Source organism: Gobio gobio (genome assembly GCF_949357685.1).
Source record: "Gobio gobio genome assembly, chromosome: 13".
Lineage (NCBI taxonomy): Eukaryota > Metazoa > Chordata > Actinopteri > Cypriniformes > Gobionidae > Gobio > Gobio gobio.
The window spans coordinates 11118605-11190693 of NC_137106.1; the positions used below are offsets into that span (position 1 = coordinate 11118605).

General features: G+C 37.4%; 1 protein-coding gene and 1 long non-coding RNA gene across 3 annotated transcripts; one reads left to right on the forward strand and one right to left on the reverse strand.

Moving 5' to 3' along the window:
- Positions 1-20238: 20238 nt before the first annotated feature.
- Positions 20239-25717, reverse strand: otx2b (orthodenticle homeobox 2b). 2 transcript variants are annotated; one of them, XM_079832247.1, is made up of 4 exons: positions 25295-25717; positions 23152-23380; positions 22349-22500; positions 20239-22193 (listed from the first exon to the last, which is right to left on the reverse strand). In XM_079832247.1, the coding sequence occupies exons 2-4, from the start codon at positions 23246-23248 to the stop codon at positions 21573-21575; spliced, it is 870 nt and encodes a 289-aa protein (XP_079688373.1). In that variant the 5' UTR covers positions 23249-23380; positions 25295-25717; the 3' UTR covers positions 20239-21572. The 2 variants fall into 2 exon arrangements, with proteins under 2 accessions (XP_079688373.1, XP_079688372.1); XM_079832246.1 differs by having other exon boundaries at positions 20243-22193; positions 25088-25316.
- LOC307135679 lies at positions 25516-29748 on the forward strand. Its single transcript, XR_013817702.1, has 3 exons — positions 25516-26200; positions 26975-27079; positions 28036-29748. It is a non-coding gene; the product is annotated as an uncharacterized lncRNA (long non-coding RNA).
- Positions 29749-72089: the final 42341 nt, after the last annotated feature.

Sequence of the window (72089 nt, forward strand, 5' to 3'; positions counted from 1 at the left end):
ATAACATGCCATTTTGACTTTATAACATGCAATTATGACTTTATAACATGCCATTCTGACTTTATAACACACCATTTTGACTTTATAACATGCCATTTTGATTTTATAACACGCAATTATGACTTAACACGCTATTCTGACTTTATAACATGCAATTATGACTTTATAACACGCCATTTTGACATTATAACACGCCATTCTGGCTTTATAACACGCCATTATGACTTTATAACACGCCATTATGACTTTATAACACGCTATTCTGACTTTATAACATGCAATTATGACTTTATAACATGCCATTTTGACTTTATAACACGCCATTCTGACTTTATAACACGCCATTCTGACTTTATAACACGCCCTTCTGGCTTTATAACACGCCATTCTGGCTTTATAACACGCCATTCTGACTTTATAACACGCCCTTCTGGCTTTATAACACGCCATTCTGGCTTTATAACTCGCTATTCTGACTTTATAACATGCCATTCTGACTTTATAACATGCAATTCTGACTTTATAACACGCTATTCTGAGTTTAAAACACGTCATTCTGACTTTATAACATGCCATTCTGAGTTTAAAACACACCATTCTGACTTTATAACATGCCATTCTGACTTTATAACACGCTATTCTGACTTTATAACACGCCATTCTGACTTTATAACACGCTATTCTGACTTTATAACATGCAATTATGACTTTATAACACGCCATAATGACTTTATAACATGCAATTATGACTTTATAACATGCCATTCTGACTTTATAACATGCCATTCTGATTTTATAACATGCAATTATGACTTTATAACATGCCATTCTGACTTTATAACATGCCATTCTGATTTTATAACATGCAATTATGACTTTATAACATGCCATTCTGGCTTTATAACACGCCTATTCTGACTTTATAACATGCAATTATGACTTTATAACATGCCATTCTGACTTTGTAACACGCAATTATGACTTAACATGCTATTCTGACTTTATAACATGCAATTCTGACTTTATAACACGCCATTTTGACGTTATAACACGCCATTTTGACGTTATAACACGCCATTCTGACTTTATAACACGCCATTCTGACTTTATAACACGCCATTCTGACTTTATAACATGCAATTATGACTTTATAACATGCCATTCTGACTTTATAACACGCCATTTTGACTTTATAACACGCAATTCTGACTTTATAACATGCCATTCTGAATTTATAACATGCCATTCTGACTTTATAACACGCCATTCTGACTTCATAACACGCCATTTTGACTTTATAACACGCTATTCTGACTTTATAACATGCCATTCTGACTTTATAACATGGAATTCTGACTTTATAACACGCTATTCTGAATTTAAAACATGCCATTCTGAATTTATAACATGCCATTCTGACTTTATAACACGCCATTCTGACTTCATAACACGCCATTTTGACTTTATAACACGCTATTCTGACTTTATAACATGCCATTATGACTTTATAACATGCAATTATGACTTTATAACATGCTATTTTGACTTAATAACATGCCATTCTGACTGTATAACACGCCATTCTGACTTTATAACACCTCATTCTGACTTTATAACATGCCATTCTGACTTTATAACACGCCATTCTGACTTTATAACACGCCATTTTGCCTTTATAACACGCAATTATGACTTTATAACACGCTATTCTGACTTTATAACACGCTATTCCGACTTTAAAACACGCCATTCTGACTTTATAACACGCCATTTTGACTTTATAACTCGCAATTATGACTTTATAACACGCTATTCCGACTTTAAAACACGCCATTCTGACTTTATAACACGCTATTTTGACTTTATAACACGCCATTTTGACTTTATAACACGCAATTATGACTTTATAACACGCTATTCTGACTTTATAACATGGAATTATGACTTTATAACATGCTATTTTGACTTAATAACATGCCATTCTGACTGTATAACACGCCATTCTGACTTTATAACACAACATTCTGACTTTATAACACGTCATTCTGACTTTATAACACGCCATTCTGACTTTATAACACGCCATTCTGACTTTATAACACGCTATTCTGACTTTATAACACGCTATTCCGACTTTATAACACGCAATTTTGAATTTATAACACGCAATTTTGAATTTATAACACGCAATTCTGAATTTATAACACCATTCTGAATTTATAACACGCCATTTTGACTTTATAACACGCAATTATGACTTTATAACACGCTATTCTGACTTTATAACATGCAATTATGACTTTATAACATGCTATTTTGACTAAATAACATGCCATTCTGACTATATAACACGCCATTCTGACTTTATAACACGTCATTCTGACTTTATAACACGCCATTCTGACTTTATAACACGCATTTATGACTTTATAACACGCTATTCTGACTTTATAACACGCTATTCCGACTTTAAAACACGCCATTCTGACTTTATAACACGCTATTTTGAATTTATAACACGCCATTCTGAATTTATAACACGCCATAATGACTTTATAACATGCAATTATGACTTTGTATGTACACATTATCATTCCATTCATCTCAATGGCAGTTGCTCTGCTAACACCTGAAGTCCTAGAAGTGTGCAACCTGCCTTCTCACTTTGCTCATGGGCAGTTCCAGAAACAGTTTTTAATGCCAGTCACCTGAGCCATAAATGTCGTGCAACTAATTAATCAAGAGCCATTGATAAAGGAAGCCATGAAATAGCAGGAGGCATGAGACAAAGGAATGATTATAACAAATGAGGGCTTATTAATTAATCTTAGTTACTTTGTTTGAACTTCATCCCTTCTTCGTCTGGACTTTGTCTGAGCAGAACAAATCCAACAAGTGTTATTATACCAAATCAAAAGGAAAGAGAAAACAACAGTAAATCATTTAAATGATATAAATGGATAAAAAGCACAATGCAGATGTATGGTCGCTCTATTGAAGCAACACACACACAGGTTGCTACTGAGAATCATTAGATCCTTCAAAGCTTATACGTTTTAACGTTACACCAAACCCTGAACTTTGGTGGTGCCAGCACCGGTTGAGCTACACAAACACTTCCATTATTTTACCCACTTTAGGCACTGTTAAAATATCCCACTCCAACGGGCTAAGTTTTGCTGTAGGCCATGTAATAAAGTGAGAGGGTCATGTTGATATTGTGTAAAAGGTCGAAGAGGTCATCAAAACACCATTCCTCACTATCTAGGCGGTCTTGAGGGCACGGAGGGCAATGAACCTCTGTGAGTTCATTAGCAGTGCATGCTGGGAGAATGACAGACTGACAGCCTCGCTCTCTCTGTGCTGGGCGGAGGGTCTCAGACCACCGGCTGTGCTGGAGGTGAAATGTTAGTGTTTTTGATTATGAGGAGGGCTTTATAGTCTCTTTCGTGGTGTGTCGAGACTATGATTTTCAAAATGTTCAATTTAATTATCAGCATTAGTGATCAAATTTCGTGCAAAGCGTTCATAAAAAAAAAAAAGCAGATATAAACCTCAAAACTGAATTCAGGTTATATTACATGAGTCTTCAGTGTATGTCTCAACTGTTAATGCTTAAAACAATAGTAGACTTGTTTAGAGCAGCAGGTGTATGCTATTGTTGTTGTTTTTTTATCATCTGCCTCGAGTTTGTTCCGTTTTCATAACAATGGCATCTCAATCCAATGGCCCATTGTTGACTTAATTTCACCCACTGTATTTCTCTTTGTTTTTTTTATGTTTTGCCATTTCTTGTTGCCATTGTTAATGATGAATGTTGATTGTTTGTCATCCGTCTCTCCCCCCCCCCACCCCGGTTTGGGATGGAGAGTGAGTAGCGGGGACACAGAGGGATTAACCTGGCAGAATTTAATTAGTGGGGCTGTTGTCTCTGCCCTTAACCATCCAATCTCCTCCAGCAACAGCTTGGCCTGTGACGGACAGGCCTCGTGTTTGGGGTGGGGGGAGTGTGTGCGTATGCGTGCGCGTGTGTGTGTGTGTGTGTGTGTGTGTGTGTGTGTGTGTGTGTGTGTGTGTGTGTGTGTGTGTGTGTGTGTAAATGTCCCTGTTATTCAACTAAAAAAGATAGATGAGTTTATAATATGTATTATTTATTTAGCTGTTGGATGGTTTAACAACTAATTGAATGCGGCAAATGCCTGGGACAAATTTCGTGGCGGTCTGCCTGTTGTATTATTTGAATAACAACGTGTAGCCCTTAATATTATGCTTTTTGCTCTTGTCCTCCGACCCCTCCCTCACTCCCCCGGCGGGTCGTATTGAACGTGTGGTCCAGCGCGTGGGCTTGGGGGCAATCATTGGCAGATCTGAAGCTGACACTGTTGCATTGTAATCTTGATGCTAAGCTTCCCATTAACCCATCTGGGGTCCAACGCCCCGCATAACCTCTCCAAACACACATGCACACACACTTTTGATGCTGGTCATGTGCGGGAAGTGTGCCTGTACACGTAAACACCTGCTGAGCATTACAGAACAATTAATACCCACATATTCCATAAAACAAGAGCAAAAGCCCTACAACATAGCCTATACCTGGAGATAGTGAGGAACCCAATGACATTTTCCCAGATGAGAAAGTCTGACATTTTGAAAGAAATTAATACATTTATTCAGCAAGGATGCATTAAATTGATGATATTTATAATCTTATATTATTATATTATATTATTTTTCAAATAAATGCTGATCTTTTGAACTTTCTATTCATCAAAGAAAGCTAACAAAAGAATTTAATGAATTACAGTTTCCACAAAAAAAGTTTCCTAAGCAGCAAATCCGCTTTAGAATGATTTCTGAAGGATCATGTGACGCTGAAGACTGGAGTAATGATGCTGAAAATTCAGCTTTGCATTGCAGGAATAAATTACATTATGAAATACATACAATTCGAAACCAATTATTTTACATTTAAATAATTTTTCATAATATTCTGTTTTTACTGTAACTGACAAACGTTTGAATGGGTGTGTGTGTGTGTGTGTGTGTGTGTGTGTGTGTGTGTGTGTGTATACAGCTCTGAGAAATCAATGTTAAGTGGTCTCTTAATTTTTTCCAGAGCTGTATATCTATATACAGTCAAACCAAAAATTCTTCAGACACCAGATATAATTTTTACTAGTGGGTGTAGGACACTGTAGTTCATTTATGTAAGTGAGGATAGCTAAATAAAGTAAACTGTGACATACCCAAACATTCTTCACACAGTGACTGCCAGTAAACCAAAGGACCAAAATTATTCAGACACTTTGACCTGACCATGTTTTGCTGAAGTGTTTTTCCTTTAATTGTTAATGCAACCTTTTACACCACCGACTGAACAAAATGAAGCATTGCTTGGTCATTGGTTGACCTAAATTAGCATTTTCTAATTTTGTATTTCAATTTAACAGCTGACAGCTGATTGGTTGATTGTAATCCATTACATACCTTTCCATCAAAGTTATCTGACTTTATCAATTTTATTACGATTTTCTAAACTATAGAGAATAAACTGATAATGTGAGAAAATGTTGAAGGTGTCTGAATACATTTTGGTTTGACTGTATGTATATATACGTGTATGTTGAAAATGTATTTTGTCAACATATAAAGAGGATTTGTAGAATTAGAATTATAGGTCATGTCGAATTAAAAGTCATGGTGATTTGGGTAAAACATCACACCCTAAATGCGTAATAAAATGGCTTTTAAAGATCTGTCACTATAGTTGACGCCATGCATCAGAGGATTAACATAAAAGTTGTTTTGTTTCCTTTTTAGTATTTATGTAAGAAGCAAATGGACTTGGAACATGTGAAAAAAGTTAATTCTTTCACCATTTAAATATAATACGGATTCCAAATAAATAGCTTTTCTTTCCTTTTTCACTAAGAGACATTCAGAAACCAAGCTTCTGTAAACCTCTATAACAAACGCCCCCCTCTAAACTACTAATTAGAGGCTCATTAGGAGACTATGGAGGTTTTATGTTTCACTGTCCTAAGGAGGAGCTCAACTGTTCACTCAAGCTGACAGCAAGTTGGCTGTGATATATTATGTCAAAAAAAAAAAACGTAACATTTAATGTTCAACAAACTTGAAAGTTTTAGTCAATATAGATATTTTACCTGAATTTCTCTCTCTTTCAAAGTGGTTCAAGTGAAGTTTCTCCTATTACTATGTGCTATATACAAACATATAATCAGGTGAAATGTAACCTTTGTGACTAGGACTTTTTTAAGCTGGGAATTAATATGTAGTTTGCAGTGAATATTAAACCCCTTGTTATTGAAAAGTGTTGTTTGTCTGTTTTCCACCAAAAGCCAAACTACAGTCTCAACACAGCAACCTTACTGCCACTGTTCCATATATCCTTCTTTATTAACATAAAAATGACGGCTAGAAAGGAGAGTAAATAGATGCGTTGTTTGTTAGAAACTAGGCCAAACGACTGCTGGCAAACAGAAGGGCCGTCGTGGGTCACAGTCTCGACGCGGAAGCGCCAAAGCCACGACAAAGGAAACAATAAACAAAAACAACTCTCACTAACGCGGAAAGTCGTGACGTAGTACAGTCTAGACAATGTGTCATAATGCCATCATTTCTCGGCTTTAAATTATACCATAGAATTTGGATCAAATGAAAAAAAAAAGTGCAAACATTAATTTCACCCAGCAACCGTCTGTATTTTTATGCAGTATCTTAAACAGGTATAGAATAGGGTCCAGTTGGATATATGCACCATAACGTGACCGTGGCCTACGACGTGAGGTGTCATGAGAGGTTAAAAGCACTGCCCTCCGTGGGGACTCCAGTGTGACCCCTGTGATCCACGTCTGCTCGTCCCCTGGGACTGAGAAGTCAATAAAAATGCCATTGTGAGTACAATGGTGGACAATCAACTCAAGTCAAGTGGACAATCAACTCAATCCATGTACATTTACACTGGACCATTGCTGTTTTTGTCCCCATCCATGTTAAATAAGAAAGAAATTAGAGGTTTTTTTTTTTTTTTAAACAGACCCTTATGCAACAATGTCTTAGAGGACATATGGGTTCAGATGATCTGACCTTGATTCATGCTCTAAGAGTATTCACACAAACAACTAATTTCCTAATCTGAACACTTATATGGTCAGTGACCTCTTAATTCCAACATTTGCACCATTGTCCCTTGTTTTGACGCAAGTATGAATTTACAGAGAATCCTTTGAAAACGCACAGACTTATAACCCACAAATAAACAAGTACAAACAGCTGCCCCCAAAGCGCACAGCTCACGCAGGGGCCAGGGAGTCTAAACCCCACCAGATTTGCTCCATAATGCCCTTACCCCCACCCCTCAAGTTCCACATTCTGCCCTTGGTTGTGTGACCCAGCCTAAATAGCCCTTTTGTCTGACTGGGACAAAAACCAGTGGCCGAGTGTCTGGTGTAGCACGTGCTTTGCTTTGTGCTTCTCTGCGCACTGAACAGGTGGGCAGACACTGCATAGTAGAGGAACATTTTGAAATGGACAAAAACAGGGAGAAGTTAAAGTGGTCAATCGCTCTGGTTACTTAGAAACTCTTACATTATATAATTCCAACATCCGCCCAGGAGAGCAAATCTTGTGATCAGATGTACTTTATGTTTCCTTCAGATTAACCCAGAACCCATGGGTATCTTATTGCTATGGGAACTGCTGAGGTGACCCTGATTGGCTCATTTGAACTTTCAAACAACACCTGGTGGTCTCACTGGGATTTGTACCTACATCCCAACTAGTACATTAATACACAACAACTGTGGTGTTATAATGAGAAATATATTAAGAACTGACACCAGTTATTAGAAATGCTGATATTGCATTCTTTTTCAAGTTTCAGCAATGCATTTCTGATGAAAGCCATGAACTATTACAAAAACAAAAATGTGGATGTCTTATGTTATATACTTTGGCAACACTTTGCAATGAGGTCTCATTAGTTAACATTAGTTAATGTATTAACTAGTGTTGTAGTACTCGAGACCGGTCTTAAGACCATTTTTTGAAGGTCTTGGTCTTGTCTCGGTCTCGACTGCATTTCTCCTCGGTCTTGTCTTGGTCTCAAATTTAGAGGACTCAGGATTTTATCTCAAGACCACAACTGCTGGGATATTAATAAATTGCTGGTGCATTGTCTGATTTCACATAATTAATGTGATTTTATGTCAAACTTACTGCTTAAAATGCAATCAATAACTTCTTAGTAATGTGATTTTCTTTTGTGCAGCACTGTCTCAAAAATGCCCCAAAATAATATAAATGCCCACAAAATTCTGAGATTTCGTTTTTTTTTTATATATAACATAGAATATAAATATAAAATATCACAAGAGCAAGAGAGCTGTTTTCATGAATATAACCGTGATTGCAAATGATATTGATTTATACAAACATTCAATAAACAAATATAAAAAAATGACATTTTAGTCTTTCCTAATTCGGCAACGTTTCTGTATTAAATGAATCAGCTGCTTTGAACAAATCGGTTGAATAAAGGATTCAGTGACTGTTAAATCATTTTAATGTTAAATTAATCTGAACTTTATTTATGCAGGTGTAATTGTACCAATTCAGATGCAACTTCTGTCCATGAATTTTATTGTTAGTGATTTGATTGGTAACAGCGCCATAGTGTCTTACTATTGTAATTGTATTTATTCATTAAATATAAGTCATTTCTCAGACAGTAGATATGGATCTTTTAGATGAATTTATGGAGTGCTGGTCTGGCCTTGGTCTTGGTCTCTGCACACGCTGGTCTTGGTCTCGGGTTAGGTGGTCTTGACTACAACACTAGTATTAACTAATATGAACTAACAATGAGTAACACATTTGTTCCGGTATTTATTAATCTTTATTAATGTTAGTTAATAAAAATCCAGCTGTTCATTGTTTGTTCATGTTAGTTCACAGTGCATCAATAATGTTAACAAAAACAACTTTTGATTTTAATAATGTATCAGTAATTATTGAAAGGAACATGAACAAAGATTAATAAATGCTGTAAGTGCAGTTCATTATTAGATCATGTTAACTAATGACACCTTATCATAAAGTGTTACCTATATTATATATTACCAAAAAAGACCATTTTGTTTAGATCAAGATCTTTTACAAATGATTATTTATTTTATTTTTTTAAATGCAGGCTTTTAGAGACTCAATATTACAAATTAAATAGGGGAAACCCTGCTCTATTTGGGTGAATATGTTATACACATGCAGGTAGCAAAATCTTTTATTGTTGCCCATTACATGAACTAATGAATCTGAACGACCGATTCATTCAAGGAAACAATGGGCAGTACCTGAAGTAAAGTTGAGTGGCACTGAGGTCAATGGTGCAGCCGCTCACAGAGCAGTGACTGAGAGCTCACAAGCTCAATCAAGTGCTCCGATTTCTCCAGCCTTTGATTAGGATAATGAAGTATTCCCAAGCGCAAATCACCTCTTTATCCTCAAACAATTAGGAGCCCTTGGAGGACTAATTACCCTGCTTAGGAAAGGGACCTGAACGATGATGGAAGATGAAAAGGAACTATAGCAATAGTCAGTTTATTTAAAGGTAGAGTAGGCAATTTCGGAGGGGCCAGCAATAGCAAGCTAGTTTTGAAAGCATGAGATCCCCCACCCTCCCTTCAGAGCGTCTTCAAAACAAATGAACACACACTCAAAGCACATAACATTACAATAATAATTAATGTAAACAACTTCCAGAACTCTGACTTTTACCACCTGACGGCTGCAGATTCATTTCGGCATTGATTCTGAATAGGAGTCTGAGAACAGCTCACAGGTTTCCATTGTGTAATTACAGTTATGACATGACGTGAACGCAGCATAAGCTGGTTGTTTTGGTTCAAGAGGAACTGTAAAAGGCGGCTTCTGTTTGTTTGCGGCATTCAGTGACTGTCTGTCTTCAACTCTGATGCGTGATGTCTGCGTGAGCCGGTGCATACCCCACCTTTAAATTCTAGTGCACCAAAATAATTTGAACAATACAAATGTTGATTGCTTCTGTCTTTAATATGACCACTTTCACTCAGTCAGTGTTTGGGACTGAAAACAGGACATTTAACTGGTGTGACTGTTAACTTTTCATGCAACAGCTTAAGATGACAAAGTGAAGAGGGCACACACAGAAGGCTAGGAAGAGCCTTCTGTGTGTGCCCTCTTCACTTTGTCATCTTTAGCTGTTGCATGATAAGTTAACAGTCACACCAGTTAAATGTCCCTAATTTTACATCCTCTCAGATGAGCATTACATGGCCGTTTGAAATCAAAAAAGTGACCAAACTGATCAACATGCTTCATATTTAAAATGCTAAGTAAATGTGACTATGTTTACAGTTTGTATATCTGCAGTCCTAGTTCTGGTTTCCCTTTTTGAATGACGAATACAGACTACTGCCACTTGCTGGTATGAAAAGTAATTTCTCTCACACAGGCGCAGAATGCGTGTACTTGTTGGTTAGTTGTTTTTGCAGTGTGTTCAAGCACAATTTTTTGGGCCGGGCACAGCCGATGCAAGGTGAAAACACAACACACTTCCGTTGCTTCTTTGATGTCGGTTTGGTGTGTCATGGAGATAGTCATAAAAACCTCATGTGACCACATTGCATTTGTAGTGCATTTGACCAGTCTTAAATGTGGCCTGAAACGGTGAAACACTGCCTACTCACCACCCACTCACCTGATACGTCATAGGACGTTCAACCCAATTTAAGGAGTAGCTATTTTACATGGTTGGATGTGATTTGTATGTAAATGTACAATTTGTATGAAATAAGGATGAAGCTCCACCCCTAAACATGTGGGAAAAACGTACTAAAGTAAAGTGTCTAAAGAAATGTTGCATGCTTAAAGTATAGTGTGACCGCCCTTAGGCCCCTTTTTGAATAGCTTTCTGTTGGCAGAGAGCGTTATGCGCACTACTTATACGCCCTGGGTGCCTCGCGTTTTAACCGCCTGCTGCGCCTCGCGTTTTTGAAGGAGCGCATGAAGTTGAAAAAAAAAAACCTCTGAGCAGAAAAGCGCCCGACGACATCACGTTTTTTCCCCGTTGTCCAGTCGAATGAATGGAGAGGCGGGCCTTCCATTGTGGTGACGGTTATCTAGATTAGACTGACAGCACAGACGATTCGGGGGTTGCCTAGAAACATTTTTAAAAAATGCAGCGCAAACCTGAAAAACGCGTTCTGTCTGATCGGGTCTTAGTCAGCATGAAACAGAAGTTGCAAGTCTTTTCTTCCCTACTGTGCAAATATCTGCGTGAAACGGCTTCTCGGACAATAAAAGAAATGTAGGACGGGACTTGAGAACTTTGTAATGAATACCTTACTCACCTGTTGAGTAATAAAAACGCCATCCCCGCGTCACTTTTACGACATTTCAAATCCCTCAGTTCTCGACATCTCTGAAAAGCCAAACCAATGTTGATTCTTGTTTTATTACGAGCTCTTCTTTTTGCCAGCAGACTCTCCTCTGTACGGCGTTTGTTTAAAAGGGTGATTCCCTGGAGGTTGGAGCTCCATATCAACCTTTCGCTCTCGTTGTGACAACTAACCACACCATACACGTCAAAGTAGCCAGAGCAAATATTCTCTATTTACGGTTATGATGAGACACGCATGGGCGAGTGACATATGTACGCGATTTCCCACAAAAACCATCCCGCTATGTCTAAAATATAAAGACTTATAATAGGCTTACCATAGTGAATCAGGGTAAGACTAGATTTAGATTTTGAGTGAATCAGTAGACTCTACAAGTAGACTTTCCCCTGTGAAGGCCTCATCGGCACGACATCCTCAACAAACCCGACTCCGGCGTGATGACTCTGATCTTCAATCAGATGGAACTGGAGAAATATTCTGAATATTCTGATCTATTATCACTTCTGACCTGTAATGTTGCCAGAATAATAATCATACGCTGTTTGTTAATTGGCCAGAGGAGAACTGGCACCCCGACTGAGCCTGGTTTCTCCCAAGGTTTATTTTTCTCCATTAGGTCACCTGATGGGGTTTTGGTTTCCTTGCCACTGTCGCCTTTGGCTTGGCTTGCTCAGTTGGGGACACTAAATTTTCAACTAAATATCCAAATGAATCTAAATTAGTAAACTAAATCAACTATATCAACTAAATTACTGATCTGCCCACATTGTCACTGTATGATAATTGAAATGAGCTGATGACATCACTGTTTTCTCCAAATTCTGTTGCATTATTTTCCTGTTAACACTGTAAAGCTGCTTTGCGACAATGTAAAATGCGCTATATAAATAAAGTTGACTTGACAAGTTGAATGCACATGAACGCTGCCACAATGTCGTAAATACAAGGAGGAAGCTCAGGATTTTCTTTAAGCCCAGATGTTTACAAGTTGGGGTGTGTCAGTGAGAAACATGGCGGAATACCACAATACTTAAAGGGTAACTAAACCCCTGCTCAGAGCTTAACTCCACCCACTGGCAATTTTCAAAAAATGCTGGAAAAGTGGGCAGAGCCCGGCGGACACAGAGGGGACGAACCGAGGGCGGGACTGAGCGGAGGGCGTGCACCTGAGACCCGCAGTGACGGATTGATTGACAGCTGTCAGACTCGCGAGTCGCAAAGATGGAGAATGACTGGAGTGACGCCAGCTTTGCAACAGAGCGGTCATTTCTCCTACCTTCACCTGAAGTGGAGGAGGGTGGATTGTCTGTAACAGACACAAACCCGGAGCCTTATCAATGCGAGCTCAAACTGCGTTAACTCCCGATGCAGACGATGCTAGTGAAGCAGCCGCGCAAGAGAACTGACCTAATCTATCTGCGTCCGTGGCAACCGCTTGCGTGTCAGGGTTTGAAAGCGCGTCTCATGTATGAAAATTATCTGTACACATGACGGGCGGCAATAATATCGCAAGAAAAGCCTGACGTGTACTGACAACTGTATTATTTAACCGTATTTTCTTCAATACAATGTTAAAGCAAGTATCAGTGAGTTTCATTCATAATGTTTACTTCATGTAATATGACAGTTCATACTGGAGTGAAGCCGTTCTCATCGTGTGATTGGGGGAAACATTTCTGAGGGCGTGGTGAGCTCGTGCCAGGGGCGCGGATAGTGAGCCGTTGGAGGTACCATCCTACGTCACGATGTACCACAACGTCCAATAGGAAAATTCAACTGCAGTAGCCACCGTTCAACCTTAAGAGGGCAGCACTTTGGCGGTTTTACACCATATTTTATAGAATTAAAACACTTTATACTCAAATGTCAAAACATTTACTCGAATCAATGAACAGCATTAATAAAGCCCCAGTATTACAGATCATTAACTAAAAAAAGTTGGTTTAGGGTTTAGTTACCCTTTAAAGGTATTTAGCAATGATCTTTTCAGGCTTTTCTATTTACAACAAAGTAAGCAAATTTCCTTCCAAAAATATGATAGCATTGTAATATAACAATATAAAAAACTATAAAGTTTTGAGTGGTTTCAAGAATTCATTAAAAGCATAAAGCAAAACACACCTGATGCACGTTCTTTGTTCGTCATTTTAGTATATGAGTAAAAAACCTGAAGTATAGAGTTAAAAAGCTTGCTGTATTTTTGTGTATTTAATCAAGAGAAGGTACACCGTCTTTCTCCGACGCAAGTGACATGAACGCACCTAACATCGTAAACACAACTCCCCAACTTGTAAATACGAACTTTGCAGGAGGACTTGAACACACCACTAGATTTCCACAAGCAATGGTAAATGTGACCGAGCCTTAAGTAATTACGAACTGAGGTTATAGAAGTTAATTCACGTAAATAACCCAACTGTGTGTAAACGTAATTGAATTACACATTCAAATACAGGATTCTGCTGCTGTGTGAACATGGTGTATTATTACTGACAGCTCCTAAGCACTGTTCAGCAGTCATTATTAATAATAATAAGTATGCTTTGCTGAAATATAGCTCATTAGATAATTATTGCTGAATAAATAAAAAGCTGTTTATGCTCTCTGAATTGACCTGCAGGGACTGACAGAATAACAAATCCCGACTACCTTCTCCTGTCTTTTTCCACTAATATACAGGCTCAGCATCAAGCGCAGTCCATTCAGGAGAGTCTCAAAGCAATAATCTGGGTTTCGTCTAATTAATTAGTGGTCTCCATTACTCTTTCTAACAAGTGCACCTTATTTGTGAGAGATTAAGCACAAGTGAGAGCTCATTGGAAAGGTGTAAATGATTGGTAAGGCCTCCTTTGTGCACCTGCTTAATTGGGCTAATGATGGACCCCAGAGGGTTTGCAGTGGAGGGAGCTACAACGTGTCTCACCAGGATGAGTTCTAGCCGAGGTAGAGCACAAAGACTAAAACGAAGAAGACGGGCAAGCCGTAGATAAAATACAGACCTTTATGAATGTGTTACATGGGGCAGTTTGTAGATTCCTGTTGACCAAGTTCTGGGAATGACTGTTCGTGTTTGGGATTATCAGTTTGCTCTTACCCTGCCTGTTCATGTAGGACATTTAAAAACATTACTTTCACAGCGGATTATTCCCACTCTAATGGCATTTCCATTTGTCCCTTTAAGGAGATTTTTCATTAATGGGCTACAGGCCTAACAGGGAAAATAGTCTAGATGTTGGGTAGCTGTGCCATCCAGCATAATCCACAACTTTAGTCTCACGGGGAGCCTAAATGGACTCTGAATGCGGACCTTGGGTGTGCATTAGCTAAATAGGTATTAACTTGACCAGTAGACGCTGCTATGACACACAGTTTCACCACAGCATATGTCGAGACTTCATAATCAGCTTATGCATTTTAGTTTTAGTTCTTTTTCTCCGCCATTCCAAATATTGCTCTGTTTAATCTTGCTTGTTCACTTGGACCGTGGTGGTAGTTAATGCCAGGATCAGAGGCCAAACAGGAGACCAAGGCTTGGAAGGACAATGGCTGAGGTTCTCGCCACTGAGCCCAGAGCACTTTCTGTATCCCTCCAGGGTACAAAATTATTTTGGATCACGATTCAATTATTAGGAATTGAAACGATAGAGGAAGGAAGCCAGCAGAACGTTCTGTTCTGTGCGTGTGGCCTGTACATTACCAGACATCCAGAGTTGTCGGGCTGTTAGAACTATTATCAGTTTCATATATCCACAAATCCACAGATTTATGTGAGCTGTCGGAGAAATTAAAATCACATGCTTTTTGGTGCCCTTAACCCAATCCATTTAGACTTCATTTTTAAAACATCTAAATCTGTTATTACTGGCACAAAACCCTTTTAATTTAATCTTTGACAAGATTATCAGATTCATTGATGATGTCACAAACTTAAATAAATAGTGCAAAAAGTGAGCTTAGACTGGATAAGCAGGACAAAACCGATAAACCCGCCGCTCCATTGATTAGCTTTGATGGCCTGATTATCATCATCATAATTTATCAAAGTAAGGGATGTAAGAGTAGTAGATCTTAATGATCTAAAAAGCCTTTAACTGGAAGGTAAATCAGGGGAAAGCTTTATTTATTATATGCTACGAGCTTCAAACACTTTGTTGGCTAATTAACAAGCATACAATGATAACATTTAATAATGTCCGATATTTGGTGTGGTCAAATTTTGCAATACGGTAGTAGGGGCAGTGTTATGAATATATTAGTCAAGCTGTCAAATCAAGCTAAGGTTTTCGTGACAGACACGGAAGTGTGGAAGGGTCGAGGGACCAGTAAACTTCCGCGCTATCCCAAGCGCCAAGGCAACCTGTGCGCATAAGAAGCCTCTGGCTCGTGAATGGTTAAAGAGAGCCCATTGTTTAGCCTAACATCGACCAACGCGGGGTGCGGATTAGAACGGCGTCTGCCCGTCCCATATGTTACTTCAGGGCTGCGTTGCCCGTAATTAAAAAATAAAGATGCGCTCTGCAGGAATGGAGGCCCTTGGTTTTGCTCGTGAACGTCAAGGCGTCTGATCTTCCAGTGACTTGTGCACTATTAAAACAACACCCTATTCGAAGTTACAACCCCTGGTGCATCCTACTGTGTGGCCGAGCATGCCTGTACACATGAAACAGACTGTAACAGCATTGTTAAAAGTCAGTACCATGTACGCACGTGTTGTGGGCTTCCTTCACGCCCTGTTTATCGGTAAATAAACAGTGAGTCGTTCCAAACATCACGGACGAAACTGGTTTATAACCACACTATAGCCAGGATGTAAACAACTTTGCCTCCTAATATTATTTTGGACTTCTCTCAGAGATGGAATAAACATTTCAGCACAGAACTTTTAAATGCAGCCAATACAAACATAGGCTGAGTTTCTCAAAGAGTTTCCCAAAAGTAAATTGTGCGTAAATTAACGAGAGCCTCGGACTAGCCGACTTTACGTGTGAATTGACAAATCTTTCTCCTTGTTTTCAGTTCATCAAAGACACATGGCATTTAACCATTAATATGCTATATTTTTATGGTTGCGAAGTCATCCTACACTGTCGAAGAATAAAAAGATATTAGATTTTAAAAAATCGCACTCCGTTCGTCACGTGATAAGCTAATTGTTCATAACAGACAATGCTAACTTTTTGTAGGCCTATTTTTACTAATTAGCTACAGTGGATATGAGATATGGTATTCTCAAAAACGATTTTATTTCGCCTATTTACTACAGATAGGCCTAAACTAATGAAATAAACAAAACAAATCCATTCCTCGTCGTAATTGCTCCTTTCTTCCTCCACATGCATGTTCATATACGAATGTCTGAATGTCGATACTCAAGTACACCGTTAATGTCCATAACCGTCGTTGTGCATCTGTTAAGTTTGAAAGGAGGAAAACTGAGGCTAAATAAGTGCCACAAAGCCCCTTAAATTGATCAGCATCAAGGGAAATCCCATCAATCTAAATGTATTTATATTTCATTAGTTTTATTCATCTCTATGAATTTGAGCATCGATATTTCTGAAACCCATGGCTTACCAAAGCCATAATAATTTCTTTAATTCGTTTCAGAAATGTTCAATAACTTCCAACATTTGCACGCAGTTTTACTAATGTGTTCAAGAGACAAACTCTTGAACATATTAGTAAGAGTCTCTGCCTTAGTTCATCACCTGAAGATATGCAAAGCTATGAAAACCCAGAAATTATATCTGTTAATACTGGAAACTTTGTATTATGCACATATTCATTAATTAATTATTTTACACTTATAATAGGCTGTAAATGTGCATTTATATCGATAATATCCAGTCCATGTTTGTCCCTCATGCATGCAATTTATGTAGCCTACATCTCTATATGGGCAAAAATAATATATGTTATTAAAGGCTACAGATATTGTGCAATGAAATATGACTGCATGAAGTATTTATAGAACATTACTAAAATGGTGGGTTAATTACAGTGATATGCCTATAAAATCAAGAAAGAGCAATGCACTCGTTTGTTTTGTACCTGCTTATAAGATATTATAGTGCCCTGAGTGCTGGGGGTGGGAGACAATGGCATAAAGTTTCGCGTAACTGTAAAATTCAATTAACTGTCGTTGCAACTGGCACGTCTGTCCGCCACAATGGCAGTAACTGTCGTAATTGACCTACTTAGCCCAAGTATTTTCTCACTTCAGGGTTACAGACGCAATATGACGGTTGGATGAAATGGCAATGAGAATTATGATGTGGGTTATTAAAACCAAGCCCATATTGTTGTATGAGAAAGTGTGCGGTTAAATGTGACGTGATAAGATTTCTCTTCCACCTGAAATTGTAGTTTCATGGAAATGCACAAATGTGAGTCTAAGTAATTGGACAACAATATATCATTGTGTAGCGATGTGGTTGGCTTACGTATTGGATTTATTATGATTAATTTCGCCCGTTTTTCTTTTTATATAATTAATGAATGTATTCAAAACAATTTTAGGAACTTGTATAACACTTATATAAAGTGATTACTTTATCAGTAGGCCTATTAGCTGCAGAAACTCCTGCAACATTTATTGTAGTGCAAACTGTTGATTTTCCCCCCCATTGCACTCTCTTTGCTCCGCGCATTTTATGATGGATATTTTTTTTTTATCTGTGTTAACGCGTTGAAATATTATTTCGTATATTATTAAATATTCACATACATTTTTCTGTATAGCGCGTGACAGTTTAATTGACCAATAACATCTCAATCTTCTAAATTCAAGAAGGTTTAATTTAATTTCACAGGTATATATATTTTTAAGTTTGTTAGTCAAGAGAAAGTCCTGCGTTCTTCCACCGTTTTGGACGGCTTACGCGTGTTAGAAATACACTGGAATCGATGCTCGGTAAAGGTTAGTTTAGAAGTAAAAAATGACCAGTTATTTATTTTGTGAAAAACACTTGGATAACACCATGCTTGTATTCATTCGTGCTCCAGAAAGAGTGGGAAAACACTATGGCCTAATCATTAGGGGTTCAAACGAAGAAAATGAATGTAAATGATCAGTTTCTCGATTGAGGTTCTAAAGTTTGCCTGAAAGTGAAGCTACTTAAAATATTTGTTAAAGCAAAAAATAGTAGGCCTACTAAAGATAGTTAAATAGGATATTATATAGTAGCCTATATTAGAAGATAAAACATCAATCAAATAAAATAAAAAAACTATTAATAATGAGTCAGTGAATTTAATTAATAAAGTTTTATTAAAATCCTTCCAAAATGTTTTTGTAAAAAAATACTGCCAGGCGACATTATTTCATACAGTCATTTTTTTCACGCATATGCTAGTTTTTTTTACATCGTTGTATTGAACTTGAGGTTATTCTTGTTTCCTTTGTTTTGTCGCTATTAGGCGTTTATTTTATTTTATTTGTCTGACTTGTCACATATTTAGACAATGTTGAGTGTAACGCCTCAAACATTTTTCTCTCTGTTATTCACGGTGTAAAAAAAGAAAAGTGTTTTAATGAAATAAAGACAATGGGCTATATTTAAGAAAATATCACAGACTGATTTTTTAAGAAAAATTCGAACATCAATTATTTAGTAAGCTTCATTGCGTCCCAATTTCATTTGGAAACAGTCTAAGATTCCCAAAAATGTTTTGATCATTTCGCACCATTCATTAAAGTGTCTTTAGAGAGGATGTGAATGAAAAAGGATTATTTGGCAATGTCAAGGGCGATAATTGAATGTTCCACTGCTCGCAATTATAAGGAAGAATTCAAAGATTCGATTCTGACTCCCCGCCTCCAAGTGAACTAGTGTAATTATGCGATGTCGCTCAAATCAGACCCTTACAATAGAATTATTCCAGGACCCGTCGGTAACCGTAAAGTCCTCAGTTTGCTCTCTCCCCCTCCTTCCCTTTACCGAGGGCACTCTTTGTGAAAGTTTTCCATTCAGTCACAGAGGACTCCGGGGTGTTAGCTCTGTCCTCACAGCTGCTTAAATCAAAATGGGAATTAAAGTAGCCAATTACATTTGTTGTTCAATGTATGCCTTTTTAAATAAATCGATTTTTTTGGTTTAAGTATTGTAGCACCATTGTTGATTTTTAATTGGGGTTTTCTGAATTCGAATCACAACAGTATTATTCTAAAGTTTGCAGAATTGTCACGGCATAACGTACAAATTCGTACGAGTGAGGTCGTACAAATTTGTACGAATTAGCCACATCGTACAAATACATACGAATTGGTTGTGAGATAGCGTTGGTGAAAACCCATCCGTAGCTGCAACGCGGACCAAAATGAAATGGAGCGGTGCCGCATTCAGAAAAGGTCGTCTTTAAAGTAGGCTTTGAGTTACGTTTGAATTGCCCTCTGCCCTAAAGAAACCCCGCCAGTGAAATATTGGGATTAACTGGTCTTTGAGGCGCGGATTAGCGCGACTTTCCCAAGCCACGCATTCCTGGTGCCGTGACTCTTAAAACGAAAGGGCCGGAAACCCGGCAGGGAAAATGAGAAATAATTAAAATTTGCTCAGGCCACAGATACATTTTCTTTAAGTGTCCTGATCTTAAAAAGCCAAATTACAAGACACATACAGGGCTTTTCAACTTTTACATTTGATTTAAGTTTCTGAGTAGGCTCAAACCTTATCAAAGCCAAATAAACCACTTGTTGAGATGCATATTATAAAATTAATTGGAATACATCGTGGAGTTGAGAGAGAGACAACTTCTTGTAAATCAATCAACCAGGAGATAGCCATTAATATTTATTGTGGATGCACGGGAGTTGCTCTTTTCACCATTTCAGTTTGAAATTGGGATAAAATCCGTTGTGAAATAATTAACAGCTTTTAAATGATTATTGTTAATGCACACGCCACAGTTTGGCACTTTCCTGATAAATCATCATTGTCGCTCAAGAAAATTTGGCGTTTCAGTTAATTTTATTTCTAGCAATAAATCGTCTTTATAAACACCTTTTATAACCTATTGATTTCAAGCAATTGTAGCTAACCTACAAAACACAAACACACACATAAAATTCAGAATACATTTTAATAACTCGTCCAGACTTAATAACTTTAAATATCGTGTCAGATTTTAAATTGTTTATTCATATTTCTGTGGCGGGACCACATTACCACTCCAGACATGTGTGTGGCATATATCAGTTATGACCAATGGAGATCAATGAACGGGGACAGACATTTCCTTTCTTACACATTCTCTTGAGTCCCAAGTATTTTCGAGATTGTTTGTCTTAGTCCAATAGTAATCATGTGACTATTCTTATTTACCGTCGTGTTTTCTCAAAGAAAAAAAACTTTAAAATCTATTAAAATCACAGCCGAGTCTTCGCAGATGCGACGGAGCTCACAAATTGCATACAGTTACAACAGATCACAGTTTCGAAGGCTAGCACAGATAAAAAAACACAAATGTACCATTTATATAAGACACACACTGATTGTCTTTTAAAAACTACATATTGATTCCTTATAAACACCTTTTCTTAAATAAAGTAGTGCATCCAGGTCGCCACGGGGGCGTTCAGCACACATGCACGCACACGTACACACGCACTCGCACACATCCTCTCTCTCTCTCTATCATCCTCCTGATGGAAGTGTCTCTCGTCTTGCCAACATTGAAATAGGTCGGCGTGCCGTAAGAGGCTTAGAGAAAGCCTGCCCATTCCAAGCACTTAAGCAAAAGATTGGCTCCTTTTGCCGTGTAGTTTTTTCTCTTTTCTTGTGTAAGGATTTGTTCCGTGGCTTTGACCTATAACTTAGGCTATTACAAATTCACTTTGATTCCCTGTATACCTTAAACAACAGGTTGTGGTCAGATGGCCTATGTTTATACGCACTCGCCACCCTTCAAATACTGTGCACGTAGCTCAAATAGATATTTCATGTCAAAGACAAACTTCAAAAGCGCTGTCGGGCACAATGCAAGCCATCCATCTCGGAGAGTTCGCGCGTCACGGAACACTTCTGTTTTTGGAAGAATGGCAGGTCTACAACGTTTATTTATGCTATTTTAGTGTGTTGATTGGACAGAATGGCAGACGGTTTGTTAGTTTCACAACACCTGGAATTTCCAGGAGGAAGTCTGGTCTTTGTAATCCAAGCAATCAGCATTAAAGTTCAGTTTCCACGAGGACGCTTGGTCCTTATAATCCAAGCAATCCGCGGCGGAGTTGAAGCCGAGCCCCGAGGCACCGTAACCTTGTGTGGGAAGGGACGCGGGAGTCTGGTTCAGGTGACTGGTGACTGCGTTGCTGCTCATGGGGCTCAAGGTGGATCCTGGCCCGGTCAGCTGATGGTGCATGGGCGTCAAGTAAGAGCCGCAGTCCATGCCCCCAAAGTAGGACGTGGAACCAGCGTAGCCCTGGCTGTATCCAGACGCTTGAGTATAGGTCATGGGGTACGATCGCTGCATGCAGGAGGAGGAGGTAGAGAGTGGGTCTGACAGCGGCGAGATGGAGGCCGGGCTCCAAATGGACACCGGCGCGGTTGTGGTGGAGACGGCCGGCACAGAAGTGCTGGAGGGCGGGGTGAACTGGCCACTCGCCCCGCTCTCAGAACTGGCTTCCCGCGCTGGAGAGCTCTTCTTTTTGGCAGGTCGCACCTTGTTCTGGCCTCCGTTTTGTTGTTGTTGCTGCTGCTGGCGACACTTTGCCCTTCGGTTTTTAAACCAAACCTGACGTGGTAAAAACAGGGTTTATTAACATTTACAATGTCACCCAATTTAATTCATGGGACAGCACAACCTATGCTAATTATATGTTGCACAACATAATTATAGTTCATACAGATGTCCATGTATTTTTTTTAAATAAGGCACTCGTAGCTTACCTGTACACGGGACTCAGGTAAGTTGATTTTCAAGGCCACCTCCTCGCGCATGAAAATATCCGGGTAGCGCGTTTTGGCGAATAAAGCCTCCAGCACATCTAGTTGCGCTCTAGTAAATGTTGTCCTTTCCCGCCTCTGCTTTCGAGGAGTCGCTGTTTTAAATAAAAAAATGCATCACACGGTTGGTCATCCGAAAAACTTTCATGCATAGATTTCATTTAAAAGCAGGTTATAAATATATATACATGATACCAAAATATTATATATGGAGCATAATTGTAATTTTATTATATCTGGAACATCATTGTAATTAGATTTTAAAAAATCATTTAAAATGATTTTTAAATACAATATTTGAATGCTTTAAACTTTCCCCCCGTCTGATAGCCGCTGTTGTTGGTACAGTTGTATAAAAAACAATGTAGGCCTACTTTTGAGAATAAATATAAGAATAACAGATGCCGTTTTATTTTAATTAACCAGTTGTGTTTTATAAGTTTTTTAATTATTACAATTTGCCAAATAATCTAAAAATTAGATTACAAAAGGTTGTGAACTTGACTGAATAGTTCAACATTTATAATAATCACACATTTGTAAAATAATAAACGTTGAAAGTGTAATTAGATGCAAGCATATGCAACCAGCGCAGAAAATCAAATAGCCAGGCCTACTATTTACATGTATGCACATACGGGAAAAACTGTTACTATAATCCCTGAATCCACATTCAAAGTATGTTTAAGCCTTCAAGTCGTAAGTCGCATTTTACACCAAGTGGTTTAGTCGGAAGCTTGTCTCACCTGGGTAACCAACGGAAGGGTGCAGAAGGTCCATACCGGAGGTAGTTAAACTTAGCCCGTTGACCGTGTAAGGTGGTTGCTTGAGATACGACATCATGCTAAAGATGGTTGTGGGGGGTAAAGTTGGAGAAAATGTGGAAAGCTGGACACCGGCTCCTTCCGTCTCTTTTCTGAAATTCAGCTTCTAGCCTGTTTACGTCTTCAGCAGTGGATGTGAAACCAAAAAACCCTGTTTTCAAAAAAATCACAAGGATAGAAAAAGATGTTCACGTAATTGTCATTTGATAGAACCGCGGGTTCCTCTAGCTGCGATGACTTATAGGCGAATAAAGCACGTCCACACCGCAACGTGCTCTTAAAGCCGCTCCAGACCTCCAGCTGTCCTCATGAGATGAACGAAGCTCATCTCGACAAACGCCCCCCGTCCCTCCCCTTCCTCCCCTCTCCCCACCAACCCCAAAAAGTAACATCTATTAATTGCAACAAGTCTTCACAAAGACCAAACTCAGTCGTTCAAATGTGCACACAAGCCAGAAACGCAATTTGCATAGGAACCCGGCTAATTGTCTCAGGCATAAGAGCATTGATTGGGAGCTATTGGTGGAAACAAAGGCCACTGTTAGCCTGATAACTAATGCTGATAACAAAAGCTCCAATGGAGAGGACAAAAGTAACGATGACAAAAGTAGCCTCCTCCTTTCCTTAGTCATATCAGTCAGAACAGTATTATAAAAGTATAATTATAACTGTAGTATTTTCCAGAAACGACCTGTGCAGAAAGGAGTGTATAAGAAATACGCCCAACTTTATTGATGTTCCATTAAACATTTGTTCCTCTGTGGATTGTGTTTGTTTAGCTGATGTAGATATATATTAGTTTAGATAATAGTTTATTAAAAAATAAATTAAGAGAATGAAAGGGCCAAATGAAACGTTTTTTTTTTTGTTTTTGCTTTTTAATAATTGGCTATTGGGTTTTCAAATTATCTGAAGCTCAGCACCATCCAAAGCACAATTATTTCTGAATAAATGATGATGTTATTAAACAAAAACTTTAGCCTTATTATGCAGAAAAGTTTTTTTTTTAATCCAACGGTTTCGCCCCTCAATCTGTCACTTAAAACAGTCCTCGTCTACCAGTTGCACAGCCGCTCGATAGTAATTACCTCATCCAAGAATTAATTATGATAAATGTTGTTGTTGATAAATTAACGAGATAATCCGTGTGGCACGCGCTCCCCTAATTACTGGACGCTACCTTTTCAGCTGAACGTTTGGCCTCATTGATTCTGTGCATGACTACAATAAAAATCACACGCGTGCGCGCTCGCGCACACATACACACTCAGACACTTCAACGCAACGTCGTCTCTGATAAGACACAGAACAAACTACTGAAATAATAAAAAAGTATTTAGACTATAAGCATCAGATTTTTACTTGTGCAAGACAGAGGGAAATAGCGAGTGTGTGTATCTGTAGGCTATTAATCAGAAATAAGACAAGTGTGCAGAATGATCTCTCTTTGTTTGCTTATTACTTATCTAATGCACTCAAACTGTTGAAACGAGCACACACACACACACACACATACAAAATCAACCAGTTAGCCTACTTACAGTAGACGTAGATTTAAATTAACTTTTGAAAATGAAAATTGTGAAACCGCGTTTAACCACAAGTCAAAATATGTATCGGTTAATATCGATTTTCTATTTTTATTTTTTAATTAAGGATCACATTAAACATAGGCTACTTGTGTGGCGCTATTAAAATACGTTTGGCCCATAAAACCCCCCCAGAAATATTAATTTACGTAGCGGTAGCACAACAACGACGATAATAATAATAATAATAATAATACTGTCATAAATAATGCATAATATGCATTCATAAAATTGCACATGCACGACTGCACAAAGCGGGCTGTACTTACTGAATAACTGGATTCAATTCGAAGTCCGGTAAAGTTTTATGTCCGATAGCAAATATAGTACGTCTAAATCGTTAGAAAAAAAATATTCAAGGCATCAAGATAAAATCCTTTTCATCAAACCGTGAAGCAAATGAGTTCTGAATGATGAAGCGTCTACAGCTAAACACGAAGAAAGGATAGAATGGTTTAGAGAGATTAAGCACATACGGTTATGATTCGCTGCTCTTCTGGGTTGAAGTTGCTGGAGTCTGATTTGTACAGCACGCTGGCCAATGAAGAGCTCAGGACTGGAGTCTGTGTCTCTCGCAGGGCCCTTTGCAGGGAAACAAATGTCGACAGCTACTTTTTGATGCAAACTCTCCAGCCAATGAGAGCGAGGCCCTCGCGGAGCACATTCTCATCTCGGAGAGTCATCGGAATGTAATTTTATGTTGTAACATTAACTCATAAAGTGGAAAGAGAATTCATTTCTTAGTAGTTACACTGCAATCTGCTTGAAATCATTATATTTGAGCTGCGGTGGCCCCTAGTGAACGTGCGCTATAGTTTGTATACCACACCAAAAAAAGTTGCAAATATACTAGTAATCATTTCAGGCAGGATTATTAATCATGAGAGAAAACTGCAGACTCAGTCTTTCATTGTTCTTATAAATATGACAGAAAACAAATGTTGAATACGGACGCTTCTCGCCTTTCTGTTGCGTAGCTGGAGGGATTTACGGGGACTTAATTCCTTAAAACTGTCCTCTCGTCCACATGACGCTCAAACTGCAAGTGCTCAAGCTGATATACCCAAACGTATCAAGAGATGAGTGCATCGCATTGCCATGGGGCTAGATTAAGGCCTTTTATAAGACATGTAGAATACACGAGAAACCAGTGTGGAGTGGCGCAACGAGGAGGTGAATTGGGTACCTTTTAAAATGTTTCAAACAACACGTTGCCAATATCCACTTCGAGAAATGTCTATCGGGATTCTTCTGTGTGGGAGGAAAGCCGACAGTATCATAACAGCTTTAAGTCTGTAGCCTACATTTGAAGACATCCTGAGAAGTGGAGAACCTGACAAGCACCCGAGTGACTCGAGACGCGCGGACAAATGAACAACGCGGTGAGCAACATATTCATAACAAAGATCATTGTTATTTATTAACGCATGCTATTAAAAAAAAAAAAAAAAAGTCAGTTAATCCAGGACACTTCTGTTTAAATGACATTCGACTTTTATTCTAAATTAAATAATTTATTGATATAAATACACATACATATTTATGATTATGCAGTTTTTTTTAATCGTTGTTGTTGAATTTCAAATACAAAATTGTAATAGGATCCGTAGCCTAGCCTATACGTTGTAATCCTTTTTCAGTTTAAATATAACTAACATTTTGTTTGATATTATTGGAGTATAAACTATAGCAAATGTTGGTCATGTTTTATATTTATATATATATATATATATATATATATATATATATATATATATATATATATATATATATATATATATATATATATATATATATATATATATATATATATATATATATATATATATATATATATATATATATATAAGTTAAGGTTAGAGCATTGTCCTGTTTAGTACCCTACAATTAAATTATAGAAACAACACTATCTATAGTGATAATATGATAATAATAATAATTATTATTATTTTTCAAGATGACCCTTCATTTTACATTACACTTGCACTAAATAATGCCACTATTGAGTACGTAAACGCAAAGAGAATAAAAAAAAGTCTACTGTTCCATTCCATTTAGAATCTATCCATAATGTGTTTATCAAAGACACGTTCTTTCATATGCAGATCTAGGAATGTCATTGCATTAATCGAGTGTGATCTTTCACTGTGTTACAGATGCAGAAAGAAAAAAAAACTTTTACACTTGAAGACGCGATGGAAAGCTTCGGTTGTGCACCTGCTATTGTGGAATGGGATGATGACAGCCACCATTATATCCTGGTGATTTACCTGTTAATATTTCCCCACATCCACCTGCCACGCACGGTTGTGAAAATCTATAAACAATGGCTTTCACTGCAAGCGCTTCTGAAGTTCTTTGTGTTGGAAAGTGAATGAAAAATTACCGCCGTTTCTCTTTTAAACTAATTTGATTGAGATCAAATTTGGGCGAAAACTGCAGGTCGCTACACGTCGAGGATTAACCAAATTATAATTGTAGAGAGCATTCAAAAAAAACAAAACATGGATAAATATAATTTTTTTTTGGTTGCGGTTTTTCATTTAAGTTTAAAAAGGATCGGGCACTTGAAAAGTTCCCTTCTGCAGTTGTTTATACGCGGCCGGTGTGTTTCTCGTTATATTAAAGCGCACTGTGTAATTTATTTAGCAACGCGCAATGATAAATAAACGACGTTTCATCCTCCATCACCATCCCGCGTGCCTTTATCGCTGGGATCTCGCCCAGCGTTGCCTCTCGCTGTTTAAACTGCTAAATTATTTATCAAATTCTAAACGCCTCGCGTCCGGAGGGAACTCTCATCTTTAAAGGAATTGTGGTTTGTCAAAGTGAAAAAGAGCAATGCGTGTTCGCGCCCGTGGCCACAACAGCGCAATCCCAGTAAATGACACCCTTTCCCTTTAATCTCCACTTTGCTTGAGTGGCGAGCTCCAATCATAAACGCTTATTTCAGTTATAATGTCGAGCATGCATCAATATCTAGTAATTTGCTACGACGTTACCTTTTTTTTTTTTTTACTTAATAGTACATTTACAATGACCCTACTAAAACAGATAATGAAAAATACAATGTCTATAATTGTAATAATATTATTATTTTATTATTAACAATAGCACCGATCCATTATTATTATTAAACAAAGAAAAATGTTAAAAGTATAGAAGTAAACCATTCAAATACGAGCACCTCTAATCTCTCTCTCTGTCTCCCCTGCAGGTCCCAATGTTTTGCAAGCTCTGGTGGGCAAAAGCAAAGTGGACATTATCTGATGTTATCTTGTGTGCATGTTTGGAGGAGCACAGTAGGAGTGGATCAGTTTCTTCACAGTTTATGAAGCTTAGAACATCTTTAGTAGCTTTTTCAATTATGACACTAAAATTGCTCGATTTGACTTGTCCGCGTCACATACATTGTGTTTTTCTCTTCACAAGGTTGAGTTTAGTTATTAGAGATATGCTTGAATGGACATCATTTAGCATGATGAACCTGCTATAATATTCCCCCAAATGTTTCTGATTTGACATAATTGTGACAGTGTTTAAATGCGATAACAGAGTCTTTTTTCTTTTGATGAGAGGAACACTTGAATGTGAAGGTATATTTGCACAACGTAATTACTATGAATAAAAGAGCTCGTTTGATCTTTATTGACATTCATAATTTCCCGTGTGCCACATCTTCCCGTAAGGTACAGGAAACTTAAATGGGGTTAAATGTTACGCGTCACGGTCCGAGAAAATAAGGATGTCAGATCGGAAGGGTGGGGGAAACGGAGGATGATTGCACAGTATTTCAGGAGATCACTAAGGTTACAGCAATCTACATAGAGACTAGGGATAAAGAGAAAGAGAGAAAGCACATTAAAATTCCTCTGTACAGTCACTCATGCTGCAACAATATTGTACAAAATCCCATTTTAAAATACGTCTATGTATAATTATGTTTACTTTTCCCCCCTGTAATATATGCACTTTATTCTAAAGCAAGATGCTTTTTTTTCCCTCAAATGCAAGTTTTGGTAACACTTTAATATAGTAATAACTATAAATGACTAACCCTATACTTAATTATTATTACTCAGCACTTAAACGCGTAATTACACTGTAGCAAGAACCTTAAAAAATGGTGCTTACACTTTATTTTAAGGTGTCCTTTTTACAGTGGAATTATACATTTTAAGTACGGAGTAATATTAATTAACTACATGTACTTACTACAGGGTTAGGGTTAGTTGCATGTAATTATGCATCATTAATAGTTATTACTACAGTAACTACATGTAACGTGTAACAAGGACACTGTAAAATAAAGTGTTACCAAAGGTGGTTACACTTTATTTTAATGTGTCCGTGTTACAGTGTAATTATGCATATATTAATTAACTATTTGTACTTACGACAGGGTTAGGTGCATATAATTATGCATTCTTTACTGTTATTACTGTAGGTAAGTACATGCAACGTGTAACCAAAATGTAAGTACTGAGTAATAATAATTAAATACATGTACTTACTATAGGTTTTGTTTAAGGTTAGTTGCGTGTAATTATACACAATTTATAGTTACTAGTAACTACGTTACATATGTAACAATGACACAGAAAAATAAAGTGTTACCAAAAATGTTACCTTATAATTTAGGTAATATTAGTACATACTATAGGGTTAGGTTTAGTTGCATGTAATTTAGTTATTATAGTAACTACATGTAACATATTATGTAACAATGACAGTAAAATAAAGGCTTACACTTTATTGTTACAGTGTAATTATATATTTAAGTACTGAGTAATAACAATACAACATGTACTTAATATAAGGTTAGGGTTTAGTTGAATTTACTGTTATTACTATAGAAAGTACATGTAACACATGCATCAAGTACACTGTAAAATAAAGGGTTACCAAATAAAGTACATCAAGTTTGTTGTACATAAGTGTGCTCTAGAACTTCTCACTAGAGCAGAAAAAAAGGCACAAACCAGGGCACAATTCTGTGCATATGTATGATGCATTTAGTGTCTTCTGGAAATATTTAACGGTTATTAATCACTACTGTAATTGTTTGTCTGCTGTTTACACAGGGGCCAAGCGGCAAACAAATGGATTCAATTAAAACTGATTCTTCCCTTCAAGTCATCAATATGAGGCAAAGTAAGCCCTCCACCATACTGACAAGGACAAACAAGTACACACAAGGGGACACTAAACGTTCTTTCAGTCATGCATAAACATGCTTTTCTCTCTACACTCTTGCTCTCTCACTTTTTCTTACACACACGCACACACAATACAAAGACCCTCAAGGTGAACTCGGTGAAAGATCTACGAATACAGATCTTCAAAGAATTTGCGGTGCAATTCTTTCATACGAACATTCTCAAACGATTGACGATAACTCCATTCAGTGCATTATTATAAAGCAAAAAAGATGTAGTATGTTTTCTGACTGGCGTGAGGTGTGTGGAGAACGGTGGATCCTGCCCTGCAGTGTGGGCTTCACTTCTCTCAGAGTTCAAAGGCACAGGAACTGAGAGGGTCGGATTTATTCAGGCTTTATGTGGTGAATGCTTGGATGTCTTTCTTGTAGTCTGCAAGGCCCTAAGATCACATTTAGGAAATGTTCTATTGTGAGGTTGCCTGTGAAATCCCCATAATAAATTCACCAAACAGGCACAAGCAATGGCTATTTAAGATCGTGGCCATATTTTTCCTTTCTATCTTGCCTTCCGGGTAAAGGTGTGTCTGTTTATGCATCACTTTTAGACTCGCAGTGCTGCAAACACGAGTAAAATGGACATTAAAGGATCAATGATCCAACAATCTGGCTCTTATTGAAACGTTCAATACAAATTTCGGATTATTATGGTTTTGTGACACAGAAGTAGTCTAATTAAATGAACAGTTCACCGTCATTTCCACCAGGGGTGGGGAACGTTGATCCTGGAGGGCCACTCTCTTGCAGAGTTTAGCTCCAACCCTGAAAAAAACCACTCGCCTGTCTGTAACTTTAGTAATCCTGAAGACCTTGACCACCTTCAGGTGTGCTTGATTAGGGTTGGAGCTAAACTCTGCAAGAGACTGGCCCTCCAGGATCAACGTTCCCCACCCCTGATTTACCAGTCCGATCACCCGAAAATGCGTAGAAATAATAAGAGTGTGCAATGTGGATATGCTACGCAGTTTTTCGCGTGCATATGATGCGCACTCATTTTGGCGTATACATTCCACGACATTGCACACTCGTACTATTGATACGCAGTCTCATGTGATCGTGTTGGATTTACACATTCTCATGATATGACTTTCTTCAATGGAAGATATTTTGGAAAATGGCCAGAAACATTTTTATATTACATATAAACATATAATATTTTAAGAGGAAAAAGTCATACATTTGGAACAACACGAAGGTGAGTATTTGATTATGAATTTTTCGGGGTTTTTTTTGGCTGAACTATCCTTTTAAGAGGTGACATTTTTTAGGTGCGTAAGTGATGACAGAATTTTCATTTTTTGGGGGTAACTATCCCTTTAAGAAGTGACATAATTATGTTATTTTGTCCCCAAGCCAAATATTTGCACCTATCCTCAAATATGCATGTTAACATTATTGAGTCTTTAATTATGTGATATAATTAACCCCGCACCCAGTTTGAAAGGCATGCGAGTCGAGGACGAGCCCCCATATGGGGTGAGCATTCCTTGCATGTGCCCCGTCCAAACCCCACTTTGTTTTGAGTGACATTCTGGCACTCTTGTTCATACACCAATACTCAGCCTCCAAATTGTACCGTCTTGCTGTCTTACACACTGCCAGTTCACACACATCTCTCTCCCTAAACATATTTCATCGGGTTTTATGCACATATATATTTTTAGTCTTCTGAAAATCTTACACTTATTTTCTTTTTTTTTAATGCCAGTCCCTCTCAACTGTTCATATCTCTTTTGGGGAAGTGGAGGCTGTCTGTTGGGACTCCTCTCATAATTCTGTCAGTTGGATGTTTCCATTACGTTCTCTTCACGTTCCTGCCGTGTTCTTGTCCCGGCTCCAGCCTGTAGTCAACTACCCTTCCAGCCACAGGCTGGCAGCTGGTTTTTTTTGTGTATCTCTAAGGGCTTGTCTGTCAACTGGAACCCTCCCCTCCAATTAGGAGAGTAAACACAAGACCCGTCTGTGTGTGTGCTTGTGTATGTGCTTATAAAAAGTTCACAAACTGTCACCTAAAACTCCCCTCCAGTGATAAAACAGCGCCTAGATTCTGATCGCCAAACTGCTCTTTTAACAGTACATTGGATTATTTTGGCATAAATAAATTGTAAATTTACTACTGAGAAACAAAAAAAGTAGAAATAAATGTAAAATTATATAAATAAACATTTAAAAAAAAAGGTTGTTAGTCTTATCTTCTGTAGATCTGAAAGGAAAGATGTTTATATCTAATTTTACATGTAGAGTTTCTAGATATTTAAATTGAGGAAATATTTGGCACTTGATTGTAGCCTATATGTTGCATTGAACTGGACATATTTTAGTAAAAATTTGTTTTTTTTTGGGACATTAACATGACAGGTCACCACTCGCCGCTCTCCTGGTTACTATGGGGTACCAATACTGCTGAAAAGAATGTAGAGTCTGCCAGAGTTGCAGACTGGGACAGAACGGGATATGTGTTTGTGTGCATGCGTGTGTGTGTGCGCGATTGACTGTGTGTGTGCTGGGGGTGGGAACACTCTCAGAAACCCCAGTGGTTACCGCCTTGCGGCTGGCAATAGGGATGCAGGAATTTCACTAGACCTACTGCCCGGAAAATGCCAGGTGGGAGACGAGGAGCGGACAGAGGGTGTGGACGAGTCACATTAATTGTTGGCAGGGGAGGTGGTGGATAGGTAGCTCAGGAACTGACAGAAGCTCCATAGAAAAATAGAGCAGTCAAATCAATTGCAGCTTGATGTATTTACTGTCGCTTTAATGTAATTTGTCTTGAAAGCAAAAATGCAAACTAATAATTTTGAGGTCTAAATTATATATATATATATAGCTTTGAGTAATGTTTTTGAATAAAATGCTATTAAAATATAAAAAGCGTCACCCTTCTCTGTGGTTATTGTAATAATAATAAAAAAAACATGCAATTAACATGCTGAATATTATAGTCTAATGATGCTATGATTGCGACCAAGACTTGCTAAAAATGCATTTTAAAAATCTTCAAAACCTTGTGTAGGTGTATTTTTATCTTTTATTGAGAAGAGCCGTAGTTTTTGTTGTTTAAAAATAATTTCACATGCCCTCATACATGATGAAAATGCAACAATATTAAACTATTTTATCTTTTCTTTTAATAAGAGTGTTGTTTAATAAATTTGTCTCAAATGATATTGGATTTTGTTGAATAGAAGACCTTTGTCTTTTTACGAAAATGTTTTTCATTAATATTGTATTGTATGATTTTATCTAACGTGACTCCTATGGAGTCATAAGCATATAAAATGACATTCCATCTACAAATGTGGCGATGGGGAAGAGCTCAGTTGCTTTGAAATCAATGTGGTCTCTGCTGTGGAGCTTCTGGGGCACAGTTCAATAAAGCAGCAGCATAATGGTCAGCACCATGGTGGAGCCATCGAGTCATGGAGCAACATCATGCTCCGCAGCAGGGGAAGACATCGGGCAGATGGGTCCAGTGTAGCGGTACAACTCCATCCCTCCTCCTCTCCACTCTATACCTCTCTCTTTCTAGCTTTCTGCCCCACAGTGCGACTGCTCAGAGTCTGATGAATCGGCCGAAATCAAACAGACCGGGAAGGTTATTGCACAGGAAAAGTCCAACAAAGCACAGCAGGACGTATTCGTGCGGTATGTGTCATTTGTGATTGGCGAATCAATTACCACACTCTTAAAAAATAAAGATTCCAAAAGGAGGTTTTTCACTGCAATACCAAAGATAGACGGAACATTCTGGGTTCCCCGAAGAACCTTTCAGTGAACCACGTGTTGTCTTAGAGTGAATCGTAAGAACCTGTTGTGTAATGGAAATGTTCTGTTAAAGGTTCTTCGTAGAACCCTAAATGCCATTAAATAACCTTTATGTCTACATGGAGATGAATTAGAGAGGGCAGATATGCGAGAGTGGTAAGAAGAGCATAAGTGAAGGAACACGTCGGTGAAAAAGCAAGGGAAAGGAGGGAAAGAGAGCAAGGGCAAAAGTGTGATTGAAAGAGAGAGGGCAGGCATATCCCTTTGAAATGCCCACTCAGGGGTAGGAGCCTGGGGAAGCAGGCTGGAGTGGCCCAGCGCCTGGACAGACAGGCAGTCACCACTCTGGGCCAGGGTCCAGCACCCCTCCGCCATTCCCACCAGCCTCTCCTCCTTGCCCAGGCCAGACTGGCTATGTCCCCCCCTCTGCCCATCAGTCAGCCAGCCTCCAGTGGACCAACTGGAGCCTCCCAACCTCACCTTGCCAACAACCCCCCCCCCACTTCCAACCCCCACCCAACTGTATGGCCCAGACCCAAACTGATTCGCCCCATCAGAGCAACCTCTGTAGTGTGAGAGACTGACTGATCACTCCATAAGCTCGGCTCACTGTGCCTGATGGTGTGTTTAGTGTGGATGACTGTGAAGTCACAATACCACACCATTCAGTTATTCTTATTGGTCAAAAAAGAACACGTCTTAAACCTACTGTATGATATTTGATACGCAGATTCCAAATGACAAATTTTTGCTCAGTTTGGGCCTCTGAATAAAATGAGCCATAAAAGCCTGTATCAAATATGATTCTTAATAACAAAAAAAAAAGAGAAGAACACACATTTGCAAACAGACTATTATTTCTTATGTTAGGTTTTACAGGGTTAAGTCATGTCAGGAGTCCACATCAAATGTCAAATCTCGATTGGATTTATATATATTGCAGATTTGTTTTATAAATCTGCAAATGTGCGCTCAACAAGATGTCTGTCTTTGTTTCCCTCATAGTAAATGAGTGGGTGACTGCGGTAACCAGGATTTGTTTACTCTCTAAATGAAAGTTCAACGCAAAATGAAAATTCGGTCATTATTTACTCACTCTAATGTTGTTCAAAACCTGTAGGACTTCCTTTTAACTGTATAATTCTCATGTTTGTTGTTTTAGAGTAATATTTGTCCTATTATTTATTTACCTTTAAAATGCTTAAATTAAAATGTGGTAAGTTGGCGAAACGGTGATGGGGATTTATATCGGATGTATAAAGGTTTTTTTGGTTACAGTTTATTTTAAGGTGACGTGGTGACGTAGTTACATTGTACTTACTCACATAAGTACTTGGTAATATTAACTACATGTACTTACTATAAAGTTACAGTTAGGGTTTGGATATATCACCTTAAAATAAAGTGGGGTTTTTTAACAAATAAATGAATGTACAAAATGTGAGTAGTTTCAATATTCACTAGTGGGGTAGGTTGTATTTAAAGCACTCTATGAACTTGACGTTAATTTAGTTTAAGGATACAGTGTAGATTTTTCAACAAATTTAATCTGTAGCAGATAAAAGTGCGGAAATAATATCAGAGATTGAGATGAATAGTGCAAGAAATCTTGTCACATGTCAACATCTCCCTGTAGACCTCAGTCGTTCCCAGGGAGGAGTCAACAGGTCAAGTTTACAACTGAAGTGCTACTCGTATGTGTTTTGCATCTTGTTTTTTTTCTGTTATTGCCTGCTTGTGCTTGTCAGTGCCATTGTCTGTTTGTCAGTTTGTGGTTTTGACTTGCCAAGTCCACGACGTCTTTCCCAAACTCGTCTGCCAGTAATTGTTCAGTGCATTCCTCTATTGTTTCGTTCCGAGATATCATCTGATGCATCATCTCGCCATTATTTTCAGCTCTGCATACTGTCAGGGATGACAACCTCAATCTCTCCACCACCCCCAGGTCTGAGGCAAGGTTACCATGTCCCCATGGCAACAGCAGCAGGCCCACATGATTCGGCACAATGTGAGTGGGAATCTTGCCAAAGACTGGGAATTTGGGTGTGATGTAGACATTGTGGATAACAGGTTCAGCCCCAGTGGAAGCACATGGGTCACATGAGGACTGACTTTCGGTGCATTAGATCACAATGATACTTCAGTTAAGAACCGCTCTCAGTGTCTTTAATGAAATACTGTGGTGCTATTAAGATTGGAAATGACTTTTTCTTTAAAAAAAAAAAAAAAAAAAAAACAAGTTTGTAGCCAGTTGCTGTGAAATCTCTCTCTCTAATAGTCTTTCGCTCTCTCTCTCACTCACTCAGCTTGGCTGTGTGTACCGGTGCAATCTACCCAGTGTTTATTTTGTTGTTCTCGTTACAGACCATAAACACCACTTACGCCGCTGTTTGGGGTTGGAGTTGAGTGTGTGTGAGCCATGTGCTATATTTGCTGATAACAGGATTTGCTTGTGTTACAAATCACCAAGCGAGAAAGGTTAATTGTCAACGCAAGCTCCAAAATGGCTGCACGCTTTAATCTTTAGTATGCGGATGCTTTATTATTTATCTCCAGTAATTAGATATAGACAGACTTTACCCCATTTTTATAGCATGTTATTTTTATACCATGTTATGTCAAATTGCATTTTTGTTTCTTGGGCATCCTTTACGACTGAAATAGGGTTGTTGTTGTTTTTTGATAAACTAATTGTACATGATGTAAATTGTAAAGTATTAAGTGAGTAATACAACTACTGAAGCTTTGAATTTCACAGTTTTAAGTTAATGTGTATATCTTTTTTTTATTTGACTTTTGACACAGCAACAGAATACGGTTGTCAGTCCTATATTTGAATGGTTACGTTCACACACAATACGGTTATTTATGGGAGTGACAACCACATTCTAGAACCGAACTCACACCTGTGCATTTTCAGGACTCAAACACATTTTCTCGGAAAACGCTCTGTGTGAACAGAACCGGACTGAACAACTAGAGAGCTTCTCAGCGCTGGAAAATTGCGTGTCTACCGTGTGTTGCGGGTTTTCATGTGTGGTTTCGGTAGCTTGCAGTGAAGGAGATATGAGATATTCTGTTCTCCACCAGAGTCGCTCCCGTCAGTTTTGTATTCTACGCACGACTCAAATGCTCGCTTTCCACACAGATATAAAAGCTGCTCTCGGCTAATGAAGATTTGATAGATTGGACTCTTGTCGTGTCAAAAGTGATAAGACTATTCAGTTTTATGGACGTCACCATGTTAGATATTACTTTGGTCACTGTAGTGGTAACTGGTCAGAGAATACAGTCGGTATTTGAGACACTAATGTAAGTTGCTGTTTGAACGGGGCATTTCGAGACTTACACCTGTAAGTAAATGCGGTTGTCAATCCAAAAAAAGACAGTGAGAACTTAACTTTTTTTGGCTGAACTATACTTTAAGGCTATGTCGTCATTTATTCACCCTCATATATAAATGTTATCCATATAAAAAAAAGTTGTTTGGACCCCATTGACATTAATTGTAGGACAAAAACAGCTAAACTTATTCAAAATATGGGTAACAGGGTCCGATTCTCACTATTAACTAGTTGCTTATTAGCTTGGCTGGATATTTGCTGTTTATTAGTACTTATAAAGCACATATTAATGCCTTATTCTACATGACCATATTCTACATCCCTTAATCCTACCCAATACCTAAACTCAACAACGACCTTACTAACTATTAATAAGCAGTAACTAGGAGTTTATGAAGGCAAAATAATTGGACCCTAATCTAAAGTGTGTCCAAAATACGTTCTTTTGTGTTCTACAGTCATACAGGTTTGGTATGACAGGACTTTCACTTTTGGCTATATCTTTAAGACTTCAAAATGAGTCAAAGTTGCACACTTTACTTCTGTGTGAGTGGTTCACTGGTTGCCAAGCACGAGGATTGACTGGGATAACTAAAGATTGAGAGGTAGGTTGAGAGAGAATAAGGGGGTGGGGAGGTGGTCATGTTTTCCACTGGCACGTCGTTAACCTCCCGGGTCTGTGGGGAGAATCGGAGCTGCTGTGGGAGCTTAGAGCATGGAGCATTTGTTTGTGGGACCCCCGGGGGGAGGCAGACCCCATGCCTGAAAATGGGCTTCCAAAACAGCAGTGGGTTGACGAGAGGGGAGGGACTGGATGAGAAGAGGGAGGAGGAGAGGGGGAGACTTAAACAAAAACACCCTGAGGGTCGGGGGTCCCCCTTGGGCAGAGGCCTACAACTATGTCCCCTAAAGAGTGATCCAGAAGTGTTGTTTATTACTGGTACTTATATTGTTCAGTGGTTGCACAAACACTATCATAGATGTATGTGTTGACAAAACTTTGCACAAAGAGTTGGATTACTATAGTAATCTAATACAGGTAATGTGACTTGCCCAAGAGTTGGTCTAATCCGGTCATCTGAATTCAGATTTGGAGTTAAAGTCGGCACAACAGTAAATAACTTGTATAACAACAACCCAACATCTACATTATCAATAGCGCATTGTTGTTTTCCACTAAATAAAGTGCTTTTGGCCAGGGCTTCTAACATTGCACAACTCCTAACCAAAACTAAATCCATCTTGAGGTGGACGTTAGAACATCCTCTAATGCAGGCATTTTTAAATCTCAAGAAAAAATATTGGAATTTTTCAAGGATTATTATATTATATTATAGTTCCAAAATTATATACAGAATTATTGTTATAAGGGTCCCATGGTGGTCTGGTTATGCAAAAAGACATACTTCCATTCAAATGTTTGGGGTGAGTAAGAATCATTTTCAATTGTTTTTGAAAGAAGACTCTTATGCTCATCAAGGCTGCATTTGTTTGATTAATAAATACAGTAAAATAGTGATATTATTCCTGTGATGCAAAGCTGAATTTTCAGCATTGTTACTCCAGTCTTCAGTGTCACATGATCCTTCAGAAATCAATCTTGTTCTGTATAATATTTTTGTGGAAGCCATGATACTTTTTCCCAGGATCGAGTGATGAATAGAATGTTAAAAGTAACAATTTATTTGAAGTAGAATTTGTTTGTAACATTTTTTAGTGTTTTTTTTTCTTTTCAATTTAATGCTTTCTTTGCTGATTGAAAGTATTAATTTAAATCAACAAAGATAAAACCTCTTACTGACCACAAACGTTTGAACAGTAGTGTACTTCTATTCATACAGTTGTGTAATTCATTGCATAACATTGCATTCATTTACATAACATGCATCTCAACATCTACCAACATCTCTTTACACTAACACACCAGAGAGATAGAATACATTTTTATGAAATAATTTATCCAAACAATAATACACTCTTTCTTAGTCCCTTTTTCCTTAAAAAATGATGTACAGTGGTCATCTGTCCACTGCATAAAGGTAGTGGTAAATTGTCTAGAGCAACTGGTTGCTTAACTACTTTCGTCAGCCATTTTGAAGATATGATGTTATAAATAAATAGAGAAATATAAAAGAGAACATTGATATAGAATAAGGGTTAAAGGACCACCTTGGTGGTCTGGATTTAACATCAGACCATAAATGGTTAAAACTTTCCGTCCATTGTAGAGGACATCATGCGTCAGAAGATTAAACCATTGAAATGTAAAGTTTTCTTTCCAACTTATTTGAAATGACCATTACATTGAAAGAATGTTCTGTTTTGTCTATATAAGGTCCAAGACTAAAATATGCCAACAATTAATAGCTGCATCAGTTTTGTCCTGAAGTGTTGTGTTTAAAGTAAATTGGTACACTGAGTACCTCGGGTTGAAACTGTATTGACCCCCGCTGCTCTTTTTAGTGGAAGAGGGTGAGCTAGTACAATGATGATGGCCTAATACTGGCTACAAGACATTGAATCCGCCCTATACCATATACTGCTGAGCTGGTAAATACTCTTACAATCAGTGTATTTTGAACCAACCTTTCACCCCCTTCTTTTTCTTTTCCACCCAACAGTGCCCCTCTATTTTCCTACCTCTTTATCCCTTTTAATTAGAAGGCAAATTCTGCTGGGCTGGAGAGATCTAATCCTCCGCCGCCCAACAATGCACAGAGTTTGCTTTGAACAACCGACCTGCGGCCCTTAAACACAAACCCCCGCCTCACAGCTGGCCCCTCCCCTCTGCCTCGCCTTCTCAGCAACTGATCTAGGAACAGCGGCATTGGTGTCCACAGAATGGTCACATACAGGGATTAGAGAGTTGTGTTCTGAATCCAGGTCATCTTCAGAGGTCAGATTGTGGCATGCAAAACCACACTCGGAAGGCTTGACTCTTTTTAAACAGTAATAGTTGTATTCCACAATTCTTGGCTTAATTACTAAACATACCGATTCTCTCAATAACATCGTTGAATGGTCAATGAGCAAAAAAAAAGTGTGTTTTGCTATGTTTGAGTCTTTATAATTTCATTTGTGTTATAAACACACCAATGCAAACGGTGGAAGTACGAATGAGACGGGAGTTAGACGTTAGATGGAGAGAGAGAGAGAGAGAGAGAGAGAGAGAGAGAGAGAGAGAGAGAGAGAGAGAGAGAGAGAGAGAGAGAGAGAGAGAGAGAGAGAGAGAGAGAGAGAGAGAGAGAGAGAGAGAGAGAGAGAGAGAGAGAGAGAGAGAGAGAAAGTGCTATAGCAATGACAGCCTGTTCCTCGGCTAATTTACATTTATATTAATGTTCTTCATTGTACATAGAGGATCTCATTAGTCTGTGTGATTTCCAGTCAAGATGCAGTTGGTGGATATTCATAAAACTCATCATTACATATACACAGACACATACATATGTGTTTATGTGTGCAGATGCACATTTGCATTTTGTCGTTTGTGAATGACATTAGTTGATATGAAAGTCTGTCAGTGCAGATAGTTTGGAAAAACAAAGATAAAACTATGCAAAATTATACATTTACACATACAATTGTTTAACAATGCATAATTCCATGTATGTCAAAACAGAAGAAATCAATATTTGCAGAAAACTCTTTCACGGTGTTAACCAACAAACTATAGAGAGCAAGTATTTTAATATACACATGCATTTACATCTGACACAGACATGTTTAATAAGTATTCCCAGTTAAAGTTTCCCATTAGAAAATGTCAGAATAACTTGTCTTTAATTTCTACTTTTGGTCCATTAAATTAGCTGACCTTTCTCCATGACTCTGTACTTTGGATTGGCCAATTACACTGGCTGAAGTGATCATTCTAAAAAGCATAAAATGGAAATGATATTCACGCTGTTCTCAAAGCAGTCTGCCTCTCATATGTGCTCACACCAGGGCAGTGAGGTCATCAGATATAGCCATAATGTGCGAGAATGAAAAAGCATTTAAGAAGGATAATGACCCAGGGTTCTGCTATTATGTACGAGGAGATAAGCACATTTTGTGTTTAATAATTCATTCATATTATGTGGATAATGTTATGTTTAAATAGGCCTTTTCTACTGATTTCTACTGATGTCATTAAACATTTTAGTATTTGAAGGTTTGTATTGAAAATGTAGTGGTTTGAGTCCAGATTGTATCATTTTCTGATCTCATTTCCCCCTTTTTCTTACTACTTTTAAACAATCCATATCAATAAAATGATATGTTTTATTGGCATATACATATGCCGTATTTACACATTTAATGTACACGCCACAAAGCCGTGATTATGAATGGGAAACTGTTCATTTTTTCAAATGTATCGCATGTACAAAATACAATTGTACAATTACGATAGAAGATTCACTTTACAGCACCTTCATACATTGAATAAAACATAAAATGGCAAATACAGCCGATGCACATTCTTTATTCATCATTCTGTAGATTAAAAAATCTTGTTGAATTGTATGAAATAAATGTACATCACCATCTTGCTCTGACCAGAGTTATTTGAACGTCCGTCCAACATAAATACCAACTTGGAGGATGCACCAATATACACAATCCATTTCTGACATGGATTATCCAGTCAATGTTTTTATAAATATAATTTTTCATGAATGTTTGTGAACGCATAATATTTTGTTTCTTTTTTAAATAAATATTGCGCATGTTTCTTTATATTATCTATGAGCTGTTTACAACTGAAACAAATTCGACTAAATGCAACCCTGCTGCGATGTGTAATGCAGGACAGGCTGACTGCTAATATTTGTGTATATTAAGCCTTGCCATTACATAATTATTACTTTGATCTAATGTTAATGTACTCTGATCGTAAGTCTCTGCCTCAGGGGAGTGTGCAGTGTGTATAGGTGATATTTCTCTATGTATCACAGATGGGGGGGCCACAGGGGAAGTCAATCCACGGGCTTCCACAGAGCTCTGCGAATGATTTGCGCACCACGATGGCTCCCCTTGTACAGTTTTGTAGCCTAAATATTTTACAAACTTAATTGGCATTCTCAAGGGAGGGCTGCCAGCTGCCTGCCTGATGGCATGGATGTTTAATTACCAGGCAGGCATGGGCAGGCAGACGGGCCGACTGTCTGGAGAGACAGTGAGGTGGTAACAGAAAGACTGTAAACCATTTACAGTATAAAGAGCTTGAATTCTGCCCTGCATTTAATGTTGTTTGTTTTAAAGGTGCAGTAAGCGATTTCTGAGAAACGCTGTTGAAAGAGAATCGGACTGAGCACCACAACACACTTGTAGCCAATCAGCACGTGACCACTCATGATGGGGGAGGAGAGAGAGTGAACAAGAGGGAGAGTCGAAGAAAGACTGTAGAAAGATATATGGCTGAGAGACATTAGAAAGGAGAAAAGCTCAGAGGAATATCACTGTAAATCATCAGGCAAAAGCTTTAGCATCCACGTTAATATTAGAAAAGCTTTCCAGCGCTGGATAGACCTAAGGCCTGAAAACGGACTGCGATGTTGCATTGTTTGTTTCTGTTCCATAGGCGAGTGTGAAAAGCAGGACGGGGCCGAGAGCTGTGGGAACGGAGCGAGGCCTGTGGTGCAAGTGCTAATGAGCGGTCTCAAGTCTCACAGAGGAGCTCCGGGAGGACAGTGAAGGACAAGAGAGGACCAGGCAAGGACTTTATGTTGTTGTTTTATTATGCTTATATGAGGCAGTCGTCCGTGAGAGGCTGACACTTTACTTTCGTTTTGTTGTTTATTTTTGGATAGAAGTTTATTTTTACTTTAGCCGGTTCCCGCCTCCTCCTTCCCTGAACTTTAAACATCGCTACAGTGAGTAACATTGGTTTTGCTGTTTCACAGAACCAAGATATGCTGTTGTTGTAATGTATAGTAACAGGACAGTTTTGAGTGTCAATGTTTGTCTGGAGATGCTGGCAACTAACAACCATCTCTTGCTTCTATATACTCTTGTGTACCGTATGATAATTTTTTCTTCTTCCTTGTCATTCGTTCATCATATTTGCTGCTTCGCTTTAGCTATGATAAAGAGACATCCAATCTTACATTGCATGTTCATTATTTTGGGGGCGGAGCAATAAAGGGAGGGCTGTGTTTGTTTGGGCTGATTTCAAATATTAACAGTTTTTCTCAGAAATCACATACTGCACCTTTAAATGAATTCTAGAACGGTGCACCATTTTTATATTTGCAACATGCTAACAGCAAGTGTGCAATAGTCAGGGTCTGGAAGTAAAAACGGCATTCATTTTGTCCATAAGGAAATTGATTTTATAACTTATAAATCATTAAAAGCAGACGTACTGTGAGCGCCGACCATTATTTAACTTTAAAATAACCATGTTTAACAGCTGAATTTGTGGTGAAAACCACATGATGATGCTGTACAGAAAATGCTGTACATTGCTGTTCCACCAATCAGAGAGTTAGAGTGAGCAAATCATGTCAAAAGAGCCCAACGCCATGAAGCACCATGAATGACGTAATCTAATCAGTCTGGCTATGCTGTCAAAATACTGAAATATTTGTATATGTTATATATATATATATATATATATATATATATATATATATATATATATATATTAGTGCTGGGCACCGATTAAAAAAAATAACTAATTAATCGCACCTTTTTCTGTAATTAATCGCGATTAATCGCAAGTTTTTAATATTTTACGTTTTTAATATTTTGATATTGTAATAATTTCAGTTACTCTCCAAATTAATGTATAAACATTTTAAAGACAGAATATTTTAAATATGTGTTGTATTGTCATATTTTTATGAATGAAGGCCAGTATCACTGATACTAAAGTGTCTATGAAATATGAATGATGTTACATTACAGTATAACTGAAAGCTCCCAATTTCACTTTTAATTTAAGTGAACTTAAAACAATCTTTACATAAACCCAAAATAATAAATGTTATATTTACCCATGGCCTTCCCTGTTATACATATACAGAAATGTAATAGTTATCTTTCTTAACTGCATAAATAATAAATGAAATATAGATGAATCATCATTAAAGCTAAAATTTTCTCTGTTCCCGTTGTTCTTTGATGAACATTAATGACATCATCATCAGTGCTCCTGTCACTTTAAGAACAGCCGCGGATCTCACGCGCTGTCCCGCGCATCTCATTTCCTCACAACTCTTTAAGTTCATTTAAGACGTTATTTAACTAATTTAAGACTCCTAATATGAGAATACTCAAAATCCTCTGTGTTATTGTTTGTTCAAGAGCAAAAGAGAACTCAATGTGAGCAGGAAACTGACGCGAGTCTATCTATGCGTCGAGTGTGTGTGTGTGTGTGTGTGTGTGTGTGTGTGTGTGTGTCCCTTGATTAGCTGACATGAGACGCATCCACACAGACAGGACACTGACACACACACACACACACACACACACACACACACACACACACACACACAGACAGGACATTGGCATACAGCGTGTTCGCTTGTGTCTTGTCATGCTTGGAAGCATTTACATGAATAGGAGCATGATGATCATGTAACGCTAAGCAAAAATGGATATAAAAACGGACGCTGCGTTATTTGCGTTAAATATTTTAATTGCGTTAAGCTGAAAAAATTAATCGCCCGCGTTAACGCGTTAATTTGCCCAGCCCTAATATATATATATATATATATATATATATATATATATATATATATATATATATATATATATATATATATATATATATATATATATATATATATATATATATATATATATATATATATATATATATATATATATATATATATATATATATATATATATATATATATATATATATATATATATATATATATATATATATATATATATATATATATATATATATATATATATATATATATATATATATATATATATATCTTATCATTTTGTATTTGACTTGAAATATATTGTTTCTATAGATATAATCAACAACAAATGAATAGATTATATTTCTCTTTTGTTTTTAATTTGATTGTCATTCGCAATGCTTCATGGGATTGTAGTTCTTTTCCTCAAGCCTTTGTCTTTATGTCTGAATACTTTTTTTTAGCTTTAAATAAAAGTTTGTAATGTTGTGATTCATAGCCCGTTGGCTTGGTTCATGGCTTATAACGCTTTAATGAAGACTTTATAAAAATCCCTATGGGAAAAATGAATGGAAAATAATACTTCCAGAACCAATGCTGCAGAAAAACTGGACGGGCACTAATGCACTCTTTCAGAATCAACTGTGAGTACAGTGTTCATGTATAGCATATGTAGAATAATCCAAATCAGTGACTTATGCGGTTCCATCTCATGCTAGGATGCTGCCTAGATAGTAGGCAATGAGCAACCCACTAGGTTTTTGGAAAAGACCCTAATGCAGAGAGGCAAAAGGTACCATTGGTACATAAGGTCAAGTTTACTAAAAGCTGCAATTAAAGCTTTGGGTTCTATCTAGTAAAGAGTCACAGTGATTTTCAAAAATAATAGATGGGATAGTTGCTTTATAACAGCCAATGACATATGCAGTGGTCTCCGGAAACAAGAAACATTTCATCACATTACAATATAATCAATATATCATGAACAAACAAACCTATTTCACTAACACTGGACAACCAAAGAGTCCCCAAAAAAGTTTAAAACCCGAAAAAGCCAAGTCATTGTACTACTTTAAAATACTCTGGCATTTGCTCTAATTCAAAAATAAAAAAGGGCATTATTTTAACTGCTGCAAGAAGTTTAGTAAGTCCTCTAATAAGTAGCTGGAGTATTTAGATAGAGTGTGCTTGTCTCTGATAAATGTAGACTCTCAGAAAGGTTGTTCATTTATTAGTCTTTGACAGATAAAAGCAGGCACATTACATTTCCCAGTGCTCATTAGAATCAAAGATCTGAGAATACATACAGCAAGTTCTTATGTCAAAGCACCAAATCTTTCTCTATTTTAATGACCTGCGGTAAGACTGTCGCCAGAGGCAGATCTTCATTGTAAAAGAGAAACAAAGGCATTATCTCCTGGTGTCCTGGCTATCTCATATATATATATATATATATATATATATATATATATATATATATATATATATATATATATATATATATATATATATATATATATATATATATATATATATATATATATATATATATATATATATATATATATATATATATTGCAGCATGTCCTCCAACCAATACGCCTATACAGGTTGTTTGTCACTTCCCAGAAATACAACCCATAGACACGTTTACTAAAGTTGCGCCCCTATCGACAACAGGACACTTTCATTTTAATGCATTGTTCCCTTTCTCAATTGGTAGAGCATTGCAAAATGGAACATCATGTGATCTTACAACCGTGGGTTCAATCCCAGGGAACGCATGTGCTCATAAAGTTTATATGCACTATAAATCACTGGGTAGGTTTAGGGGTGGAGTGGGTGTAGTTGTTAATAAAAAAATATTTTTGCTAAATGGAAATATGACAAAAAGTCCTGTGTGGTAAAAAGTCCACACATTGCATTGTAATGAACACGCATTTTGATTGGCAACGACAGTCAAACGCCTTTTCAATGAGACACGACACTGTCATTATTTTTACGCCAGCTAGAAATATATAAGGTTGTAATAAGGTGATTGAAAAACAACCTATAGAGTCGTGTTTTTTGGAGGACAGTCTGATATAGCCTATATATGCATCATATAATTTTGTTTTTGTTTACAGTAAAAAACGGGCAGTTACACTTCATTTTCATGGTCCACTTTAGACATTGGAGCCCGATCTCACGAAAATGCGTATAAATAATACGAGTGTGCAATCTCATGGAATGTGTACGGCAAAATGAGTTTTGGCGTGCATCTGGTACGCTGTTTTTCTGCATATTATACGTACGAACCCCCCACCCCCATCCTACCCAAAAGCGTGTCATATACACGCCATAAAGTGCGTAGGCTATCATATGCACGCGAAAAACTGCGTAGCATATGCATACATTCCACAAGATTGTACACTCGTACTATTGATACGCATTGTCATGAGATCGTGTTGGACATTATAGTAATTATAAGTAACCTTGCAACTATGAGTAGACTAGAAGAATAAGTTGACATGTAGTTGCAAAGTTACTTATAGTCAGTAAATGTCTGTTGAGGGAGCATCAATATAAAGTGTTAGCCGATATTAAGCAGACAGATATTATTCTAATGACTGGAAGCTGACATGTAGGTGCAAAGTTATAGTTAGTAGAATGTCTAAAGTGGACCATTGAAATAAAGTGTTACCAAACTGGCAGATGTGTCTATCAGAACTTTACAGTAAAAAATACAATGGTGATATTACAAGCATTGAGGGATGGTATTTGGCGGTACAATGGAGGGCTACATGATGACTTAAAGTACATAAAACATCCCTCTCTATCTACTGTGGCCAATAATGACACAAACACAAAACATAACAGACAACAGTAAAATAATGGGTAACACTTAAGTATGGGTAACAAAAATGGGTAACAAAAAAATGGGTAACACCTTAATGGGTACAGTAAGGTTTCTATTTGTTAATTAACTACATTAGTAATTTAGTAATCTTAGTTCATGTTTTCAGCTTATAAATGTACTAATAATCCTATTATTTAATGGACCTGAGCCTTTTACTATAAAAATATACATATTTCTTTGTTAAATTTGAGAGTATACATTGTATATTCTATACAAAATGTCATAAAATTTGTAATTTATACATTTTACATTATAAACATACTGCATATATACTCTCTCTCTATATATTACTATAGTAAAGTATCTCACAGTTAAGGAATCAATAAGCAATATTTTTTTTACAGTGGTGTTACTGCAGAGAGTGAAATATAGCCTTGAATAAATCTAAGCATGCCTCTGCAATTATTAAAGGTGGCTGAGTGTCCAATGCCGCCTCTAGGAATAACAGAGGGATATATGTGGTATACAAAAACATACATGTTTTATAGATCTACGCAATCTCTATTAAGGAGACAGAGGTATGCATATATAGGGTGTCCCTACAGGAGACAGAAGAATTTGAGTGTTGGGTTGAACCAGCCAGCGGTGTTTGGACGGTAGGACATGTTGACTCAACGTATCTCATTACTGGTCCATGTGTCTGCATAGTCATGTTGGATAATGGGCCTGCAGCAGCGGCACGCCAACAGGAAATGTAAAAGTTACAGGCTTTCAAGGGTAAACAGGCTCTTTGCCTTTTGGTGAGGTAGAGACCGTGGAGCAATTTACAAACATCAGTCAAAGAACAAGTGGCCCATGATAATGAAGGATCTTGTTTTAGACATGTACAAGGGAAGCCGGCAACATCTGGCTAGATTGCACATATTTTGACTTCTCTTGACAGCAGACATAGGTAACACTTTACAATAAGGTTCCGTTAGATAATGCAATAACTAACCCATTAGCATTACAGTTGTTACAGTATTTATTAATCTTTGTTAATGTAAATAAAAATACAACTGTTCATTTTTACTTCATTTTTGCTCAGGTCTTTTAAATAACATTAACAGATGCAACTTCTAATTTTAATTATGTATTAAGAAATGTCAACAAATAACATGAATTAAGATTAATAGATGCTTTAGAAGTGTTTTTATTGGTAGTTCATGTTAGCTAATGTAGTTAACTAATGGAAACCTTAAATGTAACCAGTATTATCAACATATTTTATAATGTTGGGCTTATTCTTGAAGTGTCATCATCAGTTTGGGAAACATAGACAGATACTGATGTGGATAGAGTGGTGGGAATGAATGTCATAATCGATTTACTGGCTCAGTAAAGATGAAGACAGTGAATTCATTTTTATTTTAGAAGTAGTTTAAGGACTTGGAAACCTATAATTTGCAATGGGTAAAAATAAAGTCAGCTACCCTCATAAAATGTGAACGAATTGGAGGTTTTTTTATGATTACCACATGACATCCGCCATTATATTTTTGAGCTGCTATTATAAAAACAGCTCGGTAACAGTTCAGCATTTCATGAATGGATTTTTATTTGAAATTCACAATATACATTTCTCATGGTGGAGTATGGGATGGACAGGTAAATAATTTCAGTTGAACAATATATAATTGTTTTTGTTGTATACAAAAAGAACAAAGAGGCAAATGACAAACAATAGGACAAATACAATTGAAAGACAAATTAAAGTTTTTCAGGTACCGTGGTTTATTTAACATGTATACATTTATTTAACTTTGTTTATTTTGTTGATTGATTAACATTTATGACACAGACAGGTATTTGCTTGGATCTACTGGTAATATACTGACACATATCCGGTTTTCACCGAGCTGTTTCACTTAAGCCATGAATGACTGTATTTACGTGAGATACTCTACAACACGATGCGCATTTTGACAACTGTGTCTGTATTTGACCATTCTGACACAAAAATAACTAAATTTGCGATACCACAGTGAGTTATTTTTTCACAAATCACTGCGCATATAACTTGATAAGATCCTCGTTAAAAGTACACAAACGCTTTTTTGACATCTTTGCGTCTAGGGTTGGGTACTGAAACTCGGTGCCATTATTATCATGCACTCAGCTAATGTGACCATTTTAAAGGGCTTTAAACGACAAAACATTCACTTCACACATTTGAGAATCGGAATATATGGTAGTTGATGACATAGCTAAAACGTTTGTGAATATTTTGAACCATTAAATTAAACACCCCTTTTTAAGAAGCCAAATTTAGATATAACAAATCTAAACAATTTCCGCCCCATTTCTCTGGTTTTAGAGCCCATCATAGCACCGAGACTGCACTGCTCAAGGTGTCGAATGATCTACTCCTTGCTTTGGATTCTGGTAAACCTGCTATTTTAACGTTACTTGATCTTAGTTCTGCATTGGATTCAGTTGATCATGCTACCCTCCTTAATCGTCTAAGGGATGAAGTTAGCATTAGGGGCATGGCACTGGATTGGTTCTCATCATACCCCTCGGATAGATCAGTTAAGGTGATGATTAAAAACTCTTCCTCTCTTTATTCACTCAGCTATTGGGTACCTCAGGGATTTCTATATGCTCCCCTTGGGTAGCCTGGCTCCGCCCTTCTACGTACTTCCGCTCAATTTATATTCTTATATTCGCAGTATATTCTTAGGTTTTCTTCGATCAAATTTTAACCGGTCCAATCAGCGAACAGAGGGGGTGGCTGAGAACGATGACATTGATGTTGTGCGCTTGTTTGAGTTGTAATTCAGTAATGGCGGCGGAGAAAGATGCAAGAGAAGCCATTCATTCCGTTGTGGCAACGCTGCCGAATATCCAGAAATTAAGAACAATCTTTGCTGAGTTCTGTTGGTGGCCATGATGTTGTGGCCCTCCTCCCCACAGGGTTCGGGAAAAGTTTGATTTTCCAGCTCGCTCCGTTAGTGGTGAAGGAGTTGGCTGAAGCCCTATTCGGACGGCAATTGTTTCTTGTGGGGTCTTAAGGTATTATCATCATTTACAGGGGCTAGTCAGTGATTTTATTGCTGTCCGTCTCCCACCACCCGCGTAAAAATCCCCGGCCGAATTACAGACTGCTTTAGACAAACACCAAGGTCGTGTGGTAATTTAATTGCACATCTCTGAGTTTTCAAGAATATATCACTTCAAAATTCACTGTTTATATCCTTTTTGACCACTGCAGAGCACCGTACGGTTGCGCTTCGCTGTAATTTGGATGCATTTCTAGACTTTTAGCAAAAGTAATACTACAACTAAGAAACAAATGTGTACAGAGTTGCACACGTCAGGATTAGAGATGTGTGTTAAGCTCTCAGCACACACAGTGAAGAAGCGCAGCATTGAGAAACGCTCCAGTCATGAGCTGCTCGCGTTAACACTGCGCATCGCTGAACTAGCCTATTTCTGTTCCTAACTAAAAGTTAAAGTGGACATTTCAAGCTTTCTATACACATATTTCTCATGTCTGTGAGGCAGTAGCTGCTGAGTTTCCTTTATGCATGTGATCGCTCCTGCGCAACTTCATCTCACTTATAATCTGCTATTACTCTTATATTACTCTTATAATCTGCTATTACTCTTATATTACTCTTATAATCTGCTATTACTCTTAAATTACTCTTATAATCTGCTATTACTCTATTTGCTTGTTATCTATTAAATCCAAGAGATGTGCAAGTATTTACAAGAGCAATATATTTCATCACGGCTCAAAAAATAAAAATAAGCGTAACATACGTCACGATCAAACGTTAGCGATTGTTATGGCAGATCCAGAGTGGCTATTGGCAGATCCAATAGTTTTAAACTTCAACAGAGCACCCGCCTTCAAGGAAGTAAACGCTTGTCAATGGAGAGTGGCCAGACTCTCTGGACAAATGAAATGTACGAGAGTCTGGTAAGACCAGGCTACCCCTTGGGTTCGATCATGAGAAAATATAATATCTCATACCATTGTAACGCTGATGATACTCAGATCTATATTCCTCTTAGCTCTGATCACTCTCATTCGACCCTTTTAAGTGCTTTGAAGATATTAAAGGGTTAGTTCCAAAAATGAAAATTAGCCCATGATTTACTCACAATCAAGGTACATCCTAGGTGTATATGACATTCTTCTTTCAGATGAATAAAATCTGAGTTATGTTAAAAAAAGTCCTGGCTTTTCCAAGCTTTATAATGGCAGTGAATTGTTGTTTCGTTTCTGAAGTCCAAAAAAGTGCATCCATCCATCATATAACTGCTCCACATGGCTCCGAGGGGTTAATAAAGGCCTTCTGAAGCGAAGCGATGCGTTTGTGTGAGAAAAATATCCATATTTAAAAATTATCTAGCGCCTCTCGCAGTTCAAAATGCTTACGCTACGTCTGACGACATTGACACCAGTTGCGTTTTTTTCCGATCTGGCGGAAGCTAGATATTTTACTTTATAAAGTTTTAAATATGGATATTTTTCTTACACAAACGCATGGATTCGCTTCAGAAGGCCTTCATTAACCCCCCGGAGCCATGTGGAGCAGTTATATGATGGACTTTTATGGACTTCAAAAACGTAACAGCAATCACTGCCGTTATAAAGCTTGGATTTGCCAGGACTTTTTAAATATAACTCAGATTGTATTCATCTGAAAGAAGAATGTCATACCAACCTTGAGTAAATCATGGGCTAATTTTTATTTTTGGGTGAACTATCCCTTTTAATGCTGGACTAGCAGAAACGTTCTCCAACTAAATGAGAGCAAAACTGAGATTGTTGTCTTTGGACCACCCGGTGCTGTCTCTGAAATCACTATTAATCTTGATTCTGTGTCATCAAACATCCATCCTTTTGCTAAAAACTTAGGTGTGATTTTTGACACAGATCTGAATTTTGATAAACAGATAAGTGCTGTGGTGAAAAGCAGCTTCTTTCCACTAAGGCAAATAGCCAAATTAACACCTATGCTCTCTCTCTCAAGGATTTAGAGATAGTTACTCATGCCTTCATCACTTCCAGACTTGATTATTACAATGCACTTTATATGGGTCTCAATCAATCATCACTAAATCGCTTTCAAATGGTCTAGAACGCAGCCACAAGGCTGCTGACTGGTACTAAGAGGAGAGAAAGCATCTCTCTAGTCCTCTCTAGCATCTCTTCATTGGTTACCGGTGCAGCATAGGATCCATTTTAAGGTTTTATTATTTGTGTATAAAGCGTTAAATGGTCTAGCCCAGGGGTGTCCAATCCTGCTCCTGGAGGGCCACTGTCCTGCAGAGTTTAGCTCCAACCCCAATTAAACACACCTGTACCTGCTAATCAAGGTCTTATTAGGCATATTAGAAACTTCCAGACAGGTGTTGAGGCAAGTAAGAGCTAAACTCTGCAGGGCAGTGGCCCTCCAGGACCGACTTTGGACAGCCCTGGTCTAGCCCATCATACTTGTCCGAACTTCTCAGTTATCAGCAATCCTCCCACTCTCTCAGATCTTCTGACAAACTTTTCCTGCATATACCTCGCTCTCGCTTGAAATGTAAGGGGGATCAGGCTTTTTCTGTAGCCGGTCCTATGGAATAGCAAACCTCAGGACATTAGATCTGCACCTTCCCTTCCTGTTTTTAAATCCCGCATGAAGACTTATCTGTATTCCTTGGCTTTTGAATGAAATGTATCTCTGTGTGTTTTATTGTGTTTTGGGATTTTTCTCTTTGTATACGTACAGCACTTTGGCATACACTAGGCGTTTTTACATGTGCTATATAAATAAACTGACCGTGACCTTGACCTTGAGCGATACATCTGTCATACAGTGCTATTGTGGCTGCGGTGTGTCACGTGACAAGCGTCGCCATGGAATTAATAAGGTGACACGAACAAGCGAGTTTGTTTATCGACGAGTTTGTTTATTGACAAGAGTGAAATGTTTTTGATGATTTAAACTGTATAATAGTGTGATAATTCACAATTGTTATAATTCATCTTTGTACAGTATCAGTACAGTGACTTATTTAGTGTCTGTTAGATTATTGTAGTTGGGTTAGGTGGCTTAGAATTTATTGTGTTTATTTGTAAATGTATTGTGTTTTGTATTTACTCATATCTATATATTTAAGTAAACTTTAAACTTTTGATATTTTGTCCAATGTAAAGAATATTTTTTTCAATATAAAAGCTGTTCTTTAAATGTCATCCACCAACGTTTTTTTGGCTTTTTTTCTTTAAAGTATCGGTTCAGGCACCGGTACCGCTTTAAAAGTATTGATTTGGCACTGGTATCATAAAAAACCCAAATGATACCCAACCCTATTCGAGTCTAAATTGATCTTCTCCAAACTCTCTAGCATCCCGCCCTCAATAACGGCAAATTAATTGACAAAGAATTGCGATTGGATGTAAATTTTGTTCTCCAATATATACTATGACGAGATTGGATACCTTAGGCTATTATCGCATGACAGAAGACTATAACTCACTTTTATGATCACCTAGCAAAGACAATTTAGGAAAAAAAGAAGAAATACGGGACACAACACGATTTTTTCACAATAGGTCGGGACACTAAAAATAGAGCTAAAATACGGGACATCTGGTCACCCTAACATTAATAGCACTGTAATTACATACTATTAACATAGTTATTATTTAGCAATTGCACAGTAATAAAACGCAGGTCTTGCGGATAGAGCATAAATATCTCAAAGTTCTAATCCCTCTAAGTTTGTTATAGAGAGGTGACAGTGTTCAGATACCAAAAGTTGAGCATGTGATGGTGCTAGTAAGCGGGATGTCTAGCACCATCCAATGCTCAACTTTTGGTATCTGAGCGCTGTCACTGATGATTAGTGCACGCACCCGGTTTTCTTAATCCGAGTGTCTTGTGTGCGGCAGGACTCTGTCAGGACCCTGTGAGGCAGGCAGACTTCTTTTCTGGAGGGTAATCATGTTTTGGTTACTGACGACTGAGGCTAATCTCTCCACCAGCCTGTAACATGGAGCCCGAGTGGCCACTGATATGTGCCACCACTCGTGAATTAAGCTACTTAATAATCTTATTAGCGTACAGTCATCCTTTGCTGCACCTTTCATGCGACTTCAGAAGTCCAAACAACTAGCTCTTCCTCTGTCTTTCCCCCAGACCAGAGGATCATAGACAGTCTAATTAGCAAACTCCTTCATCCACTGCCCTTACCCATAGTCCTCTTCTTCAGCTGCCCTACTCCCACAAGTCTTTGGAACCAGAAGCCTTCTCCAAAATGTCTTTGGTGCATGTTTACCTCAAGTTTGACATTGCCATCTCTTCTTTTTCTCACTGCCACTGTCCTTCTCTCGAATGCTTGTGTCAGTATATGAACTCACATATCACAAAAATTCATGAGCAAACTGGTGTCCTCTAATTGTTTATCCAAGTGTTGGGGGAGTAACGGACAAAAAGTAGCGATGCTACTAACACAGCGGCATGACAGTAGCTCAGCTGTTTTCAAAATAGAGTCGTTTTTCCAGTAAAGAGCTACTTTTTCCAACACAGTGGGTGTAGCAGAATGATACAGCACTGTTTTAATCCCTGCAGTCTGCAGTCGGAGTAAACTAAGGCTGTATATATGAATGTTGGGCTGCAACTAATGATTATTTTTCATTTAAAAAACTATAATTTTTTTGATTAATCGGATAAAAAGTCTTTTTTTTGTTTTTTTTTATTCACTAAACACACTTTTCCAAATCCTGCCCTTCAAACAAACGTGTCAGCTGAGTGCTAAGAAAACATACATACCCTTGCAAAAATTAACCATTCGTTTTACAACGAATAAAACCAATATATAAAGTAGATTAAAACAATGGCTGGTAACATGCATACTGTATGCCTATTTGAGTGTGGTATAAATATACTTATAATTAGGGATGTCCCGATCAGGTTTTTTTGCCCTTGAGTCGGAGTCGGAGTCATTTGATTTTGAGTATCTACCAATACCGAGTTCCAATCCGATACTTCTACAATACATAAAAAAAGAATAAAGAAGAGTGAAAAAACAGATCCAGGATGTTCCTTATTTTTTATTTAATTCACCTTATTTAACCAATAGCGTCTCTGCAACAAAGTGATGTCATGCCTGCACGCATTGATGTTTCTGTGTGGAGTCAAAAGGGTCTAACTCTGTGCCACCGCATAACTATAGATGTGTTCAAAAATCATGAGAATATATATACATATATATCCGAGTCCTGATCGGGAGGTAACGTCCGATTCCGATCGAGTCTGAAACCACGTGATCGGATCTGGACATCCCTACTTATGACACGAATAACATACGAAATAAGAATAATGCAAATTGCATGTAAACTTGGGAGCTGCTCATATCATGTAAACATCTTACTGCGATTAAGACCTTACTATGATTATTTGAAATAATCGCATTATTGGTGCGCATGTAAACGTAGTCATTGTGTAGGGAGCCTTTTTAGCTGCTTCATTGTAAAAAGTAATTTAATGCTTCGAAGTGAAGTAAAACATTGCAGAATGGCTTTCTTCCCACATTTGAAAAGTTATATAAAGAGGAATGATCAGATATTTTTCAACAGGAAAATGCTCCTGACTAAATTGTAAAAACAACCAAGAAGTGGCTTGAGAACAAGTCCATCAGGCTCATCTTTTGGCCTGGTCAGAGTCCAGATTTGAACCCTACAGTGTGTATTCGGTCTCACATTAAACACATTAGACATTTTTCAACCATCATGAACTGTTTGAAGCCGTTTAAAGGTAGGATAGGCAATTTCGGAGTGGCTGGCAATAGCAAGCTAGCTTTGAAAGCATGAGATCCCCACCCTCCCTTCCGTACGCTATCCAAAGCCATGCCTCCTTCAAAACACATGAACGCAACGCGCACACACAGTCAGAACAGAGTCTACAAAGCGTCACGAGAGACGGCCTTAAACTACCTCCCAAAGCACATCATATTACAATAATATTGAACGTAAACACCTGTAGCACCTGACTGCTGCAGTTTCATTTCGCTGTTGATTTTTTTGTGGTAGTTATGGCGTGAACGCACCATAGCTTGTTGTATCATGTAGAATCATCTGGAAGATTAATTTTGATTTCTGGAAAAAAAATCGCCTACCTCGCCTTTAACATTGAGTGGAACTGAATGAGTTGCAGCAGATTTCATTTTTTCCCACTTGCTTTGCTTCTCACTGTTTCAGGAGAGTAAATTTGGACATTTTTGTCTTTGATAAAGATGGTCCAGACTTTCCCAGGCTGTGTGATTTCTTCACACTTCATTGCTCACAGAGTAGTGTGTAAAAGTGGAGAGTGCTTGCAAGTGTGTGTGTGCGTGGACAGGTTAATTTGCTCGGTGAAGAATCATGCTTAGGGTAGATGAAAGACTTCATGTCTTCACTTTAGCAGGTCAAGTTGAGCAGCACTCATCCGTGAAGAGACCCTCTTTCTCTTGAACTAAATTGCCCTTTAAATTACATTCTCACACTCACATCTCTTACTGTTTTTCACTCTGTTGCTTCTTTCAGACTGTGAGCTTTAGATTTATAAGATGTCAAAAGTGTGACCATATAAAAAGCTCTGGAAAAAATTAAGAGACCACTTACATTGAGAAATCAATGTTAAGTGGTCTCTTAATTTGTTCCAAAACTGTATATCAAAGTGATTGGGGTTTATCAGAAATGCATAAAATTCATTCATCTAGAAAATTAAAACAATGATTACTGAATTTTACTATACTGAATAATAATAAAAATCTGATGTTTAAACTCGGTCTGTTGGTTTACTCATACACTGTAAGAAAAAATCAGGTCTCCAATTGAAAATTTTCTAGTGACTGATCACATCTACATTTTTGAGTTGGCCAAATTGAATTTCTGTCAATTAAATTGCATCAATTCACAGAAATTCAATTTGGCCAACTGAAAAAATTTAGATGTGATCGGTCACTAGAAAATTTTCAATTGGAGACCTGAATTTTTTTTTTTTACAGTGTATTAAAACTGTTTCACTCTAACCACAATTATTATTTTCTTTATCAAACGCTGTTGATAGAACTTGCATTGAACTCAGAACATTCCATTTATAGGTCACAATAACACATGTTCACCTTTTACAGTGTATGTTTGTTGGACTGTATGTTATTGCACTACAGTACAAACACAACAGACACTTTTCCACCATCAGGCCGAATGGAAACCAGTCCGTTACCGTTCCAGGCCAGTTGGCACGACTGCGGTTTCTTTTTCCACTGTGATGCTACGAAATCAGGATAGTAGTCATGCAATAGTTGCTGACGGCGTGATATTGTAGGGTAAACACTAGAGTAAGCATGTTATGGAGGATGACGACATCATATAAATGGTAAAAGTTCAGACTAGCTACAAAGGACATGTATTGACATAATATTTTCTGAGTAATATTGACATATTACATTAGCTTACACTACCATTCAAACGTCCACTTCCATTCAATACTTTTAAGCCAGGACACATTAAAGTAAAACATTATTTTGATGGTCCACTTGGAAACTTTGCAATTACATGTCAACTAGCAGTTATTAGAGTATTAGCTTGTCTGCTTAATATCTGCTAACATTTTATTTTGATGCTCCCCAACAGACAATCTACTGACTATAAGTAACTTTGCTATATGTCAACTTATTCTACTAACCTGAACCCTAACACCTAACCCTAACCTAACAGTCTACTAATATCCTAATGAGGGTTAGTTGACATGTAGTTGCAAAGCTAAGTTAGTAGAATGTCTAAAGTGGACTCGAAATAAAGACATTTATAAGTAGCAAAAATTGTTTCTACACTGAGAAATGTTTCTTGAGCAGCAAATCAGCATATTAGAATGATTTCTGAAGGATCATGTGACAATAGTAATGATTTGAATGAATTGCCATCACAGGAATAAATTACATTTGAAATTCTAATACCATTTCACAATATTACTATGTTTACTGTAATGTTAATAAATAAATGCAGTCTTGATGAGAATGAGAGATTTCTTTCACAAACATTTGCCCCTAGCTGACAAAAAAAAAAGAAGTGAACAAAAATACTACAAGAAAACAAAATATCACGAAAGACATTACTTAACCGTGCTGAGAAATCCAGTCGAAACAGTTTGTAAATAAACCATGCCGAAACATCCAAATTGAATCTGGAATCGAATTTATCCTTTAGGCCCTGTTCACACCTGGTATTAAGATCGAATCGAATCACAAGTGGACGACGCTAAATACAGATATCTAAAATGAATTTAGCGTATAAAATGGAGTCTAAAACGTTTTGAGCTTGTCCACTTTCGACCACTTCCAGAGGTAGTTGAAAAACACATTCGACAGGATTGCTTTCCTAGTGTAAACGCTCATGTGGTCGAACAGCCACAAAAGACGGTCTACTCTCTGCCTACTGACCTAATGCGTAAACATTATGGGAATCGCACTAGCCAGATGGGATTTAACTTTTCAGCTGAAGACACAAGTTTGGTTTGAAGACGAAAAACGTACCAAGCACAATGTTCTCTCACCATTCCTGATTTCTAGCACACTTGTGGCTATCAGAGCAGAAACAAAAGCTGCTGCTCTCCATATGTTTTTCCGCCATCTCCGTGTGCGTTCATATGTAAATTGCATGAGCTTATTTTCCCCATTAGATCGGAAGATCTGAAAAAGCACGTACATTTACCCGCCCATAGACCCTCCCCTCGAAGAAATCAGGACAGAAGTGGTTGAAAGTGGACAAAAGAGTTGTATTATAACACCAGGTGTAAACGGGAATGTGTCTCTCTCGTCTACTTAATAACAGGGCCTAAATGTTGAGAAATACAGCATAATCAAATTACAAGAGTTATCAAAGCACACAAAAAAATGAAAACACAAACTACACCTCGGGAAGACCTTATTAGTCAGTGAACAAGCTTTGTAGACCTTTCACCTTGAAGCTCAGCTACCTGTGTTGAACAAGCCGCTCTCAGTCAAACACAATTTCCCCCATGAAAATGTCTCTACATTCGTTTCGCAGAGTAAACAAGGAACTAGGAGACTTCAGAAAGGGCAACATCAGGCTGTTGTTTGTTCCAGAAAACAAAAGCTGCCTTTTGCCGCTATCAAACTGCCATTAGATACGGGGAATTGAGCGCATGGCTCTCTCAGTGCTCCAAACGCTGGGGTGATAACACTCAGCAAAGGCAGGCCAGCCTGCTAATTGCACACCGAATATTTATAGACCAGACAATTAGCTACTGCCTTTTATATGCAAACAAACAGCAGCGGCAAGGCAACAGAGCGAAGGAGGGATGGACGAGAGGAAGTAATTAAGATGCTGAAAACAGGACACGGACATGCTGTCTGTTGTACAGTGATTTGTGGCAAACAAACACAATAATTAGCCTGTCATTGTGGGATAATGAAATTGCTGGTTTCTTTCGCTCTCTGCCAAGTGCCATTCGGCACAAGGACGTTTTACTCTGAGTCCTCAGCCATATGGCGAGGAGAGGGAGTGTGTGGTTTTGTCTCTGAGAGTTCAAAGGTGACAATGTGTGGCGTGGCTCTCAGGAGAGGTGAGAGCGACTGCTCGGATGAGGTGATTTTTCATGCCACCGCAGGAACGGAAATAGTTTGGCCTGTTGGCGTGCATATTGACTGAATTGTCCTCTGACAAATACAGTCACGCGCCTCCACTGTACTTTGTTTAACCACACTAGGAAACAAGCAGTTGGTATCAAATTCTCTATGACACATTCACAGAAGCATAGGTACTTTTTTTTTTTTTTGCCTGAGGAAATTTTATATTTATGAAATGTAGACAGATGGTTTTTGCCAGAACATTGCAGCCAAGGAAAACAAGCCAATGGTCTAAAAACAGATTCTAGATTAAGGCATCTTAAAATAAAAAAAGAGAGAAAGAGTCCTGAGCAATTTGTTTAAAATGATTGTTCATTAATGTGTCTATACCTCTTTAGTATTTGCTAAACATTTATCTAAAACCAAAAAGGTATTGAATTGCTTTTTTTTTCAATTTCAGAGGAAAAATACATTTATCAAGGCAGAAATGCTTCTTTAAAATAAAACAATATACATATACGTCAATGGGAAGACAGCATTTCAACCCATCATGTCTGCCAATAGTCATGGAAATTAAATACTCCAGCTTATACAGTATATGTACATTTAACTGAATATTATTTTGCATTAATCTGATAAAAAATACAGGGATATTGTGAAATATTATCATTTAATATAAATGTTTTCTATTTTAATATAATTTAAAATGTAATTTATTCTTGTGATGCAAAGCTGAATTTTCAGCATCATTACTCCAGTCTTCAGTGTCACATGATCCTTCAGAAATCATTCTGATATGATGATTTGCTGTTCAGGAAACTTTTCTTATTATTATCAATGTTGAAATCAGTTGCTTAATACTATTGTGGGAATCTCAGGATTCTTTGATGAATACAAAAAAAATCAAAAGTACAGCATTTATTTGAAATAGATTATTGTTAAAATGTAAAAGTCTTTACTGTCTTTTGATCAATTAAATGCATGCAATAGAGTGCGAGTGGTTATAGGCATGATGCAAGCTGGAAACACCTTTAAACATTGCGAAATCGCTATAATGCACATGAGTGACAATATAACAGTAACAATAACAGCAATATAACAAAAGACACCAATTTTCATTAAGGAATTAACATTTATACAAGTTAATAGTTAACTGTGCTATTTTTTCCATCAGTTAATTTAGTTTATTAGCCTAGTAACAGTAGATGATATTTTGAATTCAGTTGATGTGCATCACAGGTTCATGTACTGGCTAATTAATAACTTCTTTAAGTTTTACAACTTCAAATGTGGCTCATCCAATCAGAGCCTGAATTGTCGGTTTTATAATGCAATTCGTATGCATAATTTCGTATATAGGGAATATTTCAAAGTCTTCAGACCCTGTAACTGCTCATTCAGACTCATTGAGTTTTTCTGACATCTCATTTTCTAGCATTCCGTATCAGCTTTGTAGAATTCCTTTCATATTCACTGCATTGTGCGAGACAGAGGCTCACTGCATTGCAATATGAAGAGGAATGAAACGGGGGACGTGTCACTGTTCGGGGGAGAATGAAATGTTCTCTTATCAGCATGTATTTGGGTGTGTGTAAGTGCTTCCTTATCAGCCAGTATGTACTGCATGAAGGTGTGTGAGACTGGGGCCACAGGTTCAGCAAACCTCCGGTTCTACTGGGCAGGATCATTCTGAGAGCTGATTTGATATTTGGCTCTGATAGGGCCCATAAGAGTGCCTTTGTTCCGCACTATTGTTGCAGGGCTTAAGCTCAAACCCTCTTCATCTTCCTGACTGGCTGGGTTAATAACACTGATAAAGCATCACTTTGATAGAATCATCTCTTTTTTTCGGCACATTCACTCGCCTGTCTGTCTCTCTGTGTATCTGTCACGAATACTGTCATCTCTTACCTTATTCATCCTCTCGCCTCGTCCTCTGTTTTCCTCTCAGTCTTTCTCCACAGTTAATACCTGTCAGTCAAGAGAGAAGAACCTAATGAGGGTGTTTATGTGGTGGTTATTTAGAGGATGCTTTTTTCCAACAGCAGCTGCATCAAACCAGGTTTCATGTGTGATTGTACTTGTTTGTGAAACAGACTCTAGGCAGATAACGGTTTATAATGCTCTTGGGAGATGATAGTGACATTTGCAAAGGGGACAGCTGAATATCATGGAAAATACATCAAATTTGGGTTACACTCTATTTTGATATTCCACTTTAGACATTGAAATACTATAAGTAACTTTGCAACTACATGTCAACTAACTCGTTAGAGTATTAGTAGACTGTTAGTTAGTGTTAGTATGATAAGTTGACATAGCCTGGCTCCGCCCTCCTACGTATTTCCGCTCAATTTTCATTTTCCTTCAGTACTCCGTCTGAGATTGCGTTATATTCTATGGGTTTCTCCGGTCAAACTTTGAACCGGTCCAATCAGCGAACAGACGGAGGGGCTGAAAACAATGACGTTGATGTTGTGCGCTATTTTGAGATGACAAACATCACGACCAAATGTTAGCGATTGGTTATGGCAGACCCAGAGTGGCTCTGGGCAGATCCAATTGTTTTAAACTTCAACAGAGTACCCGCCTACAAGGAGGTGAACGCTTGTCAATGGAGAGTGGCCAGACTCTCTGTACAAATGAAATGTATGAGAGTCTGGTAGGAACAGGCTAAAGTTGACATGTAGGCTACTTGAAAAATGTCTTATAGTCAGTAAAATGTCTGTTAAGGGAGCATCAAAATAAAGTGTTAACTGATATTAAGCAGTCAGTTTACTAATATTCTAAGGACTGCTAGTTGACCTGTAGTGCAGGGCCGTAACCACCATAGACATTGAGGGGGACAAGTCCCCCCAAATAATTAGAAATGGCCAAATTGTCCCCCCCCCCAATATTTGAAATTATTGCACTGCTCTACTGCACTCCATTCACGATTTTACAGCGCTCTGTATGTTAGGATGACAAAAAGTTTTAAAATTTAAATTTTTAGTCTGGTCTGCCTCAGGTCTAACGGCGCTCGTCAATGTCAAAATGATTGAGATGGCCAATCAAATTAAAGTAGGAAAGGTTTATATTCTCTTTTGGCTCGTGGACCACAGTCTTCACACAGACAAGCGCGTCAATATATCACTTAATGTCATACGGGGATAACTATTGTTTCCGGTGAAATCACAAAACAAACTGCACACAAACGTGTCCATGCTTTTAATATACAATCATTGAACATCTTTGATTTTAATGAAGAAAAAAAACTATTTGAGGGCGGACTAGAACCTGTAACTTTCAACATTTACAAAAGGTTTACAAAAATTCTACCACCAGACCACTAAGGAATTCAAATGTTGACTGCGGATCTATGTATTTATTCACTAACGGGAAGAATCTCGAGACGAACAATATATTTGACGCAACTTAATGCATATATTGTTTGCAAATAGTCCCAAAAGGATTATTTCCCAACTAGAATTAGACCTAGAATTTCGTTAACTGTTCGGTTTCTTTATAAAAATAACAAAATTGGTCTCCCCCCAATGTTCAAGACATGGTTACGGCCTTGCTGTAGTGGCAAAGTTACTTATTGCCAGTAGAATGTCTAAAGCCCGGGACACACCAAGCCGACGATCGCTGGACCGTTTTTGAGCGTCGGCCGACTTAGTTTTTTCGTTGTGTTCTGCACCGTTGGCTCATAGTTGGAAGGCGTCGAATTTAGACAAAAATATCAGCAGAAACAGACTGTTGTCTCATTTACACGCAGGCGCAGAACGCGAATGATAGCTGACAGTCGGCTGTAGTTCTCTCAGTGTGTTCAAGTGCAATTTTTATTCCCAGACACATGCGATGCGAGACGACAACAGTCGGCTTTCATCAGTGCTAGTTCTTTGCCGTCAGTTTGGTGTGTCCCTACCTTAAAGTGGACCATTGAAATAAAGGGTTACCAAAATGTTTACTTTTGTCCAAAAAGTAATAATTTTACCTAAAAATATTGTTTGCATTTTAAAGTGGGCATGAAATAATTTCACATCTATTATCTAAATGCATGTTATAGATCTTATGAACAATTCATCTGTGCATATATTTCAGTTTGAATAATTTTCCACCTTGTAATGCTTAATCAAAATGTCATATCGGGACCTTTCTGTAACGCTTATATTCAGTTATGTTCTGTTTTGGCTATGTTATATTGTGTTTTAGTTCTGAGTCTGTTCGCCTGTTTGTTCCCTTGATTGATCATCCCGTTCACTTGTTGCCCATTAATTAGCTCTTTTGTTCTGTATTTAAGCCCTGTTTTCCTTCAGTTATTTGTTCGGTGTCTTCAGTGTTAGAGTGTTGGTATTTTGTTTCCCAGAGTGCTCCTGTTATAATTTTTGGATTAAAGACTTTGTATTGTGCTACCTGTAAGCAGCTACTCTTCTTTGTGGTGACGCACACAGGACCTCTTCAATCATTTAGTCCACTTAAACTCTGCTCCTGCAAGCTTGTGTTCATCTGCCTCCATTTTTGAGTGCAATGCCCATATTTCAAGATCCAATCAAAAACCGATAAAACCCAGCCCTACTTTTTTTCTTTTTCAACAAACTCGTATTTGTCACAATACAGAAGAAAAGATCTGACACTAATTCCATTTCATCACGACTTTAAAGTCTATTACACCAAAATGATTCTTGTACCATATAAGGTGCTCATCTGAGGCAATGTCTGAATCTAATCTCTTTCAGAACTAGCCCATGTTTCCACTGACTTGAGAGCTGAACAATGACACTATTAACTAAGTTACTTCATAACGTGCACAAACAAACATACTTTTGAGAAAAAAAAAATGTATTCATCCAAATGTATTTAATTCAGAATCTTTATACCGTCATAAGTTGCTTTTGGTTCAAAGGTCACACGTTAAATAAAATCAACCCAGACTCAATGGAAAAAATGTGCATGTGATGGAATTTTGGCTAAATTATATGTTTAGTGACACATTCAAAGTGAAATGTCTAGTGAGTGGCACCTTTTGGTCGATCGGATCACAAGTAGACAAGGGAGACACATTCAAGTTTACATCTGGTGTTTTAATCCGTCTCTTTTTTCCACTTTCAACCATGAATGGTGTATAATGGTGAGAGAACATTGTGCTTGGTATGTTTTCATCTCCAAACTAAACTTGGGACTTCAGCCGATAAAGTTTAAATCCCGTCTGGCTAGTGCGCTTCCCATGTTTGTGCATTAGGTCAGTAGGCGGAGAGCAGACAGTATTTTGTGGCAGTTCGAACACATTCGACCACATGAGCGTTTACACTATGAAAGCAATGCGGTCGAATGTATTTTCGACTACCTCTGCAAGTGGTCAAGGTGGCCAAGCTCACCCCGTTTGCACCTGTATTTAGCATCGCGCACTTGTGAGCCAATTGACCAAAACACATCTTAATACCAGGTGTAAACAGGGCCTAAAACAAGTACTGTGAATCTGGCAATGTTTTAATACAGGGGTTGTTGTACTTATTGTGGTATTTCATAAATGAAAAGTCCGGTGAGTGGTGCCAAAATTGTTACCACCTACACTAAACCCTATGGTAAACCTAACTGATAGTGTTAACAAGTCATGCGGTTTAATTAAAAAGTGATATGCTCAATAAGTCTCATAAAATATCAGATAAATTGACCTTTTAATGACATGGCTAGGTCTGTTCTAATAAAATGTCAAGTGGCACGACTCCCTGAAAACCTAATGAGCTTTATGAATTAATAATTCATGATATTTGTAAAAATAATAATTTGATTTCAGGTGAAAAAAAAAAAGCAGTTTGTTGTATATCTAAATTTGTTTCAAACTGGAATTGTTGTTGTTTTTAAAATGTACTCCCAACAACATCCCATCTGCCATAACAGTACTGGTCAATCTGATTTGACATTGGGAACGTTCCCAGATTGGGCTCTGGCACTATCAGTGGCGGCATCTTAAAAATGGTGTGTGAGAGTTGGCTGTGCATTGGCTGTAGAGTAATGATGGATGAATAAAGTTCACTCAGACAGCTTAAAATCCACAAATTCTCAATAAATTAACTGTGTACTTCATTCAAAGACTGTTTGCTTGATACAACAGTATGTTCGTGTGTGATCTTTGATCACAGGGACACACTAATGTACACACACACATGTACACACGGTTAACCTCATGCTTATAGTTGCCCATTCATTTGATTTCATATCCTCTCTCTGTGTCGCTCTTTCTCTCACCCGCTCCCTTTCCCCCTTTACTAATCTCTGCAGGTATTTCTCTCCTCTGCATTATTAGAATGCAGCCAATGCTCTCTATTGATGCATGTCAGAGCTCATTCTTTCATCTCCAACATTTAATTTACCATCCTGTTGTGTGGCTAATCCCGTGTCGTGCCATTTCCTCCACTCCTCAGATTGCGCTCTCAAAGCCCCTTCTTTTGGCCAGATAAAGGGGAAGGTAATCGCCATTGTCAGCCACAGATACACCACCATGGCCCTCCCCTCGCTGGTCCCCCCCACTCGGGCCCAAATGAAAGGGGCTGCGCTGGCCTTCCGCCTCACTAATCACTGGCCTGCCTCTCGGTAAGAGTGGAACCAGCGGCTAGTACACTTTCATCGTGAGAGTGAGTAAGGAAGAAAGGGAAATCGAAAGAGGGTGGAAGAGAGAGAGAGAGAGAGAGAGAGTCTTTACAAGTCTTTACAAAAAATTGACTGTGTACCAGGGTCTAAAATTAACCTTTGGCCACACCTTCCAACAGCAGGTGTATTGAAAAAAAAATCTCGTACAGATATTGGCAGCAATATATATATATATATATATATATATATATATATATATATGGTTCAAAGATACAATTTTGGTGTCTGCATCAAATTATGTTTACAAAAGTAATTTTATATACGCAAAAACATAGTAAAGTGTCTACTTTACTATTTCAAATAACTTTTGTCAAAATAAAATGTCAACATTTAGGGGAAATAATAATCCAAAGTGTAAAATTGTCATTCAGAGTAATGGTCGGGACTTTGATTTTGCCATTACATCTTTAAATAAATGTATAAAATAACAAGTAAAAAATATATATTTGTTTTCTTGGCATTTTCAAATATGTGTTGGCTGTGTTATATTAAAAGGACTATGTCTCATTCATTTTTTAAGTATTTAAATAACCAGGGGACTTTTGTCCCGAAAATCCAGTTTGTAAGAGATCATTCAGTGTAACAGGATCAAGAAGCTATTCTGAAATCATATAAAAAACAGATAGTTATTCGACAGTCTGTGACATCATCAAAAGGCACCCGGAAGACCATTTGGTGCTGCAGAAAAGTGATTTCATTGCTCTCAAATATTTGATAATTCCACCTTTTCATGGGGTGGTATTCGAAGATACAAAACATGTCATTCAGTGAAATGCCAAAAAAACATTTATATTGTTAGATTTTTTGCAAAATAAGTAGATGATGTGAATAATTGTGATTAAATTTACTGGTCAAGCTCACTTTTTGATATAGGTGGCCAGCTGATGGCCTGCAATATAAGCTGAAGTAGAAGTTTCGTCATTCAGGGTAATGCTTTTTTCATTCAGTGTAATGCAAACTCTCTGTTACGCCACAGTGTCATCCATTACACTGAATCACAGTATCACTGTATAAATAACAATTTTAGCATCTTATTTATATTACAGATGAATTAGGAATGTTTAGCATGGACAAATGTGTGTGAAACTTAACAAATATTAATATTTTAATGCATTTATGTATTGTTTAATCAATTATTGATTCATTTTAGATGCCCACAAACAGAAAGAGTTGAAAAGCTCTGTAAAATGCCAAAAACCCGAAAAGTAAATGCACACCCAGTAGCTATTGTTGCACTCTTACAGCTCATTCACACCAAGAACAATAACTATTATGATAATTATATTGGTGACCATATCAGCATCTAAACAATAACACTGTTCACTCTAAGCATGTACTGCAGTTTTGTCATCTGCTGCTTTCAATTGTCCACCCAAAATACCTATCCTGATTACATCATTTATGTTGGAAAATAAAAAGTATTCATAAATATAGCTGCAAGGAGTCACTTTTGGAGGCGAGCAAGTCAGAAACAAAGTGACAAGCTCAGCAAGCATGGCAGAGAGCATCAGAACAGCAGAATAAAATGCTTATTATTTTTCAACATTTGCTTCTGCCGTCATTTACTCAGGAATATTATTAAAACTAATGTAATGATACTGACTAATCCTAAAAACATTGCAATTATGGGAACAATGGCAATATTATCTCCCCTTTTGGCGAAATGTAATTCAGAGTAACAAACCATGGTCATTCAGCGTAACAGATATATTTATGTAAAAATTAAACAATATACTTATTCCAACCTGTAATCATTAAAATATATAAAATAATATGTGATCATACTAATTTTTATTTTATTTTAAATGATTTTCACTTCCTTACAAAAAATTCTTGCTGGCAAATGGGTAAACCTTGTGGTTTGAAGGATAGTGGCAAAGTATAAAGATTTAAAAATTACAATTAATTAGTATTTGTGGGCTGCCTAATAAGATTTTCTGATACATAAATATTGTTACACTGAATGACATTTTAGTGGGTGTCTTCTGTAAATCATGGTAAAAAATGTGTGATAGTAATTATTTTTTGCTCAGAAATTATAAAATTAAACAGGACACATTCTAATGTACAGGAAAAAAAACTAAATTTAAAGCTGTATTACACATTTATTTTTTTATGCTTGAAAACCCCCGTTTCGTCTTTGACCCATATATATATATACACATATATACATATATATATACATATATACATATATATATACATATATACATACATATATACATACATATATACATGTATGTATGTATGTATGTATGTATGTATGTATGTATGTATGTATGTATGTATGTATGTATGTATGTATGTATGTATGTATGTATGTATGTATGTATGTATGTATGTATGTATGTATGTATGTATGTATGTATGTATGTATGTATGTATGTATGTATATATATATATATATATATATACATACATATATATATATATATATATATATATACACACACATATATATATATACACACACACACACACACACACACACACACACACACACACACACACACACACACACACACACACACACACACACACACACACACACACACACACACACACACACATACATATATATATATATATATATATATATATAGATATATATATATATATATATATATTGCAACAGTATCTTGAATTTTGTGAGCATTTGTATACATTTTTGTGTCATTTTTGACACAATCCCTCATTTCTGAACCGGCATAAATAAATTAATCAAAGTAGAAATAAGTCAGTTTTAAATCCAATCACATAAATGATGTTAATAAATAAATCAGACAATGCACTGACAATTTAGTAATATCCCAGCAGTTGTGGTCTTGAAACAAAATCCTGAGTCCTCTAAGTCTGAGAATGAGACAACACCGAGTACAAATGTGGTCGAGACCAAGACAAGACCAAGAACATGACCTGTCTCGACTACAACACTGATATACTGTATGTATATATATATACATACAGCAAAATAGGACCTTGTGTCGCCCCTCCCCTTTTCAGCGCTGTGCTCGGTGTGATCTGTTTTCTGGTTTTTATTTCCACAGCATGAAGGTAAGATCTTACGGATTTATGAATGAGCAGCTTGTTTTAAAATATTCCTGGTCTGCTGACATTTGTTATGAAATCCTCTTCAAACATTACTATGCTCATGATACCTTTCGTCAACTCTACAGTAAGTAAATCCACTTCACCAGCTAATAACGCTTCGACAACGATGCCATAGAAACATACAGAGCTACCACAAAAAAACGTTAGAAAAGACAAAATTCTAAAGATGTCTGTGCGCTTGTTTCTATAACTATAAGAAAATTAATTAAATAAATAAATATATAAAGAAAATGCACTTATGCAGACAAGCAAAACATTTCACAAAAAGCTTTTTAGATTAAAAAAGTAATAGGATACTGTTCAAAATGTGTATTTGAACAGTTAAAGTATATGGATACACTTTCATTGAAACATGCTCATAGTTAATGTAGTGCATATGGTTAACATAAAACATCATGCATCTAAAAATCCCATTGATAATTGCTGGTTAAAAGTAATTGGTCAGAAAAGTCAGCAGCCTGGAATCATGTGTTTGCAGATGCTATTTCTTCATAGTTTGTTATCTAATGCATTTTTAGATGACATTCATGTCCGACAGTGTCCAATGTATATCCAATGAATGTGCTCAATAATTACAAAATGTTTATACTATGGTATTTATGTGATACATACACTCTAAAAAAATGGTGCTATATGGCACTAAAAGTGGTTCTTCGTCAAAATCATAGAGGAACCATTTTTGGTGCTATATAGCACCATATCTTAACATGTTCTGTATATGGTAGCGGTGCTATATAGCACCTTAGTCAGTGGTGCTATATAGCACCTTAGTCAGTGGTGCTATATAGCACCTTAGTCAGTGGTGCTATATAGCACCTTAGCTGAAGAACCGCTGAAAAACCACTGAAGCATCAAAATTGGTGCTATAGCACTTAAAAAGGTTCCCCTATGATTACGAGCCAAGAACCAGTTTTAGTGCCATATAGAACCTTTTTTTCAGAGTGTAAGGTAATACAGTTGTCTGCACTGTATTATAACAATATCATAAGTTAAAATAAACTCCAATGGCCTGGTTTCACAGACAGGGCTTAGATTAAGCCAGGATTAGGCCTTAGATCAAATAGGACATTTCAGTCACATTTATAAACATTACTGGAGTGCATCTTGCGACAAAGCAATGGCCCTGACTTAATTTAAGATATGTCAGTTAAAACAGCTCACACGTGCATTTTAGTCTGGGACTAGCTTAAACTTTGTCTGTGAACCCGGGGGAATAACTGTTAGCATGAAGTAAGCTGATTCAGTTTAATTTCTTCTCATTTACACTGAACAGCATTTCAGGATAAACTTTATTTTACAGTATGTGCACTTTCAATGTACCTACACCACAAATGAACAGAGTAGTGTAAGGTAACTATGGGTTAAGTTAAGGTTTAGTGATAGTTCAGGGTTAGTACCTAGTAGGGGTGTAACGGTACACAAAACTGACGGTTCGGTACGTACCTTGGTTTTGAAATCACGGTTCGGTACGGGTTCAGTACAGCAGTTTTAAAAAATGGCTTTTTATTTATTTTTGATTAAACAGTGGTTTACTGAAAAAATTGTGTCTGTCCTTAAAAAAATTAAATTATAACTAAAAGTTTCTTAAAGATAATGCTGTAAACTATATAGGGAGCCCTTACTTGCACATTATTACTATAATATTAAAGGTTAACAACAGAGCCCAAACTATGAGCCTATATTCAGCTGATATTCATGTTTAGTTATAGGATAATCAACACTCAAATAACACATTGTGTGCAAACATGTAATCTTCACATAAGGCAGTTTTTGCATTAACTCCTAAATCTAATTATAAAATTATGTTTTTTTTCTCCAATTCGTTGTTGAAATATAATCTTAGTGACTGTCATTTTCATGACAGATTTATCTAAACATAGCATTAAATAAGCAAGACATCACTAACAGGTTAAGTAGAATTAAGTAGAATTAGTTAATATATATATATAGGCTAATATAGCGCATATATTTAGTGAAATAGTTGATTTCTCTAGTGAATTAACAGCTGTGGACACTGAATGACTTCTGAGGTAAATGATGCTGCGTGACATTGTTTACTGTTTGACGTCTTTCCGCGATTGAAACACTGATTGAGCGATTACA

Bases quoted from the DNA above. Each gene is read 5' to 3' on its own strand.
- otx2b (XM_079832247.1), bottom strand. From the start codon at position 23,248: ATGATGTCGTATCTCAAGCAACCACCTTACACGGTCAACGGGCTAAGT. The intron at 22,501-23,151 runs GTGAGACAAGCT...TATTTAAAACAG, and splicing joins CCCTTCCGTTGGTTACCCAG to CGACTCCTCGAAAGCAGAGG. The intron at 22,194-22,348 runs GTAAGCTACGAG...TTACCACGTCAG, and splicing joins TACCTGAGTCCCGTGTACAG to GTTTGGTTTAAAAACCGAAG.